Below are 54,681 nucleotides of genomic sequence, written 5' to 3'. Positions count from 1 at the left end.
ACTGCAGACCAGAGAGGTTACATGACCTGCTCAGTGTTACACAGCACATTTGAGCATTAGCCCCCAAGTCCCCAGAATTCCAAATCATCCCAGCTCTTCCTGAGGGGACTGCTTTTCCTTTCTCTCCAAAACTCCCCTCACCTTCCCTTTTGCTCCAAGCACAAACAACCCTTCAAGTCCTCGAGTCCCAGAAGTCTCGGAGTGGGGGTTTCCTTCCGTCTCTGGAAGATGCCCTCGTTTCCCTCGTTCTCAGTGGAAAGGACTTAGCAGCCCCTTCCCCAGGTACCCTGTGCTCTGGGAGTGGGCTGGGCGGGACTGATGCCTGAAGCAGCCGCATACCCCCTCACGCCACGCCACGGAGCGATGCCTTCTATTCCTCCTGGAACCCAGGGCCTGACCCAAACCACCCTGCCATAGCACCCTCTTCCTTCCTGCCTCTCGCTCATCTTCCAGTGCTCCCAGAAACCTCCCCAAACTCCCCAGCTGAATGAAGCTCTCCCTCCCTGGGCCTCCCAGCCCGGCCCCCGCCGCAGAGTTGATCTCTGTCTGCCTCTGTCTCAGAGGCGCGTGCGTGTTCCTGTGTGTCCCCACTGGTCTGTGAGCTCCATGAGGGCGTGGACCATGTCTTGCTTTTCTTTGTGTCCCCAGTGCCTGGCACAGAGCAGGTGCTCCAAACTGTCTTTCTTGAATTTAATTGAACCTGAGGCTGGTGTTTTGGCAGCTACACACCTGGACCCCAGGCTGCTAAACTATGACGAGAGCTCAAGGGCAGCAGAGGAAATGGAGAGCCCGCCTCAGCCCCTTCCTGCTCAGCAGCACGTGGCTACCTCTCAGGTCCTCCCATCCTCAGCCTGGCCTGGCCCCGCCTGGCTGAGAAGATGGGGAGGAGGAACCAGTCAGAGACAGAACAGGTCTGTGTGGGTGACTGCTCTCCTGCATGGGTTCATTTAAGGCCCAGTTTCGTGGGAAATCTTCTCCTCAATCCACCCCAACTCTGGGTGCTTGGGGCTGACCTCAACCATGAGGTCACCCAGCACAAGGGGACCCAGCTCCTGCACAAGTGGGCGGTTTCCTACCCAGAGCTGGGGACCGAGGATAGTGCTGAGAGAACTCGGCATCCTGTGGGAGATCAGGGAACAGAGCCCCCAGACCAGCCAGAGAGAGACCCAGCTCTTCCTACAGCGTCTGCTTTCGGCTGGTCCCCTGTGAGCTGCAGTTGCCACGGGAACAACCCAAGTCCCCAAGTCGGGCAACACGAGAAGCTTCAGGCCGGGAGGCTGGGGACAGTGAGCCCAGCACCAGAGCTGCTGGGGTCTCCTCTGGGGGCTTTCCAAAGCACAGCCAACTTGGTGGGTGCTGCCCAAGGCGGCCTGTCCAGCACCGCGGGCCCAGAGTACCTCATCTGGACAGTAGACCGTGGGAGGGTGGGGGAACCACAGGCAGGGACTGGCTGCTGAGGAGGGCGGGTTCTCCCGGGAGGACCGAGCGTGGGAGGCAATGCTGCCATCACCAACCAGGACTGCCCTTCTGGCTGGTCGGTGACTCAGGTCCTGCTGGCAGGTGTGGATGTGCTGAGGCAAGTCTCTCTCTCTCCTCCCGCCCCACCGCCATCCCAGCACCCCTGGTGGTGGCCGAGCTTCCTCTGCGGTCTCCATCTGGAGGTCGGCTACCACGTTTTGGGACAAGGAGTCACTGCTGGCCACTTCTCAAGCCCTCCCCAGCCCTGCCCTGAGCAGGTCAGAGCCCTCCCAGGTGGCCTGGATGGCCCAGCAGCATCCTGACAGGTGTCTCCTAGGGACAAGTCACCCACATTTGACATCTCCTCTAAGCCTCAGGAATGCCCTGCCGTTTGGGGAGCACAGGCATCATTACCACATTTCAGATGAGGAAACTGAGGCCCACGACCTCACAGCCAGCGTGGCCGAATCTCAAATCAAACCCTGGCCCATGGTCTGGAGGAGGGAGGGCCCCACACTCTGATATACTCGCAGGACCAGGGAGGAGGCAGCTGGCCAGGGCCAGGCTCACTTCATCCAGTCCTCTCTCAAGCTGGAGCCTGACGCCTTGGGACTGGGCCACTTTGCCTGTGAGACTTAGGGCAAAGGCCTCTGGAATAAGCAGGCTCTCAGCTCCCGGGGGAGGGGAACTGTGAGGATCAGGACTCCATCGTCACCTTCAGCCTTGAACATTTCTGCTGGGCCTGCCTTGGCCTTCTCTGAGCAGTGCCTCTGCACTTGAACGTCCCCGAGTTCGGGAATGAGGAGCAGTAATAACTGCCTTGGGTTAGTCCCTTATTATGCTCTAGGCACTATACTAAACTCTTGACGTGCGGAATGTCGTCGCTCCTGCACACCAAACCTGTGAGCCCGATGTCATTTGCAGAGTTATTGATGAGGACACTGGTCTGAGAGCAGCTGGAACCTTGTCTAAGGTGAGTGGCAGCACTGGGATGTGAGCTCAGGCCTGCTGGCTCCGAAGTCGGTGCTCTTAATACTGGGACCTAGACTTCATTAAGGACCCTGCCACAGACGGGAAATGAAGGCTGCCCTGAGTGTGCCTCCAGGTGCCCAACACAGCTCCCATTCTCTCCTGCCCTGTGGCCCCAGGGCTGTCCTCCCCCGTCCCTCCCTCTCTACCCCAGAATCTCCAGGAGTAACCTGGAGTGGTGGCGTTTAAGTACTTCCCTTTGCCACGCTGTCTGCAGGCTGTGTGTTTGCCAAGGCTGCATCTGCTGCAACTCCCGTTTCCACGAGGCTGGCAGGGAGTGCCAGCTCTGCACGGGCACAGTCAACATGCCTGCTCCAGGCCAGCCCCATACCCACCAAGCACTGCTGGCATGGTATCACATGAGCCCAGGCAGAGGTGAACTCTCGGCTGCCCCGCCTGGGCCGGCCTGGCTGAGCCCTCTGAACCCCCAGGTGTGGGGCGGGGACCTGTGAGACAGATGCTCTGGGAAGGAGCCTGCCTGTTAGTCCTGCAGTCTGAAGGAGGATGGGCCCCGCGAGGGGGCCACACTGGGAACCCCTGGTGGGAGAGGGAGGCAGGTCTGGAGTGGGGACAATTCATGCCCGTTTTACAGAAGGGAGAGAGGATCAGACACAAAAGGGGAAGTGGGGAAGCATAAGAAGAAAACCGGACTCCGGTGGGGGCGGGGCTTTGTGGATGGCCCCCGTCACGATGAGGCAAATGCAGCCACAGCTGGGTTGTTGTTCGGTCCTTTTTGCAGATGACTCTGCCGCTGGGGCTGATGTTCCGCCTCTTCTCAGACGGTTCGCTTTACAGCCTCGGGATCAGCTGAGAGTGCCTCCCTCCCCCTTCCCCCCGCCCTTTCAGTGTGGACTGTGGCTGTGGACTGGGGCTGGCAGTGACATTTAAAAGCCAATGCAGGGAAGGCACCTGACCCTGGGGAGGAATGTGGGAAATGTCTACAGCCTGGAGCAGCCACCCCCCACCTGGGGCCCAGGAATGTGGGCTCCCAGCCCGACAGCCCGCGGCCCCCAAGGGGAGTGTGTGCATGTGGTTGGGAGAGAAGGAGGGTGCGGGGCCCAGGAGTGACGCTGCTGAAAGGCCTCGTAAGGTCACCTGGTCAAACTCCTACATGGTTATACAGGGTAAAGATGAACTGCCAATGCCGCCCTCCTTGTGGTGGGCCACATAGCAACCTCTCTGATCCAGTTAGGGCATGGTCTCTGACTCCTGGAGCCCCCTCACGCCCTAGGCCACGGATACAGCTCCAACTTTTGACTCCTCGGACCTCCAGAACCACAGTGTCAGAGTCCTTTGCAATTAACCATTACCACATCCCATCCCAAACTACAGATGTGGACATAGAGTGCAAGAGAAGAGATGGGAGTTGGCCACCAGGGCACTAATTACAGGCCAAGACTCTGGGGGAGGTGCTTTTCCCACACCCCTCCTGCTTCCATGATGCTGGAAGCCAGCATCTCCTCCTTCTCCCATTAGGAAACTCAGGTGTCCACCCCACAAGCTTCCCACATGGTTCGTGTGGGAATCCAGAGCCTTCTGTGCCCTTTACTGCCAGGGGTGGGAGCTACAGCCACAGAGCAGACCCTGAGGGCCTGGCCTCTATGCTCAAGGCCATGCGCCAGCTCCTGGAGAGCAGAGGATCTGTGCTTTGGCTGGACAGCACTGACAAGGCCAGGCGAACTCCAACAGATGCCCCTCTTTGGGACCGAACCTGGAGAAAGGGTGGCGTAAGGACTCTGCTGCCCTCTTGTGGCCACACCTGGGCAAGACTGCTGTCGTTCAGTTCTCCCACTGTTTGTCTTCTCCAAGCTGTGTAATCCACTCCCAATCGCCCTCCTCCTGGAAAGCTCAGGAGGGCTGGCTGGGTGGGCGTCGTCTCACCTCCCATCACCTAGGACAGAGCTTTGGCTGCACAAAGTGGGACTGGGGAGGGTGGATGATGCCTCGTTCAATGCTGGATCCTGGAAGGAGGCCAACAGGTGAGGCCAGTCTGTATTACCAGAATGACTGGGCGTGGGGAAACGCTTGGTGGTTTCCATGGAGACAGCCTAATCAACCGGCACTCGACAGAATATAAAATTGAGAGGATATTTATTTCTCAGGAAGGTCCGCAACAGCTGGCAGGCACTGCCCTCCCCCTGCTCTGGGGGATTCTTCTCTCCTTTTCTGAGAAGACCCCTCTCTTCTTGGAAGTGCCCATGGGAGGCGGGGATGTGAACAGAAGCCATACACAACACTCCAGAGCCATAAAAAGAATAAAGCAACAAACAGCCTCCTCCACACAAACACACACACACAAAATAAATAGACATATAAAAGAGAGGCTTTGCCCGCCCATCTTGGTCGAAGGGCCGCTCTGGGAGAGCAGGGCTGGGTGGCTTTGCCCCACTTCTCCCAGCCAGAGGCTAAATGGCGTGGAAGCGCCCGACAGCCAAGAATAAGCCCTGGCTTCAGAGAGAGGAGGGGGCGGGACCCTCCCTGGAGCTCAGCTGGGATAAGGTACAAAGGAACAAATAAATAAATAAATAGAACCCACTGCTCCCAGAGGCCTAAGGGCTTAGGCTGAGGCTGGGGCCCCTGGGGCCTGTTTCCCTGAAAAGAGCAGATCCAGTGACACGCAGAAAGAACAAGAGGGAAAACACGAGTCCAAAGCCCCAGCCGCTGGTCTCCAGAGCCTGCACCCTTCAGATCTCAGAAGGGCCCAGGCCAGAACGCCTCAAGCCAGCTCTGGAGGAAGGAGGGGTGGGCCGAGCTGCAATCTGGTCCAGCAGTACCTGAAGGCTGGGGAGCCCCTCCCTTCTCTTCCCTGCGCTCCATGGCCAGCAGAGCCCCCCTCACTCTCCTGCCTCCTTCCCGTGGCCACCTCTGGCAAGGGCTCTTTCCAAGGAAAGCTAAGGCGCGGCCCCTCTCCTGCTTCTGTTCTCATTGGCCTTCTGCCCCGCGGCATCGAGTCAGCTGGGAGAAGTCCCTGTGAGACCGTGAATAATCAAAGCAGTCCATCTTGGTGTCCTCCTCTGTTCCATTTTGCCACAGACATCCCCATCGCCTCTGGCCAGGACCACACACGAGGCTCCCTTCAGGCCAACAGGGAGAAGGCATCAGACAGAAGCAAGAACAGACAGGGGGCAGGAGCTGCTGGAATGGACACTGTGAGCAGGAGGCCAAACCGGACACACGAAGAAGTCCAAGGGAGTCGCGTCCCGGAGCCCTCCGGGAGACACGTGGCCAGCCGGGGCTGCGGAGAGCACAGGGCAGAGACAGGCTGGCCACTCAGCTGGGCAGCAGCACGTGCTCCAGGAGGTAGGTGAGGGAGTCCCAGTGCTTCCAGAGGAGGAGGAGGACAAGGACCAGGAGGGCGGTGCTGGTGATGCGAAGGCGTGTCTTCATGAGGGGCGTGATGAAGTTGGCGATGGTGGACACGAACACCAGCAGCACGGCCATGAGCGCCAGGATCACGTTGATGAACTTGCCCAGCAGCGCCCGCGCGTTGGCGTTCTCTACGCCCTCCAGCTGTACCACCTGCTGCTGCTGCTGCTGCAGCTCCAGCTTGGTGACCCGGGTCAGGCAGGACTCCACGGCCTCCTGCAGGGGCAGAGGGGTGGGTAAGACCCCCAGGCTGACTCCACTGCCCCTCAGAGAGAGCGACAACGCACAGCTTGCCCCCTCCAAAGGCTGGGCAGGGTACAGGCTGGTCAGGTGCCGCTGGAGTCAGAGTCCTTTAGTTAGGACTCTTTGGGGAGGATGGTAGGAAACGGGAGTCTTGATTCATGTGGGAAGGGGAGGAGCGGGCTCAGTCCCAGCTTCCTCTTGAGGCAGTCTAGAGCCTGGAAGTTCCGATTAGTCACTGGCAAGGCCGCCACCCAAGGGCTGGGGGCACGCACGGCTCTGGCCAGAGGGCGTGTTTGCACAGCGCACAGTCTGCCCCAGTCTTATCGCCCTCACGCTTGTGCCCATCTGCCCCGCCCACAGAACAGCCTGTGTCCCTCACCCCCACTTGGTGAACCCTCACCCTCCGGCTGCTGCCAGCTCTGCCGGCAGGTGGGCCCCGGCTCAGCCCTGGTCGTACCTGGATGTCCCGGGCCCTCTCGTAGGACTGGTACGCCACCTTCTCCTCCATGCTGGCCAGCTCCTGCTTCAGGTTGCTCATCTCGTTCTGGTGCAGCTCAGTCAGGTCATTGAGCTGCTCCTCCAGCCGCTCGTACCTGGCAGGAGGAGAAGGTGGGACCGGTCCTGGCTCCCCGAGCCGCCTCTCCCTCCCAGAGCCAACTTCATGCACTCTCAGCAGTGACTCAACCACCCCACGTGTTCAGCCCTGTTCCAATTTTCACGGCAATACTGAAAGCTACTATTTCCACAGCACTTCTCATGGGCAGGCACTGTGCTCAGCACTTGACGCTCATTATCTCACAGGACCCTCACCACAGCCCCATGAGATAAGGAGGTGTGTCATCCCCATTTTACAGATGAGACTGAGTCTAGAGACATTCAGGAACTTGCCTAAGATCACACAGCTCATGACCGAGGGGTCAGGGGTTGACTGACTTCAACCTGGGCCTTGAGCCCTGGGCTAAGATGCTTCCCTGGGTACCAGGGACACAGGGTTATGGAGACACAATCCCTGTTCTGAAGGCACAAAATATCAAGATAACTATTATGTTGCCAGAGTTAGTTTTCAGGCAGAGATCCGCCTCAATTTTCCAAACTTTCTTCATATATATAAAGAAGAAAAAGAAAAAGTGCTAACTAAGGAAAAAAATCCCCAAGAATCCCAGGGAGCAGGTGCCAAAGGCCACGCAAGAGCCCAGAGCAGAAGAGCACAGCAGGCAGAGAGGGAGGACCAGAGATCCAGCTCTACTCCAGAGCAGAAGAGCAGAGCGGGCAGAGGGGGAGGACCAGAGACTCCAGCTCCATCCCAGAGCAGAAGATCAGAGCGGGCAGAGGGGGAGGACCAGAGACTCCAGCTCCACCCCAGGCTGACTCTAGAGCTTTGAATGGATGTTCAAACTGACCATGCAGCTAGTTACATACTTGGACTTTACAGGTTTGGACTCATTTAATCTTCACAAATGCTATGAGTAGGGATTCCTGTTATTTGTGCTTCACAGATAAGGAAACAGGTCAACGAGCATTAAGTACTTGGTTCAAGGTAAATAGTGAATAGTGGTGCTGGGATTTGAACCCAGAGTCAGTGCCTTAACCAGAGTCTGCAGATGAGAGGCCATGCCGCTGGTCCCCACCCCAGTTTCCCCTTCTGGATTCTGACCACATAACCATCAAGCAGGGATGCTCAAAGCTCCTGAGACAGGCAGGGCCTTCCTTCCATTGGTCCCACAGTCCTCTCTCCCAGATGCTCTGAGCAGTCTGGAGGGAGGCTTCTCAGGGCCTCACCGGCCCCTTCCCGCAGCCGGGACCCTTCCCCATGCTCCTCCACCTGCCTCCACACCGAGTCTACGACCTGGTGGCAGCGCGGGAGGCGGCACCCACCTGTAGCGCTCCTCCTGCAGGCACTGGGTCATGTAGGCGTAGTCCCTCTGCAGCTGAGCCTTCACGTCCTCCAGCGAGTCCTCCAGGTGGGACTGGCCCTCCTTGATCTCCCGCAGCTCTTCCAGCAGAGCGTCCAGGTTGCCAGAGGCCCCATACAGCGTGTTCGACTTGGGGCTCCCCAGCGCCCCGGCAGGCCCCGCCCCAGAGTTGCTGCCCGCCCCGGCCGAGCTGGCGCTGGCGCTGGAGCACTCGTCATCGCTGCCATACTTGGGGCTGGACACGAGCGTGGCGCTGCCGCTCAGCGCCCGGGCCGCCTCCTCGGGGGGCCCATCCTCCAGGGGGTCCTTCAGGTGGGCAATGTTGTCGGCGCTGCCAAACTTGTTGCGGATGAGGCTGGCGAACTCCCGGGGTTTGGACACCACGGCGGTGTGGGTGGCCTGCGAGAGGCCTGAGAGGCTGCCCTTGACGCCCTCCACCACGCCGCCCCCAAAGCCACTGATGCCCGCGCGCATGTTGGCGCCCACATCCTTCAGCCCCTGCTGCATGTCCCGCAGCACGTCCTTGGGCTGCCGCGAGGGCCCGTTCTGCTCGATCTCCTTCAGGCGCCGGCGGTAGTGCTCCAGCTTCTTGTGCAGCTGGGCGATGGTCTGGGCGGACTTCTGGTTCTTCTTCTCGAACACCTGCTTGATGCGCGACACCTGCTGCCTGTCGGCATTGTTGGCCAGCTTCAGGTACTCCGCCACGTTGTCATCCCGCGCCTCCTGCTCGATCTTGATCTGCTCCGTGATCTTCAGGATCTTCTGGTGCAGGTGGTCGATGGCGGCCTTGGTCCGCTGGGGGTCCGGGGCCCCGTCCGGCACATCCAGGCTGATGGGGCCATCAGTGTCACCATGGCTGGGGCCACCAGGGAGGCTCAGGGCCACAAGGTCTCCCTTGTCGACCTGGGGAAGAACGCAAGCAGAGGAAGCTGGGTAAAGCATGAACATGGGAGCGGACACAGCAGGATTCTCTCCTGTGTCCCTGGACACTCTGACTTGGTCTCTCTGCCTGGAAAACGGATGCAGGCTGGCTAGGGAACTTCAGGAAAAGTGTCCGAAAGCATGACAAGTGTCCCTTAGAGCTGCACTGGTAGAGGACTCTCACATCTGCTATCCACCCCATCCCACCACACCCCTAAAACACAGCCTAGGCAGATCTGCTCTCAGCAGAGCTACATGGTTGACTTCTCAGGGATGAGACAGGGTCCCTCTGGACACTGCCTCCCCATAAGGCTCCTGTCTTGCAAGGCCTCTCCCTCAGAGCTGACTGAAGCCTACGCTTCGGCCCCGCGCAGCCGCAGGAAGCCCTGCCTTCCCACCCTGGCTTCCCTAGCACAATTCAGCAGGTCACCCACCCCCGCTCACACTCTCCCAGCCCCTCCGTTACCTTCCAGCTCTCTGGAGTCATCAGCAACCTCTTCCGCCTCATGATGGTGGGAGCACCCAGCCCTGCCCAGTCTCCCAGAACCAAGAGGAGCACACTGCCCCCCGCCCTGCTGGCCAGGTCCCCCAGGACTCAGTTCCAGAAGTGACCCACAGGCCAGGAGAAGCAGGGACCAGTCTGGGGGCTTGAGGGTACGAGCCGCCCAGCTTGGAAGGGGGTGAATGCACAGGAAGGAGAGGACAGCCCCTTCCTCGCTGGCAGGCGGGCAGGCTGGCTTCCCGAGCACATGAGGGTGGCACAAAGGAAAGAGAAGAGAGACTGAGAAAGGATGGGGGGAGGGAGAGAAAGGAAGGAAAGGTCACAGAAAGATAGGAAAGATGGGAAATGCAGGGCAGATGAAAGCAGGCGGGCCAGGAGCCCCGCTCTGCCAGGGCCGGTCCCCCCAGCCTGCGGGAGGATCTCTGTCCACAGCTGAGTCCCAAGTGTCTTATCGTCATGCAACAACGGAAGCAGCAGGAAATGGCTCAACCCCACATATTTTTACACACAGCACACCCCAGTGCGGCCGGGCCAGACCACTCACTCTCTATATGTATGGGCAGTGGTGGTGGGGGGGGGGGGGGGTGAGGTGTATGTGGGGGAAAGGGTTAAAAACAAAGGCGGTGGCCCAGTCACATGCAGCGGAACCAGAAATGGCCCATGCCAATTACAGGCAGAAGTCACCGGGCTTGATTTCTGCCAAGGTGCAAAGTTACTAGAAAACATTATTCAAGGCAACAGCCCTGCCAAACTCAGGAGCCAGTGGAGGGAGGCTCCTCTGTGGGCTTCCTCTGGGGTCTTTCCAGGTCACGGCTCCCCGGGGATGCTGGGGAAGCCGGGGACGCCGCCAATCCCTTCCTCATCACTCTTGAAATCAGGACTTTCCTCTAACATTTGCTTTGCGTCTCCCCTCTGTCCCCTAGTCCTCCCGTCAGGCGCTCATCCCTTCAGGACCCTGCTCCCCTGAATTCCTGACCTCGCGTACCCCAGAAGCCCAGCCACAGTCTCCCTTAAATGATCTGTCTCAAGGTCTAGTTGTCACATCAGTCTGACTTAAAACCCCGTCCTGCGGTTCAACGCCATCCTGGGCTGTTGCCTGCAGCGACGGCAAACAGCCTCTCTCAACTTTCCTGACCGGGAGGCCCCCTGAAAAACGAGGACAGTCATATCTGCCCTCAGGTCTTCAGTGAAGGTCCCACAAGCCAAGTCCAGCAGGCACTGAGCTCAGCGCAGGGCGTTCGGAAGGCGCTCACACAAGCTGTCGGGGCCTAGGCAGCACAGGTCTTTTTCGAAGGGGAAGAAAATGAAGTTTATTTAAGAGATTATACCAACAAATTTACTCAATATTGATACTACAATATAGATATTGAACCACACAAAATTAAGTTCTGTGTGCAACACGTGGCTTTTAATATTAAAGAGCTCGACCCTCTTCTAAGGCCACTATCCTTTCCAAAGAGGCTCAACTCTCCTTCCTTCTCTTCCACTCTCTTCGTGGGGGGAAGCAGGTCCAGAAAAGGACTTTCGGGTCTGGCTGCATCACTGCTGGATGCTCAGCGCTGGGTGGTTTGCATCTTCACAATGAGGACAGCATCTGCCCAGCGACTCAGAGGCCTGCGGGAGGAGCTAATGAGACACGGATGTGAAAAGCGCTGTGAAAAGCATTTTTAAAAAGTGCTTCAGGACGATGAGGGGCTGTAGAACAGCAAATTCCCGGCCCATCATGGCTCTGCCCTGGCCGCCTAGAGTCTTTCCGCCCGCGATTTGGCAGCTGTCTAGCTACAAATGGAAAAGCAGAGTGGAAGCTGGCTGTGAGATTCCCCACGAATGAGAGGAGAACAGATGCCCCGGGAACACCAGCTGGGGCTGATGGTGAGCTGGAGTGGCCCCATAGGGGTCCTGGCACCCTCGCCTGCTCCTCTTCTCTGCCCTGGGCTCAGACTCGAGCCCGGGGTCCTGCAGCAGGACACCGGCTCCCTCCTGCCCCTCCACTGAGGTTGACCACACGGGATCCTGCCGGTCATCCCCAGTCGCAGACAACCCACTTTGTTCTCCTCCCCGCAGAGGAGGGCGGGGAGTTCTCCACGCCTTCCCTCTCCAGACAAACACCCCATGGCAGCATTGCCCCTCAGGACTTGGGAGGGGACAGGGGACCGAGGGAAAGAGAGCCAAGGAGGTGGCAGGCAGACAGGCAGAGGTGTGAAGAGGGCTGATGCTCAACAAGGGAAGGAAGACTAGAACATTAGAGGAGAAAGCTTTACGAGGGACGGGACAGGCAGAGCACGAGGAGGGAGCGATTTGCCAAAAGAGAAAACCGTAGCACTGAGACAGGGTACAGGCCAGCCAGGACAACAGGAAGGACACCGACTGTGGTCAGATGCCGATTCAGAACCCTGGCCCTGTCACTCACCAGCTGTGTGCTCTTGGATTCGTCATTAACTTTTCCGGAACTCAGCTTTCTCATCTAGAAAAGGGGTGCAATTCTACCTACCTCAAAGAGTTGGAGGAGGATGAAACGAGACGCCGTGAGTGAAGCCAACAATGTCAGTACAGTCTCAGAGCATACAGCAGGGGCTCAAAACAAATAAAAATACTTAACCCCCAAGAGGGACCACACCCACTAGGAGGGATCTAATTTTAAAAAGGAAAATAGCAAGTGTTGGCGAGGATGTGGAGAAATTAGAACCCTCAAACCTTGCTGGTGGGCATGTAAAATGGAGCAGCTGCTGTGGAAAACAGCTTGGGGGTTCCTCAAAAAGTTACACACAAAATTACCGTGTGACCCAGCAGTTCCACTCCTAGGTATATATACTCAAGAGAACTGAAAATGGGGATTCAAACAAATCCTTGTCCGCAGTTGTTCACAGCAGCGCTAGTCACAATAGCCAAAGGGTGGACACAACTCAAATGCCCACTGATCAGTGAATGGGTATACAAAATCGGTATATCCATGCAATGGCATATTATTCGGCCATAAAAGGAACGAAGTACCAATATATATAGGACATTACACTAAGTGAAAGAAACCAGACACAAAGGTCACATGCTGAATGATTCCATTTATAAGAAATGTCCAGAATGGTTAAATCCATAGAGACAGAAGGCAGATTAATGGTTGCCAGGGACTGGGGAAGGGAGAAATGGGGAGTGACTGCTTAATGGGTACGGATTTCCTGTGGGGGTGATGAAACGTCCTGGAGCTAGACAGAGGTGATGGTTGCACAACCTGGTATGGACGGCCAGGGTCCTCCAACCTGCTGGCCTGGGCTGCGGCTCCAGCCAACATCCTGTTACCGAGTGGGTCTGCAGGAGGGTGTCTGTGTCCTCCATCTCAGTCTCATTTTCAACAGAGCAGAAGCTCTTCCTAACTCCTCCCAACCCTTGTCCTGGGGCTGGACGACTGAAAAGGACAATACACATCACTCAACTCCTGGTTACTAGCGGGCAGCCAGAGCACGGCAGCGAGTGGGCCACACATGCACACTGCTCCTCTCCCGAAAGTGTCACAGAGCCCCACGTGGCCCAGGCCACCCAGCCCTCTGTCCATGCCCAGCCGCCAGCACCATGGCTCCTCACCCCACAGATGTCTGGCCTCAGGATTAGCCTCCATGCACAGGCTGGGCAATTCTGAGAAGAGGCCTGTGGAGAGCGGCCAGGCTTCTTCCACAATTAGGGAGGCCGTGTGGTGCTCTCTGCTTAGGGTGCCCACCATCCAGGCCAAGGCCACAGACCTGGCTCTACAAGAGGCTGAGGTCCAGGAAGTGCTGATGAATGTTCTGGAAAAGCCAGAGCTGGGATGTTGTCTGAAGGGTCCGGGCCCACCTCTCCCTAGCCCTCGCCCTACTCCGGTGCTCACATACCTGGCAGCACCCCGCACACGGCCTCATAGCGTCACAGACTCTCCTCCCTGCCCCCTTTCAGCAGCTCTAAGCGAAGCTGGATTAGGCGCTCTGCCAGATTACAGAAGCTCCCAGCCCGGCTCCCGTGGCCTCCCACCTCCTCCGGGCCTGAGCTCACACCCTCGTGTTAATCTAGCCCCGGACACGTGATAACAAGTCCTCCTCTCACACACTAGCCCAGCAGCCTGGACGCCGAGGCTGGGGGCACACAGCAGACTGCGGGGTCAGGCTCACGGGAAGCCTGTGGGGAGGGAAGGGTACTGGTGATGTGAAACGTGAATTGTGGTTCTACTTCCTCAGCAACAGTACAAATACATCAATCATTCTTCAAGACGGACCATATCAACAGTGACCACCTGGAAGGAGCATGTGCTCCACACTTGTGCCTCCACCTTCCCAAGAGGCTGCAGAGGGCTCCCAGCCTGAGTCCCCAGCCTCGGGCATGAGCAGCCCTTCCCAGATTTACAAAGTGCTCCTGTTAGGGTCCCCAGAGCAGGCTGACACAGAGGATGGGGCCGTCCCATCTTAACCATCTGCTTACAGGTTGGAAAGCCAACACTAAGGTCCTCTTAGACATACACACCAAAAAAAAGGAAGAAAAAGAGCTTTGGGGCTCCTACACTTCCCTTCAGGAGAGTAGGGCAGCCCCGTCACCCTGGGATCCCCCGGGCGGGGAACAATGGAGTCAGGTGTCAGCCCTGCCTTGTTGGTGGGTCGAGCTCCATGCAGCATGCTGCCCTGGGCAGGGCCTGGGCTGCCAGTGGCCAGGAGCCCAGCAGGTGAGCATGACAGGGGCTGTCAGGCCCAGGTGACTCAGCAGAGATGGTTCCATCTGCTGACTTCTGGCCCTATGACTCTGATTTGAGCATCCCTCTCGGGATGGAGAACCCTGAGATTCCCTTTTTCTCCTACTTCCCAGAGGGAAAAGGAGGTATGGAGAGGAACATTCATGGCTAGCTAAAGTCCTTCAGTCCAAAAAGGCAGTTTGACCTTATGGGGAAGCTGGGAGGGAGGGAACCTGACGTCTCCCACACCAATCTGATGTTCTAGCCAGAGCTGGGAAAATTATCCCAACCTTCGGTCCTGGAGTCAGGGGCAGCCGCCATTCTCCCAAAGCAGCAAGCACAGCCTGCTGGGCTGTTGTCTCCTTCTCTTCCTGGAGGGGACACATGGGAATATGGTTGCTCAGCCCCAGCTCTGGATGCACCAGCACAACTGACCCAGCACTCCAGGTGGGGAAAGGCCTGGGGGCGGGGAACGGGGGAGGCGCAGCCCACCCAGCGGTTCCTCTGGTGCCTGGGTGCCTAAGCGGCTTTTCTCCAGAGGGCAGGGAGGTGAATGCTTCCGGGTACACGTGGAGCAGCATGTGCATTCACCTGGGTCTGTTCAGGGGGTGGTGCAGGTGAAAAACCCCTGCAGCAAGGCCCCAGCCATCAACCAGGGGATCCGAGGGGCAGGCGCCCAAGGGACCTGCTCTCCCTGTAGTGCCCCTTTCCTGGTGGCAGGGCACACCATCCACGGCTCTACAAGGAATCTCATGCTGCTGCAAGGGACTTCAGGTGCAGGGGACAAACAGACGGGTAGACGCACCCCCTTCATGTTTGCACGTAGCACCTAAGATCTCAAGGCGGGGCAGAGGCTGCCCTCGGCCTCCTCCCACCCGACCCTAAGGGCTACTCCCCCTTCCTAGCACAGCCCCTCTCCTCTCAGCTGGCCCTGGCTTCCGGTCCTTTCTGTTAGGTCCCCCCCCTTGGTTCTGGTCAAAACCACACCCTCCCCGCAGTCACCTCATCCCCTGCCCTGCTGAGAACAATGCCTTCTTGTTCACACACATGTCCTGTACTCTCCTCTGCCTCCTCACACTGAGAGACCCCTGGGTGGGCCCCTGGAGCTGCCCTCCCACCTTGGGGCCTCTTCCCACCTTGGGGCCTCCCCTGTCTCCATCCTCTAAATTCTCCAAAAGCCCCATGTGCCCAACACTTTGCTCCTTCTGGACTCTTCTACTGTCCACCCGGGCTCAGGGCTCACTGGCTCCTCTCCCCCGTCACTGTTTCTCTGTGGACAGAAGCGACCACAACCAGGAGCACCCTTCCACTTAATTCCATATCAGCTCCTCTGGCCACAGGTGGAGGAATACATGGCCACTGGTTTCTGGAGGCATCCATGCCAGGGTTCACCTGTCCTCCTGGCACAAGTCCCCCTCACTCGACCCCAGGGTCCTCCCAGCACCGGTCAGCCTAAGGCTGGAGGTGTGGTGCTTACCTCCTCCACCCTTCTCCATCCACAGAGCTCTCTGTAATGGAGAGGAGAGGAGGCCACACCCCGAGAGACCAGAGGATAGCACAACCGGCCTGACAAACTGCAGAAATGGCTTTCTCCCACCCCACAGGCCCACTCCTGTCCCTGTCCCGTGAGCTTTTCTCCTTCTACCTCACCTGTGTGGGCAGTGTCTCCCAAAGCCGTGCTGGCGAAGGGGTGCCAGGGGCTCTGAGGCTCCAGCTTTCTGAGGGCTGTGCCAGGCCCCCGGGGTCACAGTCCCTGGGCAGCAGTGAGCTTGCCAAGGGGAGCCGGGGTCTGCGAGCAGGTGTGCCTGAGCTCCCAGGCTCGGCAGCCGCCATCTCCGGTCTGAAGCCTGGCCCAGGGATTAGGGACGGATTGCTCTGGGAGATTTTCCCCTCCCCTGGGCTCATGGGCTGCTCCTTCTGGGAGGGGAAAGGGAAGACACGGAGCGGGCAGACCACAGTCTGATGAGGTGCCCCCCCAACCCTGCCCTGCCTGTCCCCAAGTCTAGCTGTTGCCACCGTGGGTTCAGTGTGCATGAAGACACCCAGGTGTGACAGGGAGCAACTCCAGCCCGGGGCGGGGGGTGAGGGGGCACACGGGGACATGTGTGCCTGCATCGTTCACTCACCCAGATGGGTGCTCTGCCCCACCACACATGCCCAGGATGCCTCCCCCTCACAAACAGAAGCACAGTCCATCCACAACCTTCCTCAGCCTCAGAATGGAAGTGGGCCTCCTAGCCAGCCTCAGGATGGAGAGGAGCCCAAGCCAAAAGGGCCGGAGCCTGGCGGGAGTCCTTGCTGCTCACGGCACAGGCAGCTTGCCCGAGTCCTCTCCTCTCTCCCTGCTGCCCTGCCCGCTGGCTAAGGCACCATCACTTCCAAGGCAGCCTCCCTACTCCAGTTCCCGCCAGGAGGAATCAGACCGCAGCCAGCCTCACCCGGGGAATTCCTCTGCTCCGAGATCCTCTCCTAGAAATCCGCTCTCTGCTCTGGACACCACTGCAGCTACCTCTCCGCTAGCCTCTGCTTCCCATTTCCCGCTCTCCTCCCCCCAGGCCTGAGCAGGCAAAACACCCAGGACCAAACGTGGATGGCAAACTCACAGCGGTCTCCTCCTCCTTGGGCTTCATCTTGACGGTCCCAGCAGGAAATCCTGTGAGTGGCCAGCAGAGGGGGCCAGAAGTCCACAGTTGAGGAGATCAAGCTGTGAGGAGGGTGGTGGGGTGCCCAGCAGCGTTCAGGAGTCTACTAGGTCTCTCTAAGGGCAGCTTCCCACGGCAGAATCACCAAAGACGACACAGATCCTGTACCCACTTGAGCCTGGAGAGGGACTGAGGGCTTAAATACTGAGGGTCAACATGAATCATGCTGATGGGGCGGTCCCAAGTTCAAGGAGGTGCGAGGAGATAAGAAGAGGCCAGCGCTATCTCTGGGGCCTGACACCGGCCTGTAGCGAAAACACCAGGAGCCGAAGTCCCACACCTGGGGCTCTGGCTCCGAAAACCTTACAAACATTTGTGGTGGCCAATGACTCGGGGTTTGGAGCCCAGCCAAAGCGCATTACACAGGTCCCAGTTTCTGGGGCAGCTCTGACGTGCAGTCAGAGACATGTGGGGTCAGGGAAGGCTTCGGCAGCTCCATACGTCTGCAAATGATCTCCCCCTACAGTCCTCAGTTCTGACTTGATGTTTTGGTACCGCTCTTCTTGTGTAATGGTTCTGTGCACACAGGCCTCAGGTCTTACTGCCCCCGGGGAAGTAGGGCTCAGATCTTAAAGGCATTCAGCCGCTTCCCTGCACCTAGCATGAGCCTGACCCTCCCTCAACATTCCTGTCTGTAAAATGACCCAACGACCATCTCACTGAGCTGCAACAAAAGACGGTCCAGCTACTGCAGTTCTGTCCCAGGCAGCAATGGAGACAGCTTGGTCTTCTCACACTCAAGACACCCCTCCCCTGCCCCTCATTTCTAGGCTCCACCAAGCCAAGATTTGCAACCTTTCCTTACCAGCTAAAAAGGAGGAGAAGGGAAAGGAGAAGGCAGTGGCAGCAGGAGTCTAGAGGGAGGGGGCTGGGTAAGCTGAGCCCTGGGTTTCTCTCTGCATGAGGGATCTCTCCCCAGGCTGCCTGGGATCATGAAGGCTCAGAAGTACCAGAAAGAAGGTCCTGCAAGGCCACACAGCACCACCACAGACCCTGAGGAGAGTCGCCCTACATGGCATCTGGCATCTCCCTAAGGGGAGGGCTCAGCCCCTCCAGGGACAACTTGCCCAGCAGCACAGTAACGGAGCAGCGGAGAAGGGAGGTGGAGCTCAGGGGAGAACCAACAGTCTGCTAAGAGGGACGAGGGAGTGTCTGCCAGCAGAACGGAGAGCCCTTTTCCTCCAGAGTCTGCTCCCAAATCTCCCAAGGACACAGGGCTTCCTGTGTAGGGGTGGGGAACAGAGCCCGAGGCATCCTGACATGGTGGGAAAGGGACTTCAGCCCTGGGCTTGGGTCTCAGTTCTGTTGTTGCTACGAGACCCTGGTCGAGTCAGCAGAGGCTCTGAGACTCAGCGTCCGTGACTGCAATGGGAGGAGTGTGTGATGAGTGAGGGCTGGGAGAGCCCTGGTAGAAGGCAGGCGGGTTTGTCGCAGGCAGACGTGCCAAGGCCGGCTCGTGGGCGCTGGAGAAGCCTGCCAGTGGCGCAGCCGCGGGCCTGGCGTCAGAAGGCCGCTGTAAATTCTCACCCTGCCGCTCGCTAGCGCAGCAGCCTCGACAGGCCCTGCCCATGGGCTTCACAACCACCAGAGGAGGCAGCAGCACCCACAGAGCAGCCTGGAGGAGGAGGCCGTGGGAGCGAGGCCGGTGGCCTCAGGGGCGCAGGAGGGGTGAAGAAGCTGAGCCCTGGAGACCCTCTGCAGCAGAGTCTCGGTTTTCCCAGCTGCAAAAGGGTCCATATGATCATTATCCCCCAGGGCTGCAGTGGAGATAAAACGGGAACATGAGTGAAAACGCCTGACATGTAGATTTTACAGAAAAAGATGACTAGTCCTCAGGCTCCCTCACCACATGTGCAGGTGCACACACACTATAGTCATTCTAGAAGGTACGTGGAAGACTTTGCTGGAACAGAAAAAGCCAGGAAAGCAGCGGCCACAGGAGCAAAGTTGAAAGAGTGGCAGTGGACATGGGCAGAGCCGCATGGGCACTGAGGCAAAGGACGCGAGCCACAGAGCAACTTTCCTGTTGCAAAGAGAAAGCGCTGCTGGGCCGGTGCCACGGCGTGTGCTCCCTGCTAAGTCTGGCCGGCTGGCCCTCTCTGGCGCGGCAGAGACGCAGGCCCCGCCAGCCACCAGGGTGGGCGTCGCCATCGATTCGCAGGCTACGGTGGGTGCGCAGTGCCAGGGGGCTCTGGCCTCACTCTTTCCAGTTTTCCAGGGTGGCCTGAACCCAGGGGCAACGGACAGGCTCCCGTTGTCCCGGAAGGCAACACTGCAAGGACGCCCAGGCCCCAGCGCGAGGCTAACCTCTGCACGTACAGCGGCGCTCGGCCCCTCTCTCACTGGGCCTGCCTGGTTTGGTTTTCTCTTCCCTTAACTGCCATGCATGTCCCTTCTTCCTTTAATACTCTCAATATTTAATTTGTTATCATCTCTTCCTTTCCCCTGGTTATTGTTCTTCAGTCCCCTCTTTTTTTTATCATCCTACTTACTTTTCTTTATCTTAGGGGAAAAAAGTACAAACCATACCTTCTGAAGGATGGGAAACTGGAGAAGTCACAGGCTTTAGGAGCAAAGACTAAGCTGAAAAGCAGCTAAATTTAGCAGCTCAGAATACAAGGTGAGGCCTTAAAAACTCTCAGCCTCCAAACACGCTCGGAAGGCCTCCCAGTGAGGAGGCCTGCGTGAAAGGCCCCTCTTCTCCGAGGCTCACCGCCAGGAAATGGGGGTGTGGGAAGGGGTCCGTCTTCAGAGGTGCCCTCCCCTACCACTCACTTTTAGGCCCAGCCAGAAGGCGCATTTTCTTAGAAACTCATGTCCCAGAGAGCCCTGCTTGCCCTGGGGAAACGCAGGAGGAAGGTTCCCATTCTTCAGGGTGAACGGGAGCAACTGAGGTAGGCACATTTCCTAGGAGCAGGTGGGGGCGCTGCCACACGAGCTGGAAAGGCAGACGGGAAAGGCCAGGGTGGAGAGAGCAGTGGGGGACATCAGCGGGCACACGCCAGGCCGCCTCTCAGCTGCTTCCAGGGAGGGGGGAGGGCATCTCCTCCCCTCACCCTGGTCCTCTGTCCTCTGTCTAAGGCCACGCACACTCCTTGGGGCAGGCCTCCTCAGGCACAGACCCGAGCCAGGTTCCAGAAGGTGGAGAGAACCACTCACCTAGTCACTTTTAGGAAAATCGAAATTGGTGCCAGGCGGGTAGAAGAGATGGACAACTCTGTGCCTCTCATGGCCGCTCTATTTTCCCAGGGGAGAGGACACTGGGGACAGGTCCAGGAGAAAGTGACCCAGAGAGGAAGCAGCGTCTTCTTTTTGGGCAGTTTTTAGCAAGCAGAGCACCCTCCAACCCACCCTATTTGTCAAGAATAATTTAGAACGATTCCTTTCAAAAATCTGAGGATTGAAACACAGAAATCTTGAGGCATCCTGCTGTCAAGGGCTCAGACCTTACCAGAGCTGACGCGATTAAACGAGAAATGTATGTGAAAGCATCCTGCAAGCTGTAGGGTGCCATTCAACTGAGTGCCAATGCCAGGAAAGCTCCAAGGGACATGTCAAAGCGACGTGACCGACAAGGCCTGGGGGCATGTCCATGATGCTGCTGAGCCCCTAAGGAGTCCGTAGACAGGCATGGGGCCCAGATCATATTTGGGTCTGAAGCTGCCTTCTCAGGCAATGAAGAAACCTTATATAATGCAGTTAATATTACATAGCACCTGTCTTTCCAGGGCAGGGTTCACCTTTCCAGCTACCCAAAGGAGGCCTCCTCGTCACAGTATCATTCTGGATCTGATTTAGCTTTGGCTGAGAATGCTGAATTATTCAGTAGATATGAATACTGGCTATCCACTGGTGGGGTATCTGGAGAGGTGGAAAAGGATGCAGTTAAGAACTCCCTAAATCCAGGCTTCGGGGAAAGTCAAAGAGACAAACACAGCAGGGGCATCTGAGTCAGCACCTGGAGGATGTGGGGAACAGGGGCCGGGGACCAAGAACAGTTAGACAAGCTGCTTGCAAAACCCCAGCACCTGTCACTGGAGAGTGAAGGGAGGTCAGAGAAGGCTACTGTTCCCAGAGACTTCACTCACTGCCTCCAGCCCCCCACTGCAGGGCAGGAGAGCCCTTGGTTCCCCAGGAACCTAGAAAGAACGCAATGGGGCATGTGCATTCATCGTTGCTTCTATTTCAGAGCCCTCTGCCCCATGGGGTATAAACAGAGAAAGCCCAAACTGTGCCTACGAAAAGAAAAAAGAGGCAGAAGCACGGATCAGGTTAATGATACTGTATTTCCATTGCCTCATCTGGCACCAGAGGGGACCAGGGTCACATTTCACATCTCAGGGATGTGTTGGGTCCAGGGAGGAATGTGCCTGGTGGCTGGGGAGACCTGTGCCAGCTCCCATGACCCATTCCCACATATAGCACCGGCTCCTTGCCGTCTGGAAGTGGATGACACAGAGCTCCTCTTGGTGCTGATTGTTATTGGCTCTGGCATGGGGGGCTGACACCCAAACCTTGGCACACCTTCTGCTGAGGTGTCCGAGGGAGCTGAGGCCGAGGCTGAGGACCCTGAGGGAGAAGGCTGGGGACCTGACTGGCATCTCCCGCCTGTGTCTGGGCTGGCATCATCTCAGCGCCTAGGGGCTGCATAGAGCCCCAGAAGACTCCCACAAGGTTGTGGCCCGAGCTCAGAGACCAGCAGATTAAGAATGTACAACATCAGGTCTTGCCAGGAACCTTGGACGCTATCTAACTTCGCCCCTTGCACCTGGGAAAGTCTGTACTCCCAGATGCCAGAGCTAATCTGGAGAGCACTGGGAACTTTCTATCTAGAAAGAAAGTCATGGATGTCTGCGGGGAAAATGAATAAAGGCTAACTCTGGAGGCCAGTGGCCTGATGGGGCAGCTAACTGAGCCCACAACTCCATTCTAAAGTCAGGAGGGGGCTGCTGCTTACGGTCTCTGGTGTCAGAGCTTTGGGTAAGGGGCAGAGTCCTCACTTTTTGGCCCCCTCCTGATCAGAGGATTCTTAAAAGGCAAGGAGCTTCACCTGAACATGAGGAACTCAAATCAGACTAGAGGAAGAACTTCTTGACTCCCAGGTACCACAAGACACACGGCTATGGCGGGGCCTGAAGGCCTCTGGGCAATAGGGGCTTGGACTGCTGGGACAGGGAGCGAGCGTTCATGGCAACTGCAGAGTCGCCCTGCCTGGGCCTGGCAAGCAGCTAGCAGCATAGGCACAGTCTCGGGAGGCCGTGCGGCTGCCTGCTTCCGGCTCTCCCTCTGCCTGAGGGGCCTTTCCATGCAGAGGAAGAGAGAAGGGAAGACGGGACGAGATGGGTGCAGGAGGGGAACAGAGAAGGCAGCTGTCCCCCCCAGGAACTGGGGGTGCGTTCAGACAGGCACAGACCCAAGCGTGCCCAGAGGTGACAGGACAGGCGGAGCGTCACACGGCTCTGAAGGTGGATGTATTTGTGTGGACAGACCAGGGGACCCAGCTGGACCCTGGAGCAGAGCCCCTTCGGCCTCCCATGTAACCTGGCCTCCAAGCTCAGACACATCAGGAGGCCCCACAGATGAACTGCCTGGCCTCCCCCAGATGCCCAGGGGACATGTGTGAAAACTCTCTCAACGAGCTGACACCCACCTCTGAACCAGCAGGCTCCCAGACACAAATAAACCAGGGCCCCTTGGCGCCAGCCAAGAGCTGTCTTCTTGGCAAGGGCCTGGAGTCAAGAGTGGCCCTCACTCTCACCCCTCGAAGTAAACAGGGGTGCTTATTTACACAAGGGCAGAGAAGGAATCTTGTTGTTGGATAAATCTGTGGAGGAGTACCGAGGGAAGAGGCTGTCCCAGGTCTGATCTGGTTCAGGTGATGGCAGAACACCACTGCCTTCTCTGTCTGGGGCCTGGAGATAACGCCTCCATGAGGCCACAGGGAAGCATCCAGTCACGGCGTCATCTCTCCACCCTCCCACCACACCCCGCAACACGACTGGAGAGACCTAGGCCCCCTCTCCCACCCTGTGTGCCCTCAAAGCCAGAGAGCAGCAGGCTGGCCTGTTGTCCTGCCGCTGGGCACCTCCGTGCTGGTCTCTGGGGCTGCCAGGTGCCCTCTGTGAGCTCCCGGCTCCCGCCCCACCCTACTCCTGGTCCTCAGAGGGGACCAGCCACACTACATACAGGAGAAGGGGCAGCCAGGGCAAGGCCAGGGGCCAGCCCGGCAGAGCCGGCTATAAAGCCAGCACACTCGCATCATTCCTCTCCCCAGACCCTCTAGCTGAGTGCACCCTGCACAAACCCAGAAGGGGTGAGAGGAACGTAGGGACAGCTGGAGAGAGGTTTTGAACAGGCTGAAAGGGAAGCAATGACCAAGCTAGACATGGAAGAAATGGCGGAAAGGGGTCCCAGCATGGGACCCCTGCAGGGGCTCATCCACTCCCAGAAAGTCTGGGGGCAGGCAACGAAGGAAAGAGGAAGAGTTAGCCCACTTTCCCAAGAGTACACACATTCTAAGAACTGCCGCTCAGCAAAAAAGAGCGTGGAGACCCACGTGCCCAGGGACCAGGGAGCCTAACTCCACTGCTCTGCACGTACCACCCGTGGTTCCTGCGGCAGCCTCCAGGGCCCAGGGGTCCCAGAGGTTAAGTCCATACACAGACGGAGAACCCCAACATCACCTGCATTCTCCATTCACCTGCCAACGCCCCAGGGTACCAACGAATGATGACAATTTCTCTCCACTTTATAGACATAAGACGGAGAGAACAGCTACCTTGCTCAGTGTCACACAAATAGTAGAAAGCAGAATGGCGAGTCTGAGACAGCAATTTGTGTTTGTTTTAAAGGGAAATCATTTAAGGCACAACCCCGATGACAGCTAACTGGATCTGGAGGGAACAAATGACAGCCAAACTCCATCACCACGGCTGAGCTGCTTCCTGGGACCAGGAGCCCCTATCTGTCCCTCTGATGCACCCCTACTCTCCTTAGGGTGCCAGGTCCCCTACTTTCTTAGGGTGGGGCTGGGCTGAGCCTCTCTAGGACAGCCCCAGAACTTTAGCTGCCTCCAGGGTGTTTCAGTAACTCAACCCCCACAGGGCCGGCTCTGGTCCGAAAGCCAGCTGGTGAGTTCTAAACAATGGCAAGGGGTGTGGGTGGTGGAGGAGGCTTATGAATTAAAAATAGATGCTAGTAATCACCAGGGAGCTCACAGAGAGCATGTGGGGCCCTGTTTACTAGAGAGAGAAGAATACCGTCTATTCATGCCCAGAGACGGGGGTGGAACCACCACAGCTTCTCACACCAACCACTGGTCTCTGGGTCTGGGGAAGTCAGCTGACAGGGCAGGGCTTCTGACAACTGGAAGACCCCTTTCCTCGGGATGTGGAAGCAGCCCTCAGGACCCCCAGGGCCACGTCCGTCCCTGGAGGGACAGCTCCAGGTCCAGAAAGCTGATCACTAAAGGGCAAATGGAAACCAAGAGATGAGCCCCTCCTGGGCTGAGGCATGCCTGCGCCCCGTGGATATTGCCTAAAGCGATCCCTGGGGATTTAGTGCCTGCAGAGCTCAATTTGGTCTTGTGGACACGCTGGAAACACGGGGTCCAGTCTCTTCTCTGCCAAGAACTAGCTGGGCGCCCTCAAGCAAGCAGCCTCTGATTGCTCTAGGCCTCAGTCTACCCATCTGTAAAACAGAGACAATAACACCTACCCTGGCAACTCCACAGGGGCGTTGTTAAGATTAACCAGGCAATATATAAGACAAAGCTTTGGAAAGCTCAAAGTTTTAAATAAGGATGGAAAACAGTCATAGCAACAACCATTTCCCCCATTACTACCTTGAACCCAGGCAACCGGCCCCCTAGTCAGCTCACCCAAGAGTCTCCAGGCCTGGTCTTCCACTGCAGCAAGAAGAGAACCCTGCTTCCCTCCGGATATCTCAGGGTAGTGTGAAGAGCAAACACAGCCACGTGGAGAAGCCTCCTGGAGAAGCTCCCCGGCTTACACCCTGCCCCGCGCCCCGGCCCCCGCATCCCCAGTCAGCAAACATCAGCAACCCTTTGCCAGCTTCCTCCGGTGCCCACTGCCCACCCACTCCGTCTGCTCAGGCAGCTGGAGACTACAAGGTTCACGTTCTCCCTCCCCGTAAAATAGCTGTAGTACCAGAGACCCTTGCTTGGCAGGATTTTTCTAATTCCATTTTAAAATGTATTCACTGCCTCAGCAGTGAGAGGTGGGTCTGGCTGCAGTTGCATGCAGACTGCTTGCTCATTAATGTCCGAACAACTTGCTTCATTCCACTGGGCCCCTCTAGGGCTCCATTCCACAAGGCACGTTACCCTTTTAGCCGACACATCCAGATCTCACTCTTGGAACAGACTTCTCCACAGTTGAAACTGTGCTTGCAAATGGTCCAGTGCCATCATTTTCAAATACTATCTACATGCTGACAACTCCCAAATGTATGCCTCCAGCCTGGATCTCTCCCCAAGACTCCAGACTCATACATCTGACTGCTTATTTGGCACTTCCACGTGGATGTTTAATAGTCATCTCAAACATAACATGTCTACAACCTAGCTCTGATTTCGGCCCCCCACAGCCCCTGCCAGACATCGGTTCCATTTGCTGTTTTCCCCAACTCAGTTAATGGCAGTTTCTTCTTTCCACATGCCAGGCCAAAGACCTGTGTGCCCTCCTTGCCCACTCCCTTTCTATCATGCCCCACACCCATCTGAAACCTTTGTAGCTCAATCTCTGAGGCAAATCCAGCACCCAGCCGCTTCTCCACACCTTCACACGCCTACCCCGCGGCAGGCTACGGTCATCCCACCCCGGAGGGCCCAACAGCTTCCCAGCTGGACCCCACCCTCCCCCCCGGCTCCCAGCCTATCCTCCACACAGCAGCCAGAGTGACCTTCTTAAAAGGTGTCGCTCATCTGTACAAAGCCTAATGACTTCCCAGCTCACTCAGAAAAAAGTCAAAAGCCCTTTTCCTGGCCTATCAGGCCCTATGTGATCTGCAACCCTCCCTACCCATCTTTCAAAAACCAACAAAACCCAGACTGCCTCAACCAGACCCCACTGTCCCTTCTCCTCCAGACAAGCGGCAGGTGCTGCTTCCACTCTCGCCATCTCCTCAATCCACTGAGACTGATTTCTTGCCAGGGATCAATGACTGTACTGCTTGATACTGCCCGCGTACATTTCCAAACCCACATCTGCCCGCGCACTGCTGCCGCATCTCACTCTGTTGAGTACTTCCTTCTTCAAACTCCTTTCTTCTTTTGCTTTGGCGTCATCTCTCTCCAGGTTCACTCCCACATATCTGGCTGCCCTGTCGCCTACATGTCGGATCTGTCCTTGGCCTCCTTCTCACTCAACATGTGCCCTTTGAGGGTCGCATCCATACCCATGACTTCAAGCTCAGTGCTGACTCCAGAGCACCCACCCCGCCCATCTCTCCCCCATGAACCGGACTGCCAGGTGGTGCTCCCCAGCTGGACAGCTCCCAAACACACTTGCAACTCAACACATCCAACACTGAACTCATCACCTTCCTCCCAAAACACGCTCCTCCTGTGCTTCCTCAACTAGAGGACACCCCATCCCTGAAGCTGCTACAGCAGAAACCCTAGGATCCTCCTCAGTCCTTCCCTGCCTTTGTCTCGCATGTCCACTTTCTCACCGGGTACTGTGGAGTCTAACTCCCAAATGTCTTCTGAACTTGTCTCCTCTTTTCCCTTCTCACTACTGCAGCCTGGACTTCTGCACTAGCTCCAAAAACACTTTCCAGGACTGCACTCCTGTCCCCTTTCCCAATCTACTGTTTACACTGAGACCCAGAGGGACCTCCTCTCCCCAGTTTCCTGCCTAACACCCCTTGATAGCTTCGCCCTACCCTGTGATCAAGCCTCTGCCTACCTGTCAGTCCTCAGAAGTGCTGGAGGCTTGAACCATGCTGAGCCCTCAGAGCCCCTGGCACCAGCTCACTTGCTGTTGCACATGCTACAACCCTCACTCGCCATTTCCCTCCTCTCAGCTCTTCCCTGGCTGAAGTGCACTCCTTCTTCAAGACTCAGTCGATGGGTTCCTCCAGAAGGTCTTCACCAACTGCCCCCGCCCCGCCCGAAGCCCCCACAGCCTCTATCACAGCCTTTTCACCCTATTCTGTCCATTCACCCATCTGTCTCCCCGCCCCTCTGGCTTGTGGGTTCTTATAGCACATAACAATTATTCAAAAAATACTTGTTACAGGAATAAAAGAGTGAACACAGAAATTCATGAAGTACCAAACTGGATGTTCTCCTCACCAAACAACCCTCCACGATCCCTCCCCTATCTTTGTTAACAACAAAAACGATACTGTGCCGGCTCCATTCCAAGTACTTTACACATACGAACCCATTTAATCCTACAACTCTGCTATTATTATCGCCATTTTCTTTTTCTTTTCTTTTTTTTTTTGAGGAAAATTAGCCCTGACCTAACATCCGCCACCAATCCTCCTCTTTTTGCTGAGGAAGACTGGCCCGGAGCTAACATCCATGCCCATCTTCCTCTACTTTATATGTGGGATGCCTGCCACAGCATGGCTTGACAAGTGGTGTGTATGTCCGCACCCAGGATCCGAACTGGCGCCAGTTCCCCGAAGCAGAGCCCATGAACTGAACTGCTATACCACCGGGCTGGCCCATTATCGCCATTTTCAGTCAGGGAAATTGAGGTACAAAGAGGTTTAAGTGACTGATGCAGCGCAAGTGGCAGAACCAGGGTTGGTGCTAATCTGTGCTCTTAACTACTGTAGGCACTGCCTCTTGATAGCGTGTTTAAGGAAAACAAACCAACACCAACATCAGCCTGAGCAAAAGACAATTCTGAAATACAAACTCCTAAACAAACAGAAATTAGCCATTTGGGGGTCATCTCTTGCTTTTGGCTTAGTCTATCTCTGACGCCTTCAACCAGGCAGACAGCTCTGCAGGCGGCAGGGGCGTCCACCCCCACCAGGCACGGCCCCCAGCTCAGCTCCCCAGGTCCAGACATGCCTCAGCAGACGGCTCTTGCCTCTTGAGTAGCCCCCCGCCCCCCGCCAAAGGCCCTGCTCTTGCCCGGTCTCACCTTGTCGCCAACGCCCTCGGCCTCCTCGGCCAAGAGGTACACGTTGCCACCATCAGCCAGCAGCAGGGCGGTGTCGGTGGTGGAGGAGGAGCGGGGGCGGCACTGGTGCTGGTGCAGGATGGCGGCCAGGCTGCTGTCCTGGGGGGCCTTGCGCAGCAGGTGGGGGCTGCCACGCTGGGGCTCCAGGGAGCTGCTCTTGGTGCGCCGGCTGCCGCCCCCGCTGCTGCCGCCCCCGCTGCTGCTGTGCAGGCTGGCGCCCCGCTTGATGGAGGGCCGGGAGCGGATCTGCTGCAGCACACGGTTGAAGGCGGTGGGCCGCGCGGGCAGGTCGTGAAGGGACATGGCGTAGGAGACGCGGTGCATCTCCGGGGAGCGCTCCTTCTCGTCCGGGGAGTCATGGTCAGACAGGCCCTGCTGCTGCTGCTGCTGGGAATCCTGAGACGTCTGGGACTCCCTCTCCCGCGACCGGCGGCGGCTGTGGAACAGGTGCTTCAGGCCGTGGCCAAACATGGAGCCCTCCGAGAGCTGCTGGATTTTCTTAAGGGGAGAGATGAAGAGCCTGGTGAGTGGAGGGCTCTGAGACGCCCCTTGCTGGGGGCGGGGGAGGGGTCTGCTCTCGGGAGGTCCCTGCCGCCACTGCAGCTGTCTGAATCTGGATGATCCCTGTGAATGGCCCGTCATACCTAAAAGGTCACCTTGCAGAAGGGGGCAGCCCAGACCCACTCTTTTCATTCCCAAAGAAATGCACCCCGTGGCTCCCCACAGGACATTCCCAATCAACAAGGGGGTTCAGGTCACTGGTCACGATATCCTTGTGGCCAGGCTGGGGCCTGGGGCCTGGCAGCACTCGGCTTGCGAGGTTGCATCCCTCTGGACTGATTCTCCCCTGCCCCCAGGCCCTCCCTCCTTCTAAGTTAGGTCCCCCTTCAAGCTGCACTGGCTCTTTCAGACCACAAGGCCCCCCGTTTCCAAAGATGCCTCACTGCCTGGGAAAATCAGGTCATACATGCAGGTTATACTGTTGTAGCAGACACTGCTAATTGCCTACCCAGTATCTATTCCCCTTTCCTCCTTACCACCCAAACTGCATGGTCCTAATGAGCCTTGCTAAAAATTCTTGCTTCATCAGACTCCCTTGCAGCTAAGAATAGCCACATGGTATAGTTTTGGCCAATGAAAAGCAAGGTGAGCGTTTCTCGGAACACTTGCTTTCCTGATAAAGGTACTGGCCCTTCATACTTCTCCCCATCTGGAACGTGGAGGTAATGCCTGGAGATGCAGCAGCCATCTTGCAACCACAAGATGACTGGCATGATGACGAAGGCCTACAAACACAGGACAGGCCTGAGAACCTGATGGCCCTGTGAAGCCACCAAACCAGTTGTGAATGCGTGTCCTGGGATTCTTGCTGCAGGAAAGAAAGAAACCTATCTGTGTCTACACAACTCTAGTATGACACTCTGATATTTGTAGCCAATCACATTCTTGATAGAGTTGGCAATAAAATAAACATTACTGGAGCTTCCGGATTGATGGAGACATCCACGTGACAGGAGGGTGGTGAACGCCAGTCCCATCGGGAGAGAAGCTCCTGCACTCAGGACCCTTCTGGACCTCGCCCTATGTACCTCTTTATCTGGCTGTTCATCTGTACCCTTTATAACACACTGGTAAACGTAATAAATGAATAAACTTTACTTCCATGGGTGCACCCTGCAGTGCAGGCAGAGACGTGAACACTTCTTTGGCATAGATGTCAGAACAGCTACCCACACGGGCATCTTTCCCCTCAAATTGGAACAGACTGAGGAGGCCCTGGAGCCCAGGCTGCCCCAGCCCCAGCCCCCCGCCCCCCGCCTCAGCTCTGCTGCCGAGATTCTGCACGGGCTCCCCAAGCAAGACGGCTCAGAGAAGGGCGGCCGGCCTGCCCGTGCTTGGCAGAACCACGTGCGACCCCATCCAGACAGCTGCCTCGGTCAGCGGGCGGGCGCATGCGGCCGGGCTGAGCCCCCGGGCAGGTGTCAGGGCCAGCGGGAGGAGGGCTGGGACCTGGAAGGACAGGTGAGAACCCACACTCTGTGACCGGGGAGGGAAGCTCAGAACCCAGCGCGGGGGGCGCAGTGCGCCACAGCAGGTCTTCACCCGTGGGAACCACCCATAAACTCATGAGGCAGCCTCAGCCACTTAAAAACATTCCAAATTACACGTGCTGGGTTCCTTTGTTTCTAGAAACAAACTTACAGAGCGGAAAACTTAGCCCATGCAGCAACCAAGAAAAACACATCTTCAGGTCTTCCGAACTCGCTGGCCCGGCTCTTACTGTGACCTCACACCTCAGCGCTGTTTGTGTAGACGGCCGCACTTACATCTGGATGTTACTGTACTTTCTTGTATTTGTATAAAAGTTTAGGATTTTCATTTTCACCTCACTGGAGTTCCCTCACAATCTTCACAGTAGGTGGGACCCTTACATCACCCATTTTACACACCAAATAAGTTACACAATCTCAGACCCGAGCTGATACCAGACCTCCCTCCAGGTATCGCGGAGGGGCCAGCTGGCTCTGGCATTTGCCCAGCTGCTTCTACCAAATGGTCACAGTCCATATTGCAAATTGTCTTCCTAGCATCCTATCCCAGGCCGATTTCTCCTCTCCTAACCTGGCTTCTCCTGCACTGTGGCCTCTCTTCCGTATCCACACAGATAAAGAGCTACCCTTCGCAAGCCTTCCCCGGAGGTCCTGGAGCTCTCAGGCATTTCCCCTCCCTCAGCCCCGGGAAACGGGCAGGGTGCTGTGGACAGCAACCATCACTGTCTGCCATATTGCCTTAGAGCCTAAAATCCTTGGTCAGTTTGTTTCTAATGTTTCTAATGTTATACAACAGCATTATTCAAAGCACTTTCCAATTTATGCTGTCCTTCTAGCCTGACGCCAGCCTAACCTCAGGAGGGAGGGTGGGACAGATGAAGCATCAGTGACTCCATTTTGCAGATGAAGAAACTGAGGCCCAGCACAGTTAAGTGGCTCATCTAAGTCACACAGATGAACCCCCAACTTCTAGTCTAATTTACCTTCACTGGCTCACACACTAATTCCAAGACTCAAGTAGATACAGTATTGACGTGTGTCCCAGAACATTATCAAAGGCAGGATTAAAACAAAACAAAAATGCCTGGGCCAAGGGGCATCAGGTCCCTGAGGTATAGCGTTGGATCTGCCCATGCCACATTGTGGGGCTTGGGCAAGACCTTTAACCACCAAGAAGGGCCTTCATTTCCCACCTCCCCATTTGTCCTGCAGGTGAAGGAAAGCCAGGGATGGTGACTCAAGTGACCGCAGAACCTCTGCCCCAGCAGCTCTGACGAGTCTGCTGCAGTCTACGGCAGGCACGAGGGAAAGACCAAAAAAGACGACAAAGAAGAATGGGGGGAGCGGGGTCTTGCTCCAAACGAAGGGGTTCTTCCTTACTTACAAGGTGCAGGCGAGAAAATAGGGTGACATGCGGCCAGGTTGCTTCTGCACGTGGTGTCCAGGAGGAGACGGTTAAGGGGTTTTGACATCACATGGTAAGCATTGAAAAAAAAAACCTCATCACATACACATAACCAGCCACAAGTTCTGGAAAACGAGGAAAGCCATGGTGACTAGCTTGAGGGAACTGCCTCCAATGCAGCAGGAAGCGCCACCTGCTCTGACTAACCGGTTCCAGCTACTAAATGTCACTTGCTTTTCCACACTGACTTTTGCTTTTCCCCAGCTGCCAGAAACCATTTTGCTGGCCAAACGAAACCATGTGTTAGGAAGAGAGAGTGGAGATGTCTCAGAGTTAGAGGTGGGACCCAAGCAGAGCCCTCCTGACCCACAAGAATAAGCAAGAACTGTCCCAGAACTGCCCGGAGGCAGGAGCCACTCAGAAAGGAGAGTGGGGGGTCAGGGGCCGACACCCGGGGGGCAAACGAGGGGAGTCTGCGTCTCCGCCTGGAGCTGCCTTTGAGGGCAGGAAGGACCCGTTTTCTTTGGGCACCCTCCTTCTCTCAGGAAGAAAGAGTGGACTAGATGGTTTCCGAAGGTTCCTTCCTGAGAAGCCTGTGGTCTCTGAACAGCTGGGCTTCCTCCATTTTCCCCCCTGGGTGTGGGTCCCCAGAAGGGGAAGTCTGCTCCAAAATCTGCAAACACAGCTGCATGAGTAAAACGCTCCAGGGTACAGTGTCTTGGCACCATCTGGTTAAAAATAGCCTAAAGCGGCTTCTAATTCCTACAGGTCCCCGTGTTTTTAACAACTCCCAGAAAAGCCGAAAGGATTTTAAAAAGTCACACTAACCCACAGCTAATTATCGTACCGGCAGCCGACTGCACGTCCCTTCCTCCCACCTGGGTCTCACACTCCCTCTGCCCACCACTGGTTGGGCTGGGAGCGTTCAGTGGGGTGACTGGGTCACCGTGAGCCTTAGCAAGCCTAGGTCGCCAACGTGCCTCTATTTATAGGGTCTCTATGGAAACAGGGCCAGCATCAGAGAGCTAATCGCTGTGAAAACCCACAGAGTCCTACTCTGGGGATACAAAGTGACTGCGGAAGTCTCCAGTTGTCCTTAAGAAGCTCTGGGTGGGGAACCTGAGTTGGAGCCGAGAGGAAGCATCACCCCAGGTCTGGCGCTGACGACCACACAATGGAGAGGAGTGAACAGCTGCAACTCTTCAGGCCTGTTTGGGGCTTCTGTTAGAAACATAGTGATGAAAGATTTTTGGAATCATGTTTTTCTTCCCTGGCATCACAGCTGACATTAAAAAACAGATCTCAACTCAGGGGCAAATGATTTCCCCATCCCCAATTTTATTTTAATTCCTTTCCTGCTTAGACAATTCTGCCTGGAGCCCATGCAAGTCGGGAAAGTGACCGCGCCCACTGGGTCTTCAGGCAGAACCAACTGACGTATGCCAGCGTGGAACGTTTTTATTAAAGTTACCTGCACACCGTGCCCTCTCTCTGCGTCTTCTCATCCCACCCATCCCCCCCCTCCCCCCCCCCCCCCCCCCTGCGCAAAGCCCCCTGACCACACCAGTCTGCAGATCTCACCACGTGGCTCTGCACTCGAGCTCATTATCTGCACCACTCATCCTGCAATTAATCACGTCCTGCCTTGTGACATGGCTTCTAGTGCTCTCTCAAACTGTTATCCAACTTCTCCTCTGCTTATGGATGGAAGCCTCGATGCGGATAGGAGCGAATGGAGGGCAGGAGCTGTATCATCTCTATCTTTGTGTCCCTAAGACCACCTGGCAGAAGCCTCAACACAAACAAGGCGATTGCCACCTCACTATTTGTGCGTTCATTTTCTGAGTGGAAACTATCCAAGTCTACAAAACCATCTTAAAAAGGTGATTCAATCCTTCGACAACTACCTTTTCCAAAGATTTAAAATGCTCAGTGCAGCAGCTTTCTCGTGTCTACCCCAGACCCGTCCACTGCAGTTGAAGCCCTTGTCTCAGGCTGCCGTCTGACCAGCTGCCGAGACTGAGCTGGCTGGCAACAGATGAACACAGACCAGGAGCCCGAGTGTGTTCAGGTCTTCACACACAGCTTAGGTCAGGGCTCGTGTCCATACCGGCAGCTTTGTTTTCCAAGTGGTCATCACTCAGTTAACTTGCCTGGACTAAGGAAGCCTTTAGCTTTTTGGTTTGAAAAGTAAAATATTGTTTTTCTCACACAATCACAAAACGTACCTGCTATCCCTCAACAGCTTTGTTCTAACGTCTCCCAAGGAGAGAGGCTTAAGTGTTTGGCTGATAAAGGTGGGCCCTGTCCAGTCACAGCCCCTTGTTCTGAGAAAGCACCCTCCGAGTCTATGAGGATTTCCAAGGGAGACACCATTTCTTAGAAGAGAGATGAAAATAGACACGAGTTTTGAACTGGCCTCCAAGACCACCACTGAGAGGCCACCTGAGCCTTCTTCCCAGCCTGAGAGCCACACTTTCTTTAAACTTCAGCCCCAAATTCAGGTCCTATGGAATGTTTCAATTCCTTGTTGAGGAAGAGATTCTTATTAATGAGATTTCAGTTAAGACACAATTAAATACACAAAAAGAAGCACATTCTGTAAATACTGAGCCTGCAAGACAGTCCCCACTGGAACTAGAGCAGCTGGGAATTCATCTGGAACCAGGCGTGTGGCAGGACACAGAGCTCCGCCGCCACATGCTTTCCCAGGGGCCATCAGCCCCGCCGCGCCCACACACAGGGCTGCTCTGATGTTACTGGAGGTGGAGGCTGGAGCGGGGCCGTGCCAGGCCGCAGGGCCTCGGCCCACCTCACAGGAGGTGCAGGCGGGATAGAAACCGGCACCCTCAGCATTCTCCACGCGCCTCCACTGTTCCTGACCATTTACAGGGCTGGGAGGACAACTGCCGCTTAAGTCCAAAAGGACACAGGCCCTACAAAAGAGTTGGCGCTTGCATTTCACTTCCCCCACTCAGAAAGCCCCTTTCCTCTTGTTTGGGAATTAATGTTCCATTCTTTCTTCAATGTTGTGCTCTAAGCCCACTCCCCCAGGACACCTTTCTGATTAAGCCCATGTTTCTGACTCCATCACATGATGCTCCAAGCACCCTTAAACTTACTGTCCCTTGATGGATGATTTCTCGCAAGTCTTCCGTCCTGTTTGGGAGCTCCCCTGGAGGCAAGGGCAGTACCCGTGGCCGAAGAACTCGTATCCCATTTCCCTGTTCTTAGTTCTACCTCAATTCCACCTCCCCTGAAGAAACCTGTCCCAGGGCTCCAGCTCCCACTGAGACTACAGGAATCTTCAAGCCTGAATACATCACTTCTGAAGTAGAACGAGGAGCCTTATAATGCAGCAAGGCCACGTAGAGCCACACTCTGCCATCACACCCTCCCCTAGAGCCCTGGAACACACGCCCTCCTTCATCCCACCCACATCCCTATGAAGTAGCTTGTCTTCTCCTCCACTGAAAAAGTGGAGAGACTGAAACCCATAAATTTTGGCACTATAAACACTGGGCCTTACAAAAAAGGTAAAACAAACCAACAAAAGAACAGAAAAACAAGCAGGGGCTTCTTGGGAATGTCAATGTTCTCTTCCTTGACTTCGGAAGTGGGTAGATGGGGTGTCTGTTTTGCTATTTTTTTCCCTTTTTTTTTTTTAGAAGCTATGACCTTCAGTTTTTGTTTTGTTTTTTATGCTTTTTGGTGAGGAAGATTGGCTCTGAGCTAACATCTGTTGCGAATCTTCCTCTTTTTTTTTTCTCCCCAAAGCCCCAGTACATAGCTATGTATCCTAGCTGTAGGCCATTCTAGTTCTTCTGTGTGGGACGCTGCCACAACACGGCTTGATTAGCAGTATGTAGGTCTGCACCTGAGATCTGAACCACTGAACTCTGGGCCACCGAGGCAGAGTGTGTGAACTTAAGCACTGCGCCACCCGGCCGGCCTGCTGTTTTGCTATTGTTATTTAAACTGTACACATGTGTTTTCAGACACTTTCATAGGCGCATCACACTCCTTAGTCTAAAACAGTGCCTTTCCTGCGTGACCCACGATCCCTCCTCCAGCGGGCTCTCTACACAGGCCATTCATACGGGGGCTGAAGCCCCTGTGATCACCAGCACAGGCTGTAAGCCGGCACGGAGACTCGTAGTGGACTCCCTTGTGACTTCCCCTCAGCGATGGCTTCTAACCGCTCTTCCTGATCTCCACTCGGAGCAGGCAGGAAGACCACGCGTAGCGTGAATGAAGAACACAAGCTGGAGCCCAAGCCCGAAGTCAACAGCACTTTGAACCAGGACTGGAATAACATATTTGGAGGTCCCCCTTTTTCTTCCGGGAAAAAGCATCAATACTGGCCAGAAACCCCTAGGGAAATTATTTGCAGGGGCTTTTGTGAGGGACAGGGAAGCTCAGGGCAAGTCCAGGGGAAGAGCCCAGGCCTTCCTTTCAGGAAAGGCTCAATTTCTCCAGCTGCACGGAGAGGCTGTGAGGTCGCAGATCTCCTCCCCTGCCTCCAGGCTCCAAAACGCATCAGGACAGAACCAGCTGACTCTTAGCTTCGTGAGTGGTCCCAGGCCTCAGCAGCATCCACCACGCTGTATCTTTAACAAGACCGTGTGTTCTGTGTCCCTTTCTGCAGTTTTCCCGTTAGCCCCTCCCGACTCCCATTCTTCCTGCAGCTGGGTTTTCTTGCTGGAGAATTCCAGGGTACTTCTGGTCAGCCAAGACTCTCTGCAACCAGCAGTCCTGGCATCTCCTCCCAGCTGACAGGGAAGCTGGTAGCAGCGAAGGGCTGGATAATGATGACAAATGAATCAAGACATGAACTCAAGTGGTTAAACAGGAATCTGAGCCCCTAGAGGCTGGACTCTGGATTCCAGAATGATTCCAACGTGACTCTGGATTATGGGCTCCCACTGCAGGAGCGTCTGCTGAGATCCTCCGGAAGCGCACGTCAAGTGTATGGAGTTGCTGAGAAGGCCCCCAGAGGGCCTGCACAAGCCTCCTGGGGGGCAACGTCCATCTTCAGGTTATTTTTCACTTATGGTTTTGAGACGGCTCCTTTAAGACTGCGGCTTCACACTTTTCCCTTCTTTCCACTGGCCCTCCCCAATAATCACAGATCCCTGGCCCCAGAGCAGAAATTTACAGTGCCAAGTAAGATGCCACAACACTGAGGGACTGCGGAGAGAGACCACAGGCGCCCAGGAAACCCCTGGCTGCCACTGTTAGGGCGTCATTCAGCTCTCTTTGGCAAAGACTAAAATTCTCTTCTCCTCTCGCCCCTACCTCTGTGGAGGTGCTTCAGATAAGCCTCTTATGTTTTTGCTACTTTCTCAAGATGATTTCTTCCCATGCACTTAATCCGTCACAAAGCCTGGAGCTGTCACAAGAAAATAGAAGTAGGACTAAGGGACCAAAAGTTCCTATCTCCAAAGTTTAAACTGAAAACAAAAGCAAGCCAGAATTGCTGGTCTCCCTACGTCAAGCAAAGGGGTGGGGTTAGAGTAGAGGGTGTTAGAAATCACACCTGCCCCTTCTTTTCTTTTCTTTTCTTTTTTTTTTTTGAGGAAGATTAGCCCTGAGCTAACATGCACCACCAATCCTCCTCTTTTTGCTGAGGAAGACTGGCCCTGAGCTAACATCCGTGCCCATCTTCCTCTACTTTATATGTGGGACGCCTGCCACAGCACGGCTTGACAAGCAGTGCATAGGTCTGCACCTGGGATCCAAACCGGCGAACCCCGGGCCATGGAAGCGGAACATGCGAACTTAACCCCTGCACCACCGGGCTGGCCCCCACCTGCTCCTTTCTGGTGCTGCCATCAAATCTAAAACAAGTCAGCTTCCACCCAGTTTCAGAGCCAATTATGGAATTTTTCCATCACTGGAAAACAACTTTTCCAGGATTAGAAAACAAGTTTGGACACTCTTCAATATTCCCAGTCCCTTTCCCCGGAAAAAGGCTCAGAAAAGTTGAGTGATTTGCCTGAGATCACACAGCAAATCAAATTGCAATAGACCCCAAGTTCATGTCTGGTTCTGAAGTCCCTACCCTGGTAAAATGCGATAAAGTTAACAGACATAAACAGAAAACGGCCCTGTTTGTTGTTGCTATATCTGCCCCAACCAGAATGAGGGTGTCACCAAAAAAAAAAAGAGAGATGATATCAGAAGGTGGAGATGAACGAGCTTCTCAAAGCAGCTTTATTTTCAGAGACAAAGACACTGCAATCCCCACCCCACACCACAACCAGCCCACCTTCCCTCATGAAGACAGCAGGTGGAAATGAATGGAGCCGACAGTTCCCACTGCCACCCTGAGCTGGAGAGTGCGGGGGTTCCAAGGCTGCTTCTCATGGACTCAGGGCGACGGTCCCATCTGGTCAAGGAATCAGGGTTTGCTGGCCAGATCCATCTGTATCGGCCCATCTGTATCGGCCCATCTGTATCTAATGAAGCTGAAGTCTGCAGCAAAAACCTGGCCCCCTCCCCACGTCAGCATTAAGAGCACCCCTTCCCCTTCACCATCTCATTTAAAACAGAAACCACACAGGGTGGGCTCAGACCCGACGGCGGGGCACTGAGGACTCCCTGGGCCTGACTACAGTGTAAGCTTCCTGCACAGAACTACCCAACGGAGCACATCTTTAAACCCAGGCTAGCCCCCAACCCCCGAAAGGGGCAGCAACAGAACCAGAGGTCACATTTAGTTTTGAAAAGTACACCCAAGGAGGCAGCTGTCCACCCCCCCGGCCTCCCCAAGGAACACAGACAGGTAACACACACAGGTAAGAGCACACTCACCTGCGCTCTGACTTCCTGACTCTGAGCTGCTCAGGCCAAACGAGGAATGTCATTGGCTTATTCAGGTTAGCTCCTTAGTGGCTGCTGCCATAGGATACAGGCTTTATTTAACGGAGTCCTCTCGCTCCCCTAGCCCAGACCTTGCACCCTCTCCGGAGAAAATCTCCCCGAGGCATCAATCTCCAAGGCATCTAAGTTCCTTCCTTGGGCTGACAACTTGGTCAGCCCCATGGTGAGGCGGCTCGGGAAGCCTGAGCCTGCAGTCCCTGTGGCAGCTCCAGCAAAGGTGCATTATTTATGCTGGCGCTGTTTTAATTAATATAGAGATATATTCAATGCGGCTTGACAACAGTCTCAGCAATCTCAAGAAAGAAAATAAAGGACTCCCAGCTGCATGGGATCGGCTCCTTCGGATTCCGGTTCCAATTGCCAGCTCAGCATGTGTGCAACTTGAACCGAGGCCCCAAACCAGCCCAAGCACGGCTTGGCCACCTGTCAGTTCTCCACCCTAGGGGTTGGTTCAGCAGGCAGGCAGGGATCTCCAAGCGCTAGCTTAACCTCTGGCTCCACCTAACGGCAAGAAATCCACACTCCCCTTTCACCGATGGACAAACTGAGCTTCATCCAGGAAGGTCCCAAAAGGAGGAAACCATTCAGCAAAGGAAACTAATGGTCCTCTGCTTGGCCTCCCAAGCAGCAATTTTCTTCCCCTGCCATCTTACAGGACGGAAAGTGATGTCAACTTTTCAGTTAGCATCTTGGGTCTCTCCAGCCCTTTGTCTGGGAATAGCACTTCACACACATTATTCAAACCATCTCGAATGGGTGAGTCACTAGAAGGGCTGCTGAATAATGAGGAACAAACACAGAGGCCTGAAAGGGAGCTGAAAGACAGAGGCACAAACGGTATCTGACGTCCAGCCCAGGGTCTTGGCCCAACATCCGTCATTCTCTCTGACCTTTGCCTGGCTTCCCTATCACTTTTATCCTATTACAGCACTTCTGCGTAGGGCGGGGAAAACTAAGTCGCCGGCTGGGCTTGCCAGGGGAGGGTCTGCGCTCACCTTTAAATCAGGAGGCTTGCTTCGGGGACCCGGATTGGGCGCCGCGGCAGTGCCCGCATCTGAAGTTGGCCCGCCAGCGGAGTTAGCACCCGCGGCCTCCCCAGGCCGGAGGTCCGCGCCCGGCAGGTGGCAAGCGGCATCTTCCAGCCCAGCTCCATCCTCCTCGCCCTGCTGTTGCCGCAGCTCGTCCGATTTGCACCTCTTCATGGTGTATGTGGGTCGGCAAGGGGACTCTGTCCTTCCAGCGCGCCGTCTTGGGGGAGACCGCACCCCCTCTTACTCTCAGAAACGAGGCCCAGGGTCTACATCATGAACGAGGAGGGGAGTCGGCGGATCACAATTTCTTGAATTAAAAAATAAATATTTTTAAAGGAGGATGGGGGGGCGAGGAGGGGGAGCCTTGGTTACAGCTTGGAAGAGTTCATTACCACCTGGGGAGCGGAGGCAGGTCACAGTCGAGGCTGGGCAGCAGGAGTCCTTGGGCAGTCATTGGAGCGGGAGGAGGAAGACAGCCCCCGGCCCCCAAACTTTCTGCTCCAGGGCATGGGCAGGGCGGAGGAGAGCGGGGCGGCGCAGAGCATCCCTCCCGGCTGGCCGGGCTGCTGGGCGAGGCAGGGCTGGGGCAGCCGGCCGGGCAGGTCCTCGTCGGCCGCCCTCAGCGCCGGCTGCGGCCCCCGGCCCTGCCGCTGGCCCCCGCCCCTCATGGGCCGGCCGCTCCCGCCCGCCCGCCGCGCCGCCTGCTGCAAAGCCGCGACCGCGGCCCGAGCCCGCGGCGAGCGAGCGCGCAACCTACCCCGCCCGGCGCCTCCGCCCGCGAGGGGGAAGGCGAGGCAAGGAGAGAGTGACAACGGCAGCGGGCCAATGGGAAGCCCAGAGGGCTGAGGGGGCGTCGCGCGGCCGCGTTGTTAGGGTTGGTTGCGCCGCGCGGTGCCCCAGGAGAGGTCTGGAGGGCTCTGCGGCTGCGTTTTGGCATTGCGGAGGGCGGACTGCGGAGGAGAGGCAGGGGCGGCGGGCAGCCCGGGACGCGGCTTCAGCCGATGCGGGCGGAACCCTCCCAGGAAGGGCTCCCTCGGGATTGCCCCACCCACCCGTTGTATTTGGCAGGGAGGGGGCCCAGTACGGGATGCTCGTCATCACTGCTTTTTTGCCCTAACTTTGGACATTGTATTATACATCCCTTCAGTAAGGAAGGCACCGAGCCCCTCTAGGATACCTGGTCTGAAACACAAACCTATGCCTACGTTCAGAGCCGAAGGAAAGGGGGTGTTCTTCTGCCCCAGCGCCCCTTCCCCCACTTTACCTATCTCACGTGAGCTTTATGCTCAGAAATGAACACGTATTTCAGATTTGAACACAATAATGTGTGTGAGAGTTCCTTGCAAGCTGTGAAGCAACTTTTAAATAAGAAGGGGTATTAACTGCAGGAGGTTGAGACACATGGAAGAAAAGGAAAGGAATGCAATCTCTTTTTCCCGTGAATCTCAGCCGAACTGCGCTGAGCAATCTGGAGGCAGAAGAGAGCAAATATTGGGGTTACCACGACATGGAGCCTAATATTAATAACAACCCCATCTGAGTGTCTGCTGTATGCTCACTGTGGAGAAGATGGTTTTGCCCATCCAGCAGCCTAGACCAGGGGGACTCAAAGTATGGTCCTGGGACCAACAGCATAAGCATCATCTGGAAACTTGATAGAAATGCAAACTATCAGACACCAGCCAAATGTAGTGAATCAGAAACAGTGGGCCCAGAAATCTGTTTTAATAGGGCCCTCCAGGTAATTCTGATGCAAGCTAATATTTGGGAATCACTGGCCTAGACTATAGTGAAGAGGCCACTTGGTCTGAGTCATAGTGAGGATCGCTAAAAGATTTTACAGTTTACCAATCTCTTTTACACTCATCACGCTGTTGTAGCCTCAATTCAGTCCTACTAGTCTGTGAGTTTCCTGACTGTTCTGTCTTCTTCCCATTCCAACCACTCATTTTAATGTGTATCCTAGAAGAGCCTAAGTTGTTAGGAATTTATTTCAGTCGAGCAGCTTTCTAAACTAGGCAGCTCCATTTTTAGAAGACCGGAATTTAGGAAGGGCTGGGAATGTAAAACCACCCCTCACATCCACTACACAGTATCAGGCACAATGTGGAAACACAAAGCTACAAGCCTTTAGCATTTTCAGTGGGGAGGGAAAGGCAGAATGCCAGTGAAAACCGTGGCAGGACTAGACAGAACCAGTGGGGGCACATTCCACGGTGCAAGGTGTCAGGCAGAGGAGTCTATTGGTCCCTGCCTGACTTGGCCCAGAGAAGTGCAGGGTCCTCACAGACCCTGGGCAAGTCTTGGGAGGAAAGCAGTGGTGAGCTCATGTGGATACATGTTCATGACCTGAGTCTAAGCTGAAGAAAGGTGGAGGGAGTGGTGTGAAGCTTTAAGGAAGCAGAGACCATTATCATTTTGAATTATGCCTCATTTCTATACTAGGTTGAAGTTAGCCGGAAGTGTTTTTGTTTTTGGGGGCTTTTTTTAAAGATTAGTACCTGACGGGGCCGGCCCTGTGGCCCAGTGGTTAAGTTCAAGGGCTCCACTTTGGCTGCCCAGGGTTTCGCATGTTCAGATCCAGGGTGCAGACATGGCACCGCTCATCGAGCCATGCTGAGGCGGTGTCCCACATAGCAGAACTAGAAGGACCCAAAATTAAAATATACAACTATGTACTGGGGAGTTTTAAGGAGAAGAAGGAACAAAAAAATTAAAAAAAAAAAAGATTGGCACCTGAGCTAACATCTGTTGCCAGTCTTTTCTTCTTCTCCCCCTCCCCCTCCCCCCTCCTCCTTCGTCTTTCTTTCTCCCCAAAGTCCCCCAGTACATAGTTGTATCTCCTAGTTGTAGGTCCTTCTGGCTCTGCAATGTGGGACACCACCTCTGGCTTGATGAGTGGTGCCATGTCCGTGCCCAGGACCTGAACCTGTGAAACCCTGGGCTGCTGAAGCGGAGCATGCGAACTTAACCACTTGGCCATGGGGCCGGCCCCTTAAGTGTTTTAGATTATCATAGACACATAACATGATGGCCAAGTTTCCTATTTATGGCTGTATTTAGCAAGCTGTAATGCAGGTCAACAAAAAAATCTATAGTGTCTTTCATGAAATCAGCTAATAGTTTACATTCTGTTTTGGAGAGGTGGCATAGCATAGTGGTTAAGATCTCAGACTCTGTGGCCAGACTGCTTGGGGACAGATCCTGGCTATGCTCTCCACTGACCATAGGACTGGGGGTGAGTTATCTAACCTCTTTATGTGCCAGCTTCCTCGTTTGGAAGTGGGGATACTGACAATATCTACCTTAGAGAGTTTGGGGTAATATATGGAAAACACTTGGACCTTGCCTGGCACAGCGGCGGCCTTAGATATCACAGAGGTGTCACCCAGCTTCAAAAAGGTTGCACACTCCAACAGTTCTATCTTTGGGAGTTCAAATGTGTCTCAGCCGTTTCTGACTTTCTCTGGGCGTCCTCTGTAGAACGACTACACTGCTGTCAAGGAAGTTTGGCTGGAAAGTCTACGTAGTGACCCATGTGACCTACAACTGCCAGTTTGAAGCTGGTGGGAAATTTCAGTAGCCATAGTAACTTCTTGAGTGCCTAAGAGAAACAGAACTTTGAAGTACTTTGACTGATTGAAATTGTGTTTAAAGGATTGGCTCATTCTATTATTCTAGGCTTCTTTGGGAAAATATAGCCACACATTATGTTTTAATGTTCAAGATAAGACAAAAATTTGCAGATTTACAATGAAAGAGAATTTTGGATGTAGGAGTAGCATTTTCCATTCTGCTTTGACACGACTAGTTAATTACAAGTAAATAACAGTATAGTGGGAAGATCACTGGTCTTGGTGTTAGAAAATCCGTGTAAGAACTCCAGTTCTGTCATTCCCTGTGTGTTCCTGGACAACCATATCACTTAACTTCTCTCACCCTTGGTTTTCTCCTCTATAAATAGGGGCTAATAATATCTATCCTCGCATGGTTATTGTAGGGATTATTCCAGATGATGCATGTGAAAACACTTGACATGTAGTGTGTGCTCAGTAAACCTGAACGAGACAAAAATAATTAACAAACTTGGCCAAGCCCCCTGTCTGCCACATGAGAAAGGCAGAATTATCCCACTAAGCTTAATGCTCTTTGTGAAAGGAAATCCCAGTTAGGCTAATGAAAGCGGGTGCTCCTGGTAGATTCAAATTTGCTACACCAGTATGTGTATAAACAAGGAGGATAAAGAACAGGGTTATGGAGTTCTGTTCCCTTGTCAACAGCCAGTTCATTTAGCTTTATAAACTGATGAAGCTTTAATTATAGAGGATAATGTGCCAAGAACAACAGGTACGCATAGAGTAGGGTTTTTTTTTCTTTTTGTAAAAGTAATTAAATCTGAGAAATACAAGGCTTCTCTTTTTGCCAATAGCAAAAGGCTTGTAAATTATCCAAGAAAATTCTGTTTCCTATACGATAAGAATTCTTTAAAAAACATTTTAAACATCAAATGGGTAGGTAGTTGTCAGAGGGCTATTTTTAGATTTAAGAAACTAAGTAGAGTACTTTACTTAGAAGGTAAAGTACTCTCTAGAGAGACTGGATATAATAATTTGGATCACCGTATTGTGATACCAACATCATTACGAACATTCCTTTGTTAATGTAATTTTCTTCCCCTTCTTTTGGAGATTTCCACTTCCACTCATTGCTCTCCTTAAAGGAAGTTGGGTTCTGTTGGATCAGGGGAGTAAACTATGCAAATAATCGTCGGGAAGATTGGCTGGGTTGCTGGTGACATCACAATCCCACCACCTCAGTCCAGGCTCCTCATTGGCTGTTGTGAGAAGCAGGCAGGATCGGGAGGGCTCTGCATCACTCTGAGTTGGAGGAAGCTCTGAGTCTAAACTAAATTTTGTCCTGTTTTTTACTTAAAATGTACTACTCAGAAACATTTTCCATATGTTATTACATTTTTCCATGTTGTTCCATATGGTACTACTTAGATGTATTTCTATACGTCTAAGTAAACATTTTAAATGACTGCTTACCATTTATATATCATGCTTTATGCAACCATTATCCACCTTATTCTTACTTGTTTCAATTTTTGCCTTCAGAAATAAAACGATAATTACTAATTTATTCAGAAATAGTATATGTTATTTCCGCCATAACATAGAATCTCTGATACCTAACTGGCAATGTTTTAAAGGAGTAAACAAACCAAACGGATTACCACTCTTGTGGCCGTTTCTCTCACAGCATCCCTGAGACCTGCGTGGGAGACCCATGTCTGTCTCCACGCACTGGTGCAGCTCCCTCGGTAGCACAAAAAGCTGGAAGTTCCTGCTTCTCATTTCAGGTAGGATGCACATTCTTCATTCTGGGTGCTTGTTGCTCTTCAGTAATGGAGAAAAGTGGCAACAACCACGGCCATGAACAGAGGAGGCTTGTGAAGCATAAATTTAAACCCTGATTGTACTACTCTGCGAAAGCCTGAGACTGGTAAAATGGCTGCTTTGTGTCCCTTCCCTTCTCTATAGGGAATCCATACAAGCCTCCAGACAATCTGTTACTTAAAGCTGAAAATGCTAGACCTTACAAAGATAAGAAAGAAAGAAAAGATACCAGCTTTGCTCAGAGAGAATCAGTTGTTTGTTATTTTACATCTGAAGATAAATATCTATGGCAGTTCCATCTATTATTCTATGTGGTACTTTTAGATATAATAATAAGAGCAAGCAGCCACGATTCAGAGAGAACCACAGGTGTTAGGCATTTTGCTAGGAATCCTGTGAACACTCTCTTACTTAATTCCCATGATAGCTCTGCAAGGTAAGTGTTCCTCCCACTCTCCAAATGGGAGAACAGGCTCAGAGAGACTACAGCACTTTCGCAGGCCTGAGATCTGCACTCTGCCCTGACTCCTGACCTAAAGGCCTAATAGCTCACCCTTTCATGACTGTAATTCTGAAGCACTCTTGTGGTAAAGATGTTATCAGTGAGTATTAGTCTACAGTTAAATATATCTACATTCATTCAAATATATTTATGAAACATGTACCAGGTGCAAAGGCTTTCCAAGACTCTTGTGGAAGAAAGAGAATAAAGACGTTAGTCCCTGCCCTTGGACTTGAAGTCCAGTTGGGGAAACGAGACACAAATGAAACGTAAAACAACACAAGATCGACGTGGTTATGTCTGTCAACACTCTGGGAAGGAGACAATGGGGGACCGCAGTGCAGAGGAGAGAGCAAGCTCCGAGAGGGATTAAGATGACTGCAAGGAAGGAGCATTTACACACGTTCATCCATGAGTGTTTAAAGGATAAAATGTTGCTCTAGGATGATTCTTAAGTCTTTAAGTATGTAAGAACTATATAAATCATCTTGAATATAGAATCATTCAATGTTTAGGTCTCTTTAATTTTACATGTGCTTGTTACAGAGTTTTATGGCATATTAGTGATAGGGAGAAAACTTTTTTCTTTTATTCTCTGAGACCATGGGGCAGTGTTTCTCAAAGTCTGGTTCATGGGCTACCAGCAACATAAATCACCTTGGAATTCAGTTACGCATGCAAATTCCTGGACCCCATTCCAAACTGATGGAAACAGTTTCCAGGGGTGGAGCCTGAAAATCTGCACTTTAAACAAGTATCCGAGGTGATTCTTAGGAACATTAAAGTTTGAGAACCACCGACAGAGGGGAAGACTTGGTTGATCACATTTATCGATAGACTTGTGAATTAATAATAGCTCCCATTTATTGAATACTTACCATATGCCTGGCACACACTCACATTTGGTCTGTAAAACAAACTTTGTAGGTAAGTATCATAACCTCCATTTTACAGTTGAAGAAACTAAGGCTCAAAGAGAATTAAAAACTTGCCCGAGGTCACCTGGCTAGAAAGAGCTAACCAAACCAGTTCTGCTTGCCTTCACTGTCTGTGCTTTTCCCACAATGCCTCCTGCACTGTTGCCTAGGGATTGAGTGTCTATTTTGTGCCATATAATTTCCATCTAAACCTTTCAACACCCCAAAATGCTACTCTTGCCATATAAGATAACTAAGATTCAGAGATATTAATATATATCTCAAAATTACCTTCCACCAGTTGGAACAGAGCTTTCTGATTCTAGTATGAATTTTCCTCACTTTCACTTCTCCTGACAGTTCCTAAAACCTCTTTCAGCTCTGACTTTTGGGACTTCCTTTCCTTCGTGTAATTTATCCCAACCCTTTTCACCTAGTTTGGAATGGCAAACCATTAGTTGAAGTCTAGGCTTCATTTCTAATAGCTACCACACCTTTTCCCAAGACAGGAATGGAGAGCCACAGTCTGACTCAAGAGGGAAATGTCACTTGCTTGGAAAACCTTCTGCTGATCTTGTGACTGCAAAGAGAAAAAGACAATTTAACCAAAGAAGCCTCTCCTGGGAAGGAAGGATCACACTATCCCATGTGAGATCTTATTCTGGAGTTTGCACACTTAGGTCATAAATCATTTTTAGGGAGTCTGATATGGCCCTGGGGCATACCCAAGAAGACAGAGGGACAAAGGGCTGTTTTCACTGGGGAATGCACGCAGACTTGCCTTATACGTCTCACAGGGTGCGGAGAAAGACGATAGTACTCTCTTTAAAGATGCAATGACACAATACAATTCAGTAATATACAGCTAGAGCCACAGAGATGTCTGTGGCATTCACCCAGTAATACGCTCCTGGGAAATACTTCAAAAGAAGAAAACAAGCAACAACACCACAAAAAATCTTTATAACAATGAAAAACCTGAAACAACCTCAGTGCCCAAGAATAGGGAGTGGAATGAGTAACAAAGGCATTACAATGGAATGTTGTGCTGCTGTTAAAAGAAGTACATATGCTAAGTACGTAGAAACACAAAAAGCTTTCTTTAAATAATATAAAATTAAAGCATTAGACTACAAAATCGTGTTGAGCTGGAATAAGGGCTCTGGGGTCCAATGAACCTGTGTTATTAGCTGTATAGACTTGGACAAGTCACTTAACCCGCGTCTCAATTTCCTCATCTACAAATAGGGATAAAAATGTATCTTTCCAGGGTTGATTTAAGAATTAAAGATGACAGAAACTATATGGAAAAAATGTGGATAAACCATGGATAAAGATGGGAAGGGAGTGCTAAGAAACGATCATGTTTTATGCTAGGATAGACTATTGAAAACTTTATTTGAAATGAATTTACTTTTATGATGTTTTAAATGTAATATATTTTTCTCTTTATTCCTCCACACCCTTAAAAAATTTCATACTCCCCATGCAGGAGATATGTGCCCATGTCATCTGGAAACTTGTTTAAAGGGGTCAGTAAGCTCTATTTTGAGAAGGGTCCTAGATCAGTGCTTCTGAAATCAGCTCTAGGAGCCCTGAATACTCACACACGGGAAGGCAGCTCAGCTAGGTTCCAGGGCCTGTCTTCCAAGCACTTAGAGGTTTACGTGAAGCTCACTTCGTAGCGCGTCCTCTCTCCTCTACAATATGGCGACGGGGAATGTTCTCTTGACCAGGATGTCTCCCATTCATCTTTGCTTCAAAATCTTAACCCTCACCTCCATTAAACCACCTGCCTTCAGAGCTAGATTCATGAGAAAAGGCGTAGGCAGGAGGATGATATGAAAGAAATATTTTCTTTCAGCTAACATATATGGAGCACACTTTTTGTTTCAGGTATTGTGTTTGGCACATATGGACAGATACATACTAAGCCAGTTGGAATATTTTAGAACTCAGGCTTCGGAATCTTCTAGAAAACCTCTACGAAGATAATGTTGACATAGAAAAGGCTATTGGTAGGTTTTCATCTATCCATCTTCCTCCACCCAGGATCAGCCCAGAGAGATTAAAATATAACCTGTTGCAAGGTTTTATGTTGGGCAGTTAAGGAAGTTAACCAAAAGTGAGTTCCACTGAAATGCCAGGCAACATACTGGAGAAAAGATCAAAACCATTTAGATTTAGAAAGGCAATATGAATCTTCTAATCTTACTGATGAGAAATGAATTGTGGTAAAACTATGTTCAGGGCTTCTTCTGGAAAGTTTTGGGTCAGTTACTCTAAAAAATTTCCGGAAACCTTGTTCTTCTACTTGGCAGTAAAACAAAGATTACCTCTGTTGGGGTTACACCAAATTCCTCTTAATTGATTGTTTTTCCTCCCCTTGCTCTGCATCCTAACAGCCAGGGATGCCACTGATTAAATATTCAGCATTGGAATGACACTTGATGTATAATTAAATAGAATGCATTTAGCTGTTCAGCTTTATAGATCTTTAATCTTCAAGTTAATAAATTTTCATGTAGAGAATCTCATAAACAAAAACAAATAAGATATTTTTGGAGATACTGTCCTCCTTGAAAAAATATGTAATCCTAAATGTGAGTATTACTGTAGATAGGAAAGAAAACATTTCTCAAGCATTTCTATGTGCCAGGCGAGGTACTGACTGCTTTACACATTATGTCACTTAAGCCTCACAACTCTGTGAGGTGGGTATTATTAGCTCTGCTATACAGATGAAGTAACTGAGGCTCCAAGAGGATCACAAAGTAAGTAGCAGCACAGCCAGGACTGGAACTCAGTTCAGATTCTCTCTGACCCCCATGCTTTTCCCTAAATTTTTACAGGATTTCATTTCTGAAGCACTTTCACTTACTATGGCTCATTCCACCCTCCCAACAACACAGTGATACTGAGCACAGTCCTAGGGCTGTCTCTCTCAACAGAAGTCATGGAGCCGGGATTGGAACCTCGGTTTACAGCAATCATCATCATCTCAGTTACCTTTTTTTTTTTTTTTAAAGATTTTATTTTTTCCTTTTTCTCCCCAAAGCCCCCCGGTACATAGTTGTATATTCTTCGATGTGGGTCCCTCCAGTTGTGGCATGTGGGACGCTGCCCCAGCGTGGTCTGATGAGCAGTGCCATGTCCGCGCCCAGGACTCGAACCAACGAAACACTGGGCCGCCTGCAGCGGAGCGCGCGAACTTAACCGCTCGGCCACGGGGCCAGCCCCTCAGATACCTTTTAAGTCACTGTTAAGTGCCTTCTATGTGCCAGGCTTTTTGCTAAGCATTTTTTATACTATTTGTTCCCATTTTAATCCTCATAATAACCTCATGAAGTGGTCACTATTATTATCCCATGTGATGGATGAGAGAAACAAGACTCAGAGGGGACAACAACTTGCCTAAGATTATACAGTAGCAAGTCAGGACTAGAACTCAGGTTTGTAATAATGATAACACAATTGATAAAAGCAGCTACATATTGAATGCTTATCATGTGTCAGATACTGCTTTTTTAAAAAACTTCATTTTGACGTAATTTGAGATTTACAATTGGCATTGCTCTTTTAATATACATAACCCTATGTGGAAGGTGCTATTATCCCCATTTTACAGAGGAGGAACTAAGACAGAGAAAATAAGTCACGTCTCCAAGGGCATACAAACTGGAAAGGGTGGAGCTAGAATTGAACGCAGGTCTCTGACTCCCAGACCATGAGGCTTTGCTGCCTGCTGTTCTGTCTCCGTACACCCTTGCTGCCTAAAGTGTGGTCCACGGAACAGCAGCCTTGGCATCACCTGGGAGCTTGTTAGAACAGTGCATCCCAAGGCCCAACCAGAGCTACTGATTCACAAGCGTGTTTTAACAAGATGCCTGCGTGACTCTTGTGCACAAGAATGAAAAGCACTGAGCTGCAACACTGCTGGCAATGCACAGAATTAGCAGAGAAGAGAGCAAGATTGTCCAGACCAGGGCATCTCAAACATGTTCCCTGGGAAATCAGATGTGAGCTGGAAGAAGGTATGTTCTGCTGCTAAACTTGATAATGGTGATCTTTTCCCAATCGCAGAAAAAATTAAGTTAATGAATTCTATTTTCTCATCTTCTCTTCCATAGTTTTTCCTCTTTTCTTTGGAGCCAGATATTACTTGCCTGTTAGTAACTTTAGAAGATGACAACAACTGAACAGTAGTAAAGAAATACCTATGGAAAACTCAGAAATGTTTAATCGCTTGTTGTATTTTTTTCTTTAATTTGTGGGGTTTTTACTTCTTGGATTTGAGATTGTGATTTCATGTTGCAAAATAGAGAATAGTCATACTTTCTGTTGGTAGCTTGTTCCTAATTCACATGGCAGAATTAAATGTGAATGTCTTCTGGTCTTCCACAAAAAGCACCTGATTCCCATCTACATAAACATGAAGATCAAGTCTTCAGGATCCCTTTAGAGATCATCCAACCAAGAGGAACTTGTCATAGAAAAGTAAAGTTAGAAACTCTAATATATTTCTCATCTATCCCTCTTCCTCCAGTGAGGATCAACATTAATATCACCTGGTTATATTTTTATCTATATATTTATATAATTTTAAAATATTTTTTTCCATTTTTAAGGTATTAATAGTCACTTCCATCTGAGAATGAATGAGTGTATCAGATCTTTCCTGAAAGCAGGTTTTTCAGAGAGAGAGTGAGAGGGCGCACAAAAAGGCACTGTGCTCCGGCTAGAGCAGCAGCCAGGCAAGTGAGGGGAGAGCACAGCAGGGAGATGGGGCAGTGGGAAGGTGCAACCCCTTCACAGTCTGGCTGTGTGGGCCTCAGCAGGCTGGGAGCCAGGGACTAAGGTGGTTAGGTCCAGGCCTCAATGAGGGAGAGACATCGAGATAGTAGAAATATGAAGGCTTTTTATGTTCTCCTCTGTGCTTTCCTGAATATTCAAAAATGTGTACAGTGAATATTCATTCAACAAATATCTAACGGGTACCTACTAAGTGGCAGGCACTGTTCTAGGTGCTGGAGATACAGCAGTGAACAAGCCAGACAACAATCTTTGGGCCTTTTCTCTGGGGCTGGTCAGATACCTTGAAGAAGACACTTCAAGTTTCTTCTCTGGCTGGTAAACATCTGGTAGCCAGACACCTAGGAACTGAATGGCAGAAGAGGGCTGGGAATCTTAGCATCCAATACCCATACATTCACTTAATCTCCCTGTGTATATGGAGACCTCCTATTCAACCCTCTCTGGAGAGTAAATGCTTCAGTCTTCTTTTGGGGGGAGCGGGGACACTTGAAGAAGGGGGAGGTGACCTGGGGATCCAACTGTTCTTAGCTTTCAAAATCCTGTTTACTCCCTGCCCAGGGTACAACCTGTACCTGGCAGCCCTCTTGTCCTAGACCTCTTGGGAGGCAGTGAGGACATTCCTGAGACTGGGGGATTCTGCATATGAATCAGGGGGTGGTCTCAGTAACTCAGTGAACGCGTGCCCATTTGCTTTCCAGCATCTACATTTTTTTTGTTTTTGCTACTGGCTCCTCTCATTGTTGTGGGCTTATGTCTTTAAAAATCCCATCACTGTTGAGCCGGCCCTGGCCGAGTGGTTAAGTTCGCTGGTTCAGATCCCGGGTGCCGCTCATCAAGCCCTGCTGAGGAGGTGTCCCACATGTCACAACTAGAAGCACCTACAACTAAAATACACAACTATGTACTGGGGGGCTTTGGGGAGAAGAAGAAAGAAAGAAAAAAAAGAAGATTGGCAACAGATGTTAGCTCAGGTGCCAATCATAAAAGAAAAAGAAAAAAATCCCATTACTGTCATTTTAGTAGTGTTCTAGGAGGGAACAAAAGTAGATCTGTGTCTTATCTTCATTAATGGTTTAACTCATCACTTTCAGGAAACTCTTTCCTGTACTAACTTAAATCCTCTCTGGTTACCATTCAAGCCCTTATTTCCCCCTATTTGTCCTTAAAATTAGATATTTGAATAGAATATGTATTTCTACTTGTAGGTGATTGTGATTTAGGAAGAGTTCACTGTCATTCACATCCTTTAAAATTTTAAATAGCAGGAAACAAATTATCACTTTCCTCAGCAGATCAAAAATGGGGATGAGACATAGTCATACAAGTTCAAAATTATGTATGTAGAAGGTTATACCGCAGCATTGTTTGTCGTACCAAAAGACTGCAAAAAACCTCAAGGTCCATCAATAGAGGACTCGTTAAATAAAACATGCCAATCCCTATGGTAGGATATTATACAGTTAACAAGAATAAGGCAGATCTGCGTGTTCTGGTGTGGAAGAGTCTGTAAGGGCAGAATGTTGCAAGCAGAGTATGATATCATTTGTATTTAAACATATGTATCTCTATAGTATCTATATCTGCAACAGTGGTTACCTCCTAGGAGGGGAACTGGGTGACTGGGAGACAGGGAGGAGAAGGAAGACTTGGTTTTCCCATCTATACCCTTTGCACCATTTGAATTTTATGCCGCAGTCTTATATTATTTAAAACATAAATACAAAGCGCTAATGAATAGTTTTTAAAAGGATGAGCTCCACGACCTTTACCTGACATAATGCCCTTCCCGATTACTTCCACCCATCCAAATTCTGCTCCTTCTTCAAGATACATATTAATTCTCAGTTCCTTTTCGGGACAACTCCAGCGAGGGACTCTCTCATCCGATCTCTTTTGCTAGAAATTACCGTTGTGTGGCAAATCATCACCCTGCATTGTTACAGCTCCTCTTCTTCTTCTTTTTAAAAATAGTATCACCCATTTGTGTGAAACTTTCCACTTTGTATTTTCATTTCTGTTTTATGGAGCCTTTCAGGAGTTGCATCGGGGTCTTGCAAAGATGCGGAGTGGCCAGTGGGGAATATGGGAACAAGTCAAAGCGGGGAAGTACATGGGGAGGAGCTCGCGGCTCCCGCCATGCCCACAGCCTTCACACACACTCACCCGGCAGAGATTCATGTGAACCAGTGGCCCCTTTTTATAAAATGCTGAAAGCCTGTGGAAAGGCGAAGCCTTCACATTTTACGCTGAATTAACCCAATTATCCTGACGTCACAGCTAACAGCACCCACAACGCATGAGATGTTGGGAGACAGGAGAGAACATTCTGAAGCAAGAATCACAAAAATTTTAGAGCCTAATGGGCTTAAAGATAACCAGTCTGAACCCTTACTTCACAGGTCCCAAGGCAAGGCACTGGGAGAGCTCAGACTCAAAATCACCTCTCCTCTTCAATTCAGTTGAGGAACTCACACCATGCAACTGCGAGAGAAGAGGTCTGGCCTGGCTGAAAGATGGGGTCTTTCCACAGCAAGAAGACAGAGGGCTCTGTGCCTGGGGAAGGGGAGAGAAAGCAGGAGGCCAGAAAGAGGCGGTCGTCAAGTTCTGTCTCCTCCGTAACTGTGTCCAGGGCTCGGCGACAGTGTGTCAATAAACGTCCCCTCTATTTGCAGAAGCCTAGTTGAGATCCTCAGAGCTGGTTTGGAAGGCTACAAACCTCAGCTTCCCCTTACCCAGCACGGTCTCTCCACTTCAAGAAACCAACTGAACTTCCATTTAAAGCTCTTTAACGACATTTTCACATCCCCCTTTTCCACACCTGGAGAAGGAAAGTCAGAAAAGGAGGATGCGATACAAACGTGATGGGTTTCCCTATTTCCAGGGCATTTTCAGCCTGCTTTCCAGTGTCTACTGTGTCTGGAAAGTGAGAGTCATTTAGGGTAGCATGGAAATATTGCTGGCCTCGGTCTTGTTTCCTTCCTTTTCTTTGCTATTAAAAATTTTTCGCTGTGATCTCAGTAAGGTACCCCACTTCTGCTGGCGTCTGGATTCTGCAGCTCTTCTCTCTCCTCAGGGACACACATAGGGAGTAGGAACGCGTTTTTACCTGAGGAGAACGTGTAAGCACACGCTGAGGTAAGGGAAGCTTATACCCGAGTGGAACGAGTCCCATCCAGGCTCCGGTTTGGGAGTTCGGCCCCAGCCCGGACTACAAGTCCCAGGAGACCCCGCGGTGACGGTGCGCTGCACTGATCCTTCCCTCGCTCTCCGGACAGTGGGGTAAAGGTTCCGTTGCGGCGCACTGCGGCTTGGTGTGTTTTCAGCGGCGGTGACGGAGGCGGGGAGCCCGGGGACGGCAGGCGGGGGCGTCGGGGGCGGACTCCTCCTCCCCCGAGCCTGGGGGCGGGGAGGAGGGGAGCCGGCCCGGCCGGGACGCGCCGCGGCGGCCAGCGGGCTGGGCAGATGGAGGGCGACGGCGCGCCGCGGGCGGGCGAGCCGGTGTCGGGGCCCGGCCCGGGCGGCGGGCCGACCCGCGAGCTGTGCCGGGGCCTCGGGCGCTACCGCCGCTACCTGGGCCGGCTGCGGCAGAACCTGCGCGACACGCAGAGCTTCTTCCGCGACATCGAGGGCTCCCGCGCCCGCGGCCGCCCCCCCTCCCCCGCGAGCGCCGGCGGCCCCGACCGCGGCCCTGCC

General features: G+C 52.9%; 2 protein-coding genes across 7 annotated transcripts in view; one reads left to right on the top strand and one right to left on the bottom strand.

Moving 5' to 3' along the window:
• Positions 1-4,561: 4,561 nt before the first annotated feature.
• Positions 4,562-40,092, bottom strand: TMCC2 (transmembrane and coiled-coil domain family 2). Of its 6 annotated transcripts, none has more exons than XM_046683653.1 (6): positions 39,748-40,092; positions 39,320-39,662; positions 27,945-28,481; positions 7,972-8,912; positions 6,554-6,689; positions 4,562-6,069 (listed from the first exon to the last, which is right to left on the bottom strand). In XM_046683653.1, the coding sequence occupies exons 2-6, from the start codon at positions 39,524-39,526 to the stop codon at positions 5,758-5,760; spliced, it is 2,133 nt and encodes a 710-aa protein (XP_046539609.1). In that variant the 5' UTR covers positions 39,527-39,662; positions 39,748-40,092; the 3' UTR covers positions 4,562-5,757. The 6 variants fall into 6 exon arrangements, with proteins under 6 accessions (XP_046539609.1, XP_046539611.1, XP_046539607.1 ...); XM_046683655.1 differs by having other exon boundaries at positions 39,320-39,621; XM_046683651.1 differs by having other exon boundaries at positions 39,751-40,092.
• A 14,228-nt stretch (positions 40,093-54,320) lies between these two features.
• Positions 54,321-54,681, top strand: part of DSTYK (dual serine/threonine and tyrosine protein kinase) — a 47,490-nt gene continuing 47,129 nt past the window's right edge. The window contains exon 1 of the mRNA XM_046681764.1: positions 54,321-54,681. This exon is cut by the window's right edge and continues 4 nt beyond it. Coding sequence (XP_046537720.1) covers positions 54,451-54,681 — 231 coding nt within the window. The 5' untranslated portion in view covers positions 54,321-54,450.

The sequence above is a fragment of the Equus quagga genome, chromosome 13 (assembly GCF_021613505.1).
Source record: "Equus quagga isolate Etosha38 chromosome 13, UCLA_HA_Equagga_1.0, whole genome shotgun sequence".
Lineage (NCBI taxonomy): Eukaryota > Metazoa > Chordata > Mammalia > Perissodactyla > Equidae > Equus > Equus quagga.
Note: the sequence above shows the minus strand (reverse complement) of the source record. Positions and strands in the feature narration are given on the sequence as shown.

Bases quoted from the DNA above. Each gene is read 5' to 3' on its own strand.
- TMCC2 (XM_046683653.1), bottom strand. From the start codon at position 39,526: ATGAAGAGGTGCAAATCGGACGAGCTGCGGCAACAGCAGGGCGAGGAG. The intron at 8,913-27,944 runs GTGAGACCGGGC...GTTCTTCCCCAG, and splicing joins CCGAGGGCGTTGGCGACAAG to GTCGACAAGGGAGACCTTGT. The intron at 6,070-6,553 runs GTACGACCAGGG...CTGCCCCTGCAG, and splicing joins AGAGGGCCCGGGACATCCAG to GAGGCCGTGGAGTCCTGCCT.